A 72,089-nucleotide genomic window follows, 5' to 3' on the forward strand; every position below is an offset into this window, starting at 1 on the left:
AGGAGGGATGGGAGAAGAAGTGGGGAGAGGGAGAAATATTCAATTGTTCTCAATAAATCACAGTTACAGATGGATATGTTTGAACAAGAAATTAGCGGTATTAACAGAATGTCCTACACCCTCCTCCAGCAATCTGATTGGCTGGGTAAAGTTACCTGTTGTGTAACTCTATAACTCGTCACATTTAAGATAGACAGGGCCAAAGGTGGCAGTGAGGGGTAATACTACAACATGACATTTTACTATAACAGTCTACCATCAGAGCAGATTTATTTTAGTGTAGCATGACTGCAGCTAAATGTACTTCAAAATCCCTGCTATTCCCCAAAACACAATTAACACTCTCAAATTAGTTCTAACTTGGCTCTGAGAACTCATTGGCTTGTGTTGAGAGGAAAGTACCAACGGGTCCCTCCTTCAAACGTTTAAAATTCCACACAAATATATTTTTATCCCTTTAGGTTTGGATCCAAGACTTTCAGAATAATGCAGTACACTGACGGAGAACCACACTGGTATATGTGTGCATATGGGTGTGTAGTGGGTAATGAAGGGTTTGAGTTGGGGGGAATTTGGGGTGCATGAGCATAGTGCTTCCTATGCATATGTCCTAATCATTATCATGAAGACTTATTCCCACTTACTTTTATTTTTTGCTTTGGTAAACTGGCAGACCCTAACCTTAACAATAATCTATGAGCAAAACAAGCATTTATAGAGTTTGTTGAGGAGAATGCAGCCTGGGAAGCAAGTTCAGGACAAGAAAACCTTTGTGAATGGATAATAAGATAAAACCAACATAAACTCCAGATCACATTATTTACTGCACCTTAAAAATGTATGTACTTATGACATCTGACAGCAGCTTCTAATACCAAATATATGGAATTATATTTGTGTCTCAATTCCAACACGTAAATACATATATTTATTACGTCTTCAGTAAGTTCAGGAAATTCAGTGGTATTAGTAAATAGTAATACTAAGTATAGTACTAAATACTAACTGTTTATCCATAGAAATAGTTTACTGTACATACATATACACGTTCCTACACATACATCCATTACATAGGTCAATTTCTGAAAATATTAAGGATCATTTATGTTTTGTCCAGGGCATCCTGCGTACTAGGCCTAGTATATACACTGATATACTGTATATACAGTTAGACTTGCAAAGAACACACTGAGGTACAGGGTCACTTAAAAAAAAGGTAAAAGGCTAAATGGCTTCCCTTACTAAGACCAAAACAGTGTGGACAAGAATTGCATTTCAGATACTACCGGCCCCTTCCTTAGTTCTTTTGCCCAATTTGTATAGACTAGAGTATCAGCAGGTGTTCAAAAATCCAACATTTTTATGTAGAGTTATGTAGGAAATAGCTCCCTTATGTACTAGGTTAAATAACATATATGGACAAGTGTCACTGAGGTGTAGGGAAGTCGAAGAAAAATAGTTGTTTCACACAGTTGAAAATATTGGAGAAAAATTAATAGAAATTATAAAAAGACTTGCAACTCAATTTGGACTTTGGACTAATAAACCTTCCCCCAGAACCAAAGATGAGCAAGTCAGTTCATTTCTATTCTAACATTAATGCCACTCATTCCCCAGAGTCACTTTGTTTGAACCAATCCATCAGCCTTCAATCAAGTTGCAGGAAAGAACCATGAAGAACCAACGTACCAGTGGGAAAAAATCATACCGAAGATGATTTTGTTTTGTCCGTTCGATGAGGAGCACATTGACTTGTTCAGGAGTCAAAAATTAAGCACAGTGTAGTTCAGGCAGGCCACAAAGTCAAGCTCAGCTCTCAATTCCAGCTACATCAGCTGATCACAGCTAATGGTATTGTATGATGGCTCAGCTGATTCCCTCCAATCTTCCTATTGGCAAATGTCATTCAGGGCACCTTATTTAAGCTGCTTTAGCCTGCCTATCTTTGCTGCTTCCTCTGCAAGCCACTTTGCAACCCCCCAGCTCCTCCTTTTATGCCATATATGATTAATCAATGTCATTTTCTGATTGCCATTGATACTTGCTCTGTTCTGTACCCTGGGGGGTCTCTGCTGCCGCTCTCCTTGTCTTAAACTTTTCCATGTATGCACATGGAAGGGCAGGGAGGTGTGCCATACCGCCAAATGTAACATTCTGCTTTTTGACTTGCAAAACAATGACTTGGTCCTCTGATACCAAAACCATCCAAAAACAGCAGGAACATAAACTAAAAGTTCCTTTGAGTTGAGCTCAATGTCTGCAAGGTTCCCTGAGTCAGAATGAATGTGAATAAGCAGGAAAACATTCAGCATTGTGACAACAGCCCAGTAAAGTATTTTCATTGTGAAATTCTATTCATAAAACATGCTGTTAACACAGGAATAATCAGTTCATCAGTTAGAAAAGACACAACCATGACTGCAAGGAGAATAGGGAAGATGGAGATTAAGAGGTGTGGGAGAAAAGAGAAGAGAAGACTGGATGATGTCAAAAAGGAAGTGGAGGAGGACATGGAAGAGGAGAGTGAAAAGAAAGAAGCAGAGGAGTGTGTCAGGAGACAGTACTGAGAAGGAGAGGAGAAGAAGGAGGGGAGGTGGTGGAGGAAATTAGAGGATGATGAAGAGTAGAAAAAGGTAAGAAGGACAAGAAGGAAGATGGAGAGAAGAAAACAATGATTTAAGAGGACAAAAGAAGAACAGAAAATGAAGATTTAAAGCAAGGTGGAGAATAAATGGCGTGTGTGTTCTTGGTTGGAGGGCAGTGTGTTGTCCAAACAGTCTGAAATAGAAGTAGTCATTACTCCCTGTACTGCTGTGACTGTTAACTGACTGACTGTCCGACTGTCTGTCCAAGTGTGTGTCTGATTGTCTGACTATATGACTGACTTTCTGTGCTGTGTTCATAATGTACTGTGGTCAGTTAGTAGGGAGAAAAACTGCAGGGTGGGGCTGCCCTACATGTAACCACACACACACACACACACACACACACACACACACACACACACACACACACACACACACACACACACACAGATGTGATTCCCTCTTCATCTGGATCTGAACTGTTGGCAGCCTCAGTCACAATGCAGCCAGGATGCTGCAACAAGGCAGCTCTGAGTCTAAACACACAACAGCCGTGTCGGTACAAACCCGGAAGAGCAGACTGATAGAGGTGTTCCTCAACAATGAGAAGATTGGATAGTGGTGGTACTGGTACCTTCTTCCCAATCGCAGAAGGGAGGACCGGCTGTTTTCCGGGTGGTTGGGATCCTTAATGATTCTCCTAGCTTTTGTTTTTCAGCGTCTGGCAGGGTAGAATGCCACCCATTGTACATTCAGCCAAACAAACCACTATTACAGGGCCTTGTGATCCTGTTCGGTGCTATTACCATACCAGGTAGTGATGTTCCCCAACTGGGCGCTCTTGATGGTGCAGGAGTAGACATTTCATCAAGCGTTTGAGGTGAAACTGCCTTGCCTTTCTCACCACAGTCAGTATACAGCACCCTGATCAGGCCTTGGTGATACGGACACTAAGGTACTTGAAGCTGTCCACCCTCTCCACCAAAGACCCGTTCATATTAAGGGGGGTGTAGTTCATCAGCTGCTTCTTCCCTAACTCTTCCAAAAGAGGTTGCTGTCATGACACTAATTCATTGTTATCAGTGATTGGGCCCATCACATCTGTGTCGTCAGCAAACTTTAAGATGGTGTTGGAGTCAAAAGTGCGTGTCATAGAACCTTTTAGCTTCTCACTAGTTAGCCAAATGTAATGGTTTCTATGCACTGTGTGTACAGTGTGTGTCCTGTTGGTTGGTCAGTCCACTATTTTGGTCCAGACTGAAATATCTGGACAACAATTAGATTGATGTGAAATTTTGTGCAGACATTCATGGTTTCTAGAGGATTGGGACTACTGACTTTGGTGAGCCCTTGACTTTTCCTCTGGTGCCACCGTAAGGCTGACATCAGTGTTTTGATGGTGTCCTCACATTAAAACTATAATTTGTCCTGTACTTTGATTTATGACTAGATAGCTCTATTTTATGTTCTGTGCTAACCAGCAAATGTTAGCATGCTCACTAAGATGGTGAACATGTGGCTTAGGGTGGGTCATTTTGATCCCCTGTGCTCAGATACTGAACCCCACTGTGCCATCAGTGTGTGAATGTGTGGGAATTGGTGAATGTTACATGTTTTGCTTTGAGATGTCGGAAGACTAGAAAAACGCGATATAAGTGCAGTCCATTTACTATTTATAACATGGTGAACCTGCTAAATTCTTAGCATGTTAGCATGCTGAAGTTGAAGTGCCTAGGCCTCACAGAGGATGGATGTAGATTCTCCCACAGGGCATTGCCTTATAAACTCATGTTTGCGATGTGAAGTCTCCAATGGGGTATTTTATTTTGAATATTGACGAGATTCTATATGCTGTTTCTGTGTCTGACTTCCTGACAATATGATCTGCTCTGTGCTACTTGATGCGAGTGGGTCGTGGCTTCTGTCAAAAATAAAGTAGCCGCATATTCTCCATGGAGCAGAGAGGAGAGACATTTCGGGTGGAATCGAGCATCGCCTTGAATGGGCGCCAGCAGCACAGCCAGAACACGTTGTAGCCATGCCCAGTGGAATATTCTTATATTGTTCTGCTGTGATAATGATAGTTGTCCTGTGTTTCGTGATTGCTTTTCACTTAAGAAATTAAGTGTAGTTCAATGCCATCCATGTTGGACCCTTCCCTTCTGACAACATTTAAATGTAGCTTTGGACTGTAGACCAGATCATTGACTGTAGTGAAAGATGAATGTGTTTAAATTCCATCCGCAACACAGACCAAATATACTTAAATCATCATTATTTTTAGTCACTGGAGAGGGATGTGACACAGAGAGAGAGTTTGGTCAGAAGTTGGATAGACTTTGTCCTCTCATCTTAAATAAAGACAATAGATGACACAACACTACTTCAAGGTGTTTTTCTGTGTGTGCATGTGTCAGGACAGAGAAGACACACTAATGTGTATAAAGTAAGTGCATCTTTTACTGTCCAGTTTCGACATCCATCAACACTTCTACAACCTTAACAGATTATATAAATATCAGTCTGCCCAGGCCAGCAGACTTCTGTTCATTGATGGTGACAGATTAGAAAGTGAAGTAGTTCATGTGAGGACAGAATTACAGTGCAGTGCCAGTTAATGCAAAGATATGATTTCCAAACCTTCCACAAAAACAACATTTGAGGAGAATGGAACAACTGTAGTGAGATGAACTGAAGCTGAATAAGCACACTTTAATGTTCTAAAGCAAATTTAAAGGAAAATTAAGCAAGACTTAACTGAACTAAAGTGGGCATCAGTGTGTTCAACTAGACTGTACAGTAGCAGCCGCTTTGATGTTGCTCTGCTGGCGACTTCACACTTCCTCCAAGGTTGTAAAACCTGAATACACAGCTGTCTGTCATCACACACAGCAAGACAGCGTGTGTGTGTGTGTGTGTGATAGAGAGAGAGAGAGAGAGAGAGAGAGAGAGAGAGAGAGAGAGGGAGGATGAAAAGGTTAGTCTACCTGCTGCTTTCTCATTACTGCCTTTGAGAGCCTCAGCAATGGTTAAACATGCATATGTATGTGTGTGTATGTGTGTGTGTGTGTGTGTCTGTGTGTGTGTGTGTGTGTGTGTCTCTGTGTGTGTGTGCGCCTGTAGGTGTTTGTGTATGTGTAATGGGCTCTTTATGAACGGAAGCTATTGGCTGTTTGAAGTTTACGCTACTGGCAAAGACGGGAGAAGAGAGGAGTGTAGGGCTTTACGCGGAGTATGTGTGTGTGTATAAAGGGGCCTCCCGCTAATAATCATTTACTGCAAGTGTGTGTACGGTAGGAATGGGAGGTTTCCACCTAATAATCATGGGTTTCACCTGTGTGTGTGTGTGTGTGTGTGTGTGTGTGTGTGTGTGTGACTTCAGTGCTCGACAGGAACTGACCATCTGTTAATTGGCTGTCCTGCTGTGTCCTCCAACACGGTTGCAAGGGACACAATTCTCTCCATTAATGTGCTTCTTTTGGAACTTCTTAAGAAAAGAAACCATGAAAATGGAGATTCAACATTGTGACATCAACTTCCACTATGAACACATAAAGGAATATGATAATAGCCTCAATCCTTTAATTGCTTACACCGCTGAGAAGCTGATGATAGACAAAGTGAGGACCAGGGTATGTAGAGACAGACAGGCTCTGATTTAATATGGTCATGGTCCAACCTGGACTAACTGACATATTAAGCTAAGCTTAGCTTAGGACAAAACTGGACATCGGAAAATAGCAAGCCTGTTTCTGTCCAAAGGTGAAAAAAGCTCACTAATTTACATGTTATATATTGTTTGTTTAATCTGTGCAAGTAAAAACGAATTTTTAGGACAAGCTAAGCTAACGACTTCTGGCTGGCTGTTCCTTTAGTGTACAGACCAAGCCCCCAGGAAGAGCTCTGGGCTTTGAAGCCAATTTGACAAAGTGACCAAACTGTGTATTTACAGCAATGGCGTCCATCATGTGATGCTCAGTGACCAAATATACTTTTTCTCTAAGCTTACATTTTGAAAGAGGTTTCTGTAAAACGGTGGATACACTTTTTGGAGAATCACAAACGACTTATTTCACTATGAGAATTAGATCCACTTGATTAAATAATGTTATCCCCACTCCCCACAGTTACAGAGGGCTAAACCAGAAGTTAGCAGCTCAGCCAACGGAAGTCTTGTAGTGCTGTGCAGTATGCATTCATCTGTGTAATTTCTCTACAGCAGGAAGTGGCTTTTTTGGCTTCATGCGCTACTGAGCAGCTTTAATCGGATGTATCCGATTCCCTTTATAGATCATGGTAAAGACTTCTCAGCAATGATGCAAATCAGCAATATTTCCCAAACTATTCAAAATCAGATTGATTAACAATTGTCAGTGTCAGGGCAAAACAACGTTTTTATTCTTTTTTAGCTGTTTTCTGGACTGCAACAGAAGGTTTGATCTGAACCCAATGTTAGCACTAACCCAGTTGTTCCCACACTGTCGGACAGAAAGCATGCAAAGCTGAAAGTGAAAGCGCTAACTTTTTACAGTGTGCTTTTTCTGAAATTTTGTCCAGATTTTGATAGGAACTTTAAACAGTTCTACTGTCAGGACTTCCTGCAGGTCCTTACTATGTCATGCCTGAAATAAAGACCGCCCTCACTAACAACAGAAGAAATTATTGTATTTTTACCAAAAATTAACACACATGGCAAAGGCATATAGCTGATCAGTGATTATAGATATCTAAAACTGGGAAGTAATGAAGTATGAATACTTGTTACTGTACTTAAGTAGATCTTTCAGATATCAGTACTTTACTTGAGTAATTAGTTTTACTTTTAATTTATTTAAACTTTTTACTTTTACCCCCTACAATTTTACACAGATTTTTTTTCTTGCTTTTTAGAATCATGCCTTCCCAACCTGTTTTAAGCTTTGCTAAAACCGAAACATTCGGTAGAGAAACAATAGAGTACTTTTTCAATTTTATGAATCTGTACTTCTGCTTCTGAGTGCTTCTACTGGAGTAAAGAGTGATGTGTCACCTCGGTAGATATGTTAGTAAATTCAACATAGAGACACTGGAGGGTAAAAAAGTACATTTGTACAAATGGAGGCATATCTGTTCCGTGAGACAGACAACATAACCACCATCGAAAGACTGCAAATTGCCCTTAAGGATGTAATAAGTGAATTCAGTGGGTGTGTGTGTGTGTGTGTGTGTGTGTGTGTGTGTGTGTGTGTGTGTGTGTAAAGTGCAGGCCTGTGGGCTAGACTGACTACACTCTGCTGCCACCTGTTATTAAAACCAGTTACAACTGAGCGAGAGAGAGGAAGAGAGTCGGAATCAATTTAATCTCAAAGAACATTATAAAGGAATTTTCTGGGTTGAGAGAGATAAAGACAGACAGAGAGAGAGAGAGAGAGAGGGACAGTGTTGAGATGAGGGTCCTCTTAGTCCACAGTCTCCTTCTCTCTTTCTCACTCTGCCAAAAAAACAGATAATTGAAGGCCTGGCTCTGGTTTGGGAAGCAAAAGGAGGGACGGACAAAGAAAGAGACACTGAGAGCAGAAAGGAGAGAGAGAGAGAGAGAGAGAAGGGGAAGCCACGTCCACATGTATGACTCACTCTATTTCCCTCCCCCTGCTCAATAACTCTTCCTCTATGTAACTCTCTCTCTCTCTCTCTCTCTCTCTCTCTCTCTCTCCCTCTCTTTCTGTCAACGAGGTCAAACTGAACTCAGAGCTGCACTGATTTTCCCAGAAAATACTAACACTGGTATATGCACTTATTTATTTATTCATAGTACAACTGCAGTAAAATCTTCCTGTTGTCAGGGGCATGAGGCGCCCCTGAGCAAGGCACTGATTCCTTCTGTGCAGTCAGTAAACCTACACGCACAGACGGTGTGTGTGTGTGTTTTTGATGTGCTTGCCAAGGTAAACTCAGACAGGCCTGAGGAGGCCGTCTGCCATCTAAATATATGTGTTTGTGTGGCACATGCTCCATGCTCCTTTGGTAACCACAAGAAACAACTGAAGCCTACTGAAAACATACAGCGCAAAATTAAAAGTGGACAAAAAAACACAAGTGCGTATAAAATAAAACACAACACTAAAAGTGCGTTCAGACTGAATGCGAAGCTAATCTTCGCCTCGGGTTAGAAGAACAACAACCTCTGTGATGTTTTATTGCCTTTAATTGACAGTGATAGCTGTAGAGTGACAGGAAAAGGGGGAGAGAGAGGGGGAATGACACAGTAAAGCGCCACAGGTCGGAGTTGAACCCATGGCTCTGGCAGCAACAACCCAGCCTTGGTACAGGGCGTGCCAGTTCCAACAGGTGAGCTTCCACCCTTTAACCCTTTACAATAGTTGCAGATTTCCGGTTACGGATATGAGTCAGAAACTGGTTTTAACGTTATAGATGCAAATACATCGGTACAGGGACTGCTGGATGGATGTAAATGTACCATGAACTGGTCGATGGTCGGATTCTAAAGTTATGAACCGGTTGACTGAAGCTTTGTTGCCAACAGCATCCCCACTCTCATGAGAAAATTAACGAGAGTAAGGGTCTAAAGAGGAACATTGGACCCTGGAATTTTATAGAATATATGTATTTGAAGGTAAGCAATAGCATTTTCATAGAATCAGCTTATTTTAATTTAGAATGGGAAACAAATGTCTACATTAAACAAATGTTAAGAACTGGATCAGACAGCAAATTGTTCCGTATTAAAATGCATCGTCTCTGACTCATATCGTAGCCCATGTATCTAGATACATATTAAGCCCTATTCGCACGGGACGAGAATTACCTGGGGACCTCATGTGATTTAGTAATTACCCCACCACGTCTGTGTTTCGTGCGACGCATTTGCCCGGGATAAGCGAAGTCTGTGTTTTAACTCGAATTTACTGACATTATCCCCCGGATATGATGTCAAGGCTCTGCGTAACCTATGCGTAACAGTCTGTTACTGATCTGCGATACCTTCGCTGGTACCGTCGGGCCCGCGGAGCACCGTGCACTCCTCTATGCTGCCGAACGGCTCGAACATCTTTCTCACATCAGTGTCTGTCTGCTGTTTTCCCAGCATGCCCACAAACATCAAAATGCTGTCAAAACTTTCATTTAGAATTGCCAACGCAGCCTCCATAATTCTCGACCGGGAAAAAGTCAGAAAAAAGCAGCGGAAAACACAAAAAACGACCCCAAATCACAGAGATGCCAATTCGCACGAGACTAATATTATCACATGACCTCTGTGTTTGGCGAAATATGGTAGGTGGAATTTTTACTTTACAAATTACGGAAATGGCAGATTCGCACGGGGCGACAGACGACCTCCGCAATTATTACAAATTACTAGAGGTCCCCAGGTAATACTAGTCCCATGCGAATAGGGCTTTAGAAGGGAGAGATGCACACCCCCATTTCACAATACTTTTCTGCTGGTAAAGTAACATGGTATATGTGCACAAAAGTTTGTGAGCGCAGCCTTCATTTATGTCCTTCATTTATCCGTACTAGTGTTGTCTGCCTTAGAGATGCTGTTCTCTATTTTATAAGAAGGGGTTTGGTTTTCTGGAAATGAATGCTTGCTGCAATCACTTTTGTTTTATTGTTTTGTCTTCTCTTCTGGCTAATTCTAATAAGGCTATGTTGAGGAAAGCAGTAATTTGTTGTATCCATAGATTGCCCACCTATTGAAAAAAAAAAATATATATATATACACATTATATATATTTTTCTTTTTACATAATTGCAATTAAAGTGCAACTGTACCTCGTATGATGTTCCACAAGTGCACCAATCCAATCCTTTCTGTTGTTGTCCTCCAGACCCCATTTGCTTTTTGTTTCATTCCTGTGTTTTCTTAGAGTCACAAAATGTTGGGATGAGCCCACATATTTCAGTGAAGACATTTCAGTTCATGCAGTTGCTCATTTGAGGCCATCCTGAGCACTTGCATTGTTTCTTTCTGTCTGTTAACCACTGTGATCCAGACTAAGCTATCTCAACAACTGGTGGATGGATTGTCCTGAAAATTGGTACATATCTTAGCTAGCTAGCTATAGGCTATAGGACACCCATACTCTTGATCGACATAATGACGTTTCAGCAACAAGGAAGTGTTCCGATTGTGTTGTTTTGTCTTTAGATTTCCTGTCTACCCTGGAAGTGGCAATGTATTGCGTTGTGGAGGTGGACATCTCCTGATTGCGGCTGCATTTTAGCAAATATTTACAATATAGGGACTGCTAGAGTTTCCTTAGCATCCGGAGAACTAACCACCAGCCCATCAAAGAATGTAGTGACCGGCAACTAAACGAAATTCAACGTCACATTGCTGTATTTCATTTTCTCTTGACACACAAGGCCGGCTGTGGCTCAGAGGCAGAGCTGGTTGTCCACTAATCGGAAGGTTGTTGGTTCAATGGGCTTTGCCATCACTGTGTGTGTGTGTGTGTGTGTGTGTGTGTGTGTGTGTGTGTGTGTGTGTGTGTGTGTGTGTGTGTGTGTGTGTGTGTGTGCATGTTGTGTAAAAGCACTTTGAGTGGTTGGAAGACTAGAAAGGTGCTATACAAGTACAGGTCCATTTACAAAAAGCACAAAAATGATTGCACTGTAACCAGCAGCTGTTCTCTATCAAGGGGTGAGCTTCTTCTTCTTTTTGATGGTATGGAGCAGCAGTTGCAAGTGAATGTTTTGGGGTAGTCCACATGTTCTGGGGGAACAGGGAGCAGTCTGTGGTGTGGGAGCGGGTCTGAAGCCGGTGTGATGTTGTCTCGTGTTGACCCCTGACTGCATCTGGGGCTCTTCTGTTAACTAACGATACATGTTTTCCATAACTGTCTGTCCGACAACTGAACTGGTTATGAGTTGTCAAGTTCCTGTAGGGGAAAAAACTCAACTTTTCATCCTGTTCCATCAGCAGGTCAAATTATTCATTTATCCAATATTTTTGTTCAGTTCCCAACTAAGGACTTTCCCATCAGCCTCAGCTGTACTTTGTGATAATTAGCAAATGTTACCATTCTAACATTATACCAGCATTATCACTGTGAGCATGTTAGCATGCTAGCATTTAGCTCAAAGCACCACTTGCTTACACGCAGCCTCACAGAGCAGCTAACATGGCTGCAGAGCTTTTAGTCCTGTTTTATTGTCATCAGACACATGTTGCATGCTGCGTGGACCAAACCCAGCCTCTGTAGGCAGTAATTAAAGGATTTTGCTCTATGGTCTGAAATCTCTCTCTGAGTTTGGTGCTTCTCAAACAGACAGACAGACAGATCGGGCAGTGTCTTCCTCACAGGCTTTATTTCAGCAGAGGGAGACCCTCTGGTCACAATGTAACATCCCTGGAACATCTGAGTGACATCACCCATCAGCAGCCAATCACACACTTGCAATAAATGCTTAGAATGTTTTTCCACTCGCAGCCATGGTGCCTCAGCTGTGAGGCATGACGCTGAGGGTCGTACACCATCCAAAAAAAGTTTCCTTGTGTATTATGAAAAGGGGAGATGCAAAATGAAAGAGTGAAAGACAGAGAGTGGAATGAAGAAGGAACGTTTTAAGAATAAAGGATGGGTTGGATTAAAAGGAAGAGAGGAGGGGGCCAGCTGAGAGTGAACAAATGGAAAAGCAGACTGCGGAGTGACTCAGTACAGCCAGAGAGAGAGAGAGAGGAATGTTTAACACACTTTATGTCTCTCTGTTGCACTTACTTTCTCTGTTTCCCAACATGCAAAGAATATCAAACCCATCCCCCCCTCTCCTGACACACACACAAATGGAGCAGACAAGCTGAGGATGGAAACTATGAGCACTGTGCTGCTGCCAGACAGCAGAGAGAGAAATGATCCACAGAAGGAAAATATCCAGTAATGCTCAGACTCTATCCCATTCCATTCAACTTGTTTCTATTCAAGAAAGAGAATGATGTAGCGAGATTTTGAGACCGAGAGATGGTAATTCTATATATTCTAGCAAGATTTTTATTAGATTTTAATAACATTTAGGTCAGATTATCTAATCTTTACAATGAAGTAAAACATTAAAAGAATAGTTTGACATTTTGAAAAATCTAACTTAGCACTGGAAATGGGGAAACTTGCTAGCCTGGCTCTGCCAAGAACCAGCACGTAGCCGTCCATAAAACGCCTTTATGTTGTTTTAACTCTTTGTTTTTTTGTACGAATTAAACTTACAATATATAAATTGTTAATTTTTGAGTTAGTAGGCAGATTTTGTTATTGGGACAAAGCCAGGTTAGCCGTTTCACACCATTGCATGTGGAGCTCACAACACTTTCAGAACGAAAAGAAAAGGCACGCAGAATCATACTAATATGAGGAACTTAAATTAACTTCTTTGTTCTGGAGTTACCTTCCAGTGAATGAGCCACACGTCATTCTCTGTATGATGGAAGCTCACGTACCTGTATGTAAACAAACCTGGCAACCCGCCCAGCACACATCCAGACGAACACGCCTATGCACACACAACACCCCAGCCCCAGGACAGACACACGAGTTGGCACAGCGTTATGATGATAATGATAAGGTGGTGTTAGCTGGCATGAAATACTAGCGTGCGACGTCTCTCCATTCAAAGAGAAATTGATTCTGGTGATGTCAGAGAGCCTGTCAGCTGGTCACTGTTAGTTATGTGTCATTGTCCACTGATGATGCAGTTTATCGTGAAATGCACCAATACATAGTTCTACAGTTATAGCATGATAGCATTTACTTTGGTGTCTGTTTGTGCTTGCCACTGTTTAGTGAAGGAAAAATGATTTAATCCACAATAACTTAATTGATGTATTATTATTAATAACCCCACTGAGCATCTGGTGGGTCAGCCATGATAAACTTATGCTATACAGCCAAATGCTGTTAAAACCCACAGAACTATGAGAGTCTAAATTCACTCCTGAGCTTGAAAAAAGTAGTTTGACTCAAGGTCATCTTGCTAGTTTGTGAGTGGTTTTCTATCAGGGGAATCATGCAGAGCTATTATGTTACATCTGTTTATTTCACAAAAATGTCTGTATTCACATTTATACTTCAAGTGGACATATACAGGAAGTCGTAATTTTCTGTGTTTTCTGCTGCCACGTAATTTTCTGTGTTTTCTGCTGCCATTGATACACATCATACGGATGTTCCAGTTTAGCTGTCCACATAATATACAAAATACCATAAACATTGAACTTAATCAATGAAATAAGAAGGCATCGTTCGTCTTTGAAACATAAAGACATACATTGAATTAAAAAGTAGAATCAAATGTCTAAATATTGAACTTGAAACTATCTACAGCTGTGTTTGGATCTACATTTTGGCTGATTTGGCTACCAGCAGCTCCAGTATACACTGTACAGACGTCAATCAGCTGGATTACTTTTGATACAGAAGAAAAAGTCTGAATTGAGGATTATGGGACAAGATCGGAATTTACAACAAGTTACAACAATTGATTGATTATGATTGAGTTAGCAGAGTTTGTACGAATGTTACTGCAAATATTCTGTTCACACACACATACTTGCACACGCAGTCTCTGAGGGAGCCATTAAACTTCCACATGGCTGCATAGGTACAGTGGCTAGTATACCAGAACCCATGAATGCTGTTCTGTGTGGTCAGAGCAACACAGCTACAGACATGATAGCGCTCCACCCCCTTTGGATGTAATCTGCAGCTCTGCATCACTGTTAGCAAATTGTGTGTGTGTGTGTGTGTGTGTGTGTGTGTTGTGTTAATGACGTGTCATAACCTCCTGCTCCATTTCCTGTGTAGTAAATCCACAGCCTCCAGTCTCCCATCACACCTGTGTGTGTGTGTGTGTGTGTGTGTGTGTGTGTGTGTGCGTGTGTGTCCCTTTACCTCATGGTGCGCTTAGGCGCCATTTCCATGCATTTGAAAAGGCAATCCTGCTGTGTGCTGACTAGAGAGGTGATGTTTAACTGATTAAGCTAGGGTAACAGACCAAAAACAACACTGCAACAACAACACAAGGGACTGTGGTGATTTGGGTGTTTTGGTTTGGGTACCAGAAAGACCATAAATTGTTGCAAGTTATCAATAACAGTTACAATCATTTTATTCTCTGTCTCAACAAAAGTGACATATACAGTAGAAACATCCCATTATTGTAATAGTAATCTACCAGAAATGCACTCTAATATCAAGAAAAATTGTTGAGTCGAACTCTGTTGTCTTGGACTCGTTGGTATTTGCATTCAGACTTGTCTCGAACTTGGCCATTGCCCTCGCCGGATATTCTAGTTGGTCTTGACCAAGCAATATATGTTTTTTTTTGGTGGTGGGGGGGGGGTTGTGTAATTTCCTTCTTAAAAAAAAAACCTGGGAGGAAGCCACTTGTTTAGAAAATGGGTATTGGTTACCAAACCTAACCTAACCATGGTCACCAGGCAACCAATCTATGTCACTTGCAATTGGCACTGGCAATGGCTCTGTCTTGAGTCTGTCTCTTTTATTTGAACTCAAACCTCTTTGGTCTCAAATAGTTCTCTTGGACGCGACAAAGGTGTCTTGCCTACAGCACTGTTGTCAGAAGATGTCAACAGAACATTGTTTGCAGAGGCAATTTCCTCTCTTTCAAAACAATACCTACAGGGACAGTTCACCCCCAAATCAAATATATATATGTATTCTTTTCTCTCCTGCCTGTAGTGCTGTTTATCCATCTAGATTGTTTTGGTGTGAGTTGCAGAGTTTCTCCAGTATACTCGGCTTGTGGTGCTCAAAGTGGCAAAATACTTCTTGACCCAGTTCCTCGAGATAATGCACAGACGTTGTTGTGAGCAGTTTCATGTAGGAACTATCTTTCTACATATCACCGCGCAGATGGAAGGATGCAACTACTCATGGATGAGAGGCTCGTGCTTGTGACAGCGCAGGATGTAAACATTAATGGCATCCTCCACAGCTAAGCTGTAACGTTTATGAGCATCCGACATCAGCTCCCTGATAAGTCAATGCATTAGACATTATATATTACAGTTTTATATATTATAGCCCTTTTAGTGGATGAACATTTCAGTGAAAGGTCTGAAAGTTTGTGGCTACCCGAACAACATCCAGTAGGAGAGTCAGGCACAAAGGCACAGTCGTTCCATATGTGGCTGGAGTGTATTGTATCACCACTTTCAGTGCAATTTAAAAAAGCATGATATGTCAGAGTGAGAGTGGGCGGTGCTAAACCATTCCCCACATTCAGATCAAGTAACTCCTCCACAGTCAGAGCGCCCCACAGCTCCGTTAGCTAATGCTTTTTCCCTGGCTGCTAGCCAAACCCACAGCCCAGGAAGAGACACAACACACTGAGCAACATTTACCTACAGTACCTCTGCGGTTACACACCTACCGTATCTGCCCAAACAAACAGCGATCAGGAGTTAACACACACACACACACACGTCTGCTCAATCAGCAGATAGCAGTCAAATCATGAGGATTGATTTTAACATGATGTGCCAAAAAGTCTGCTTATTAAAATGTTTACTACTCTTGAATCAGCGTATTGGATGAATAATGTTTATAGTAAATAAATGTATTGTAAAAAAACAACAACCCTGATCTGAGTCGTTTCCTCCGCTCTCCCTCAGTGGATTATGTGCTTCATTAGCTAACCTTGTTCAGCCGCTGCAGAGCAACACAACAGACTTTGCTTTGTTACATTTCTTTCTCCAAGATTTTGTTTGTACAACATCTGGAAACGTTCAGCCCTGTGTTGCCACAGCTACGACCAGGAGATGGACAAAGTTGGAGTGTAAATCTGCCACTGTCCTCAGGATGAGAAAAGCATGATGGGAAATGAAGGAGCACTCCAGGCTGGGGGGTCCTGGGTGGAAAGAGTAAAGGGATGTCATGACTGAAGGGGGAGTGTGTGTGTGTGTGTATATGTGTGTCTACAAGCTTCCACATGAGAGCAGAGTTCACTCTGAGAGACATCGCTGCTCATCCCCTGGTAGAGGTCAAAGGTCAGGGCTGGTAAAGTGTTGGTGGGCGTGGAACAGTTGCTCAGTCTGACACAGTAAAAGCTTTACCAGCTGCCTCTGCTCCAGGCTCAGGACCTTCATTAATTCTTTAGCATTCATTTTATCACCCCTGAAGTACCAGACGGGTGGGGCTGTGCTGCATAAGGTGGTTCACATGGTGTCAGGTGACCACAACACCCCAACAACCCCACCTCAGCTTGAAACCTTTCAAACTATTCTAAAAGAACTAGGCTGGGGTCTGGATGTGAGATGGCACTGTCTGCCGGGGGGGGGGGCTGAACGTAAATCCTGCCTCCTGTTGGTCCGGCATGTGTTTTCTCCATCACTGCGAACACTGCGCCTCATTGGTTGAGAGGTCAGTGACCCCACCAGCCTGTGAAAAACACCAAAAGGCAAATCGTGGCTCCTCCCATCCACCGTAATGATGAACATCGTCACCTCCTTCACACCACGCTGGCAGCAAGGGTTAACTGTTTGAAGACTACATTACCCAGAACCCTTCCTCTCCTGCAGGTACTTGTGTTAGATTTGATTCTCTGTTAATGTTGAGCCCAATCAGATTCGGGCCCAAAACTGCTGCCATAGGTCATGTTTGGGTCGGGCTTGGACAATATTAGATTAAAAATAAATAAAAGAATAAAAACATATTTATGTAATATTTAATTAATAAAGCATCCAAATTAGTGAATGAATTTGTTATTGATTGGTTTTGATAATAATTTACTTTATTAGGGGATCAGCGCATATTGTAGCCTCCGCCAGGACGTGTTGAAAAGATGACGAAGTGTTATCCAGCAACCCAACATTTATTGCTGGAACAGTACAGGTTACTATCGGCCGTAACCACACCAAAAACAACCAAAACATAAAGTTAGCCGTAACTCTCTAACTGTGTCCTTCGCGCTCACCTCCGGTTTGCTCACACACACACACACGTGCACTCACACAACCCTCGTCCCCCCACACTCGCACCCCGCCCCCCTACCTACTCATTCAATCCTAAACATGTCATTAACTCACAGAACATTTGATATTATAACAGAACATTACTACAGGGTCACTACAATATATATGTCTATGAGTAAATTAAAAACTTTTTATTTTATTGATAAACGGTTTATTTACGACTGTGGCTTTGTTACGTTTTGCCACGTGACGTCGTTACCATGGCAACAGAAAAGCTGACATGGCTGACATGCACATCGCTTCCGTAACTGAGAGAGGATTTACGGACGTTTCCTTTTTCTTTATCTTATCTCATAATTACGAGAAAAGATCTCGTAATTACGAGAAATGGTGTCAATTTATTTTTTATCCAGTGAATGCAATGCGCTTCCGTAATTATACACTATTTAAATGATTTATTAATTTTAAGCTGAAATTTTGGGTTCTGGTCGGGCCCAAAACTGCTTCTGTAGCCAACGAACTACAGAAGCAGTTTTGGGCCTGACTGCTTCTGTAGTTCGTTGGTTCAAGCAAGTTTCAAGTGTAATGTTGAGTACGGTACGCAATGTGGATTTATTAGGCCAAAACATGTAAAACCACTGGTATGGTCTTTTAAATACAAAAAAGTGTCCTGAGATAACTATTGTCATGAATTGCTGCTATACAAATAAAACTGAATTGAATTGAATTGAATTAACCTGGAAGTTAGCATCGCTATGGTTACGGTGGTATTTTTCCTTTGGATTATGGATTATTGCAGAAGATAAAGGATTATGATGACAGGACACGTTTTGTTCAGCAAAATAATTGTTTACATTTAGTCATATTTGTGAACATTGTGGAAAAATATCTTTTTAAGTCGTTTGCATATGTGATTCAACACACTAAATCACAATTAGTAACTTCAGAAACTGACCGAAGTAGTAGGGCTGGTTGGTCGATATTCTCTTATTCAAACAAATTCTCATTGGTCAGACAATCGCTGGTGTTACTTTAATAAGGAAAAGTTCTTAGTGCATTATTTATGGGGCGGGAGGAACATATGCAGCAGAAAAGACTGGGCATGATCTGTGGAAGTGATCCCCACTACGGGTCGCTAAAGCTTCATGGGGGGGTCTTCTTGTTGAGTGTATGAAAATAAACACAGTAGACCTATATCTCAGCATTTAATTCGTTTCAGTGATGACAAATTAAGCACAGCGTTAGTTCAGGCAGGCCAAAGTCAAGCTGAGCTCTCAATTCCAGCTAAATCAGCTGATCACAGCTAATGGTATTGTAAGGTGGCTCAGCTGATTCCTCCTAAACTTCCTATTGGAAAACTACATGCAGTCAGCTGACGGCTCAGCTGATTCCCTCCAAGCTTCCTATTGTCCTATCATTCATGGCGCCTTATTTAAGCTGCTTTAGCCTGCCTATCTTTGCTGCTTCCTCTGCAAGCCACTTTGCAACCCACCTCCACCCCAGCTCCTCCTTTTATGTTGTATCTAATTAAAGGCATACTATGCAGTTTTCCGGTTTTGTCAAACAGCTACCCCTAGAGTCGCTGCGGAGTACTTGTATTTAACGTTAACTGTCGTAAATACCACTCACCAGAGCCGTCTCTATATACGGCTCTGCGTCTCTGCACTCACGGCCTGATCCCCTGCCCCCCCTGTATACCGGTACATGTTCAGTAGGATGGAAGCGTCGGACATCGAACAGGCAAAGATAGACTCCGAAGATGTCTACTGACCAGGTAACGTCTGAGTGAATGCCTGCTAGTGTCTTCCATTGAGGCTGCTTCTTATGTCGCTGATGTATGTGACGTTGCGCCGTAAAGCAATTTGTGATTCTCGCGAGATTTGGCAGGACGCCATCTTTCAGACTTGCATTGCTGGTTCTGCCAGCGGCGTCCCTCTCCTGCTTTGCTATCGGGATGATTCGCTATACTACGAGTTCGTTTACCATCGAAATGACTTCAAAGCTGTTATATTAAGGTAGAAATCTTGCCTAGTGTGCCTTTAATCAATGTCATTTTCTCATTGCCATTGATGCTTGCTCTGTTCTGTACCCGGGGGGGGGTCACTGCTGCTGCTTTCCTTGTCTTAAACTATTCCATGTATGCACATGGAAGGGCAGGGAGGTGTGCTCTCCCTGCCTTAAGGTTTTCCACATAGGCACGTGGAAGGGCAAGGAGGTCAGAGAACAGAGCCATACCGCCAAATGTAACATTCTGCTTTAGAAATAAAAGTTCCTTTGACAAAAGTGGTCCTGACTGAACTAAATTAAATTGGAATTTTGATTATTATTTAAGGAAAAAGACACTGAAGACCAGAACACAAGCTGTATTCACAGAGCCTTCACTGCTCGGCTGTGCTAAACAGCCTCGTCCTGCTGTAGAAAAGTGAAAAAAAAATATCTAAGAACTAATAAAACAATGGCAACGTGTCGGGGAGAAGAAAATTCTGAATTTGTCAAAAAAATAAAATAAATTAAAAAAAAAGCCTATTAAGTATGTAGGAAGGTAAAAAATACACAATGCAGACAGAGAATTGTATAAAAATGTGGAGGTGGGTGTGGTTTACACGGTGTGGAGACGGCTTGTGAGAGCAGTTCCAGATGAGTTGATGATCTCAGCTGGTTCTCATTGAGTAATCTCACTCTCCTCTCTTAATACAGTAGTTGGGTTGGCTGCCACACACACATCAGAGAGGACGTCCGGAGTGAATGGACTTTTGAGGAGGGCTATAGAAGCCTCAGGTCAGCCAGAAAGCTGATATTTTGTGTTGATGGTCTGTGCAGCTGAGGAAAGAATAAAGTTGTGTCGATTAATTGATCTGTGGTGCTTGCTCGTGTGCTGGGGGAACCCACGGCTGTAGAGAGACTTGCTACAGAGAAGTTCCTAAAAATATCAGGGAAAACTCATCTCTGCTGTAATGTTCACAGGAAATAATCTGCTCAAAATGAATCCGAATCACTCGTTTTACACAAACCTCCTGTAGTTGTTGTGTTTGCTGTTTGGGTTTATTGTTAATTAATTATGGGTCATCGGTTTACTCAGTGATAGAAAAGGGGTCCCTTAAAGAAAAAGGTTTTTAACCAGCAGTGTCCCAACTCCAGGCTGGTTTACAGAGTTATTGTGAGGTGATGAGGACCTAAAGGACGCCTGCCAGGCCGCCCTGCCCATACAACTCTCAGAATAAACTCCTCTCTCTCCGTCTATTTCGAGCCCTCTTTTCTTTCTCTGCGTTCGTGTCTGCTAGCTTAACATTTTCTCTCTTATCCCCTTCTTTGCCTTTAACTCTGTCTTTTTCTCTTCCACTTATCTGTCTCCCAGAGATTAAAGTCATGTTGTACTTTTGAGGTCCGCTTTAATGTTTATAATGATAACATGTCTGCCTCTAGTCCCTGTGATGTCTGACATGCAAAGGATTTTTCCCTCCGTGCTTTCTCGTTTCAGTCGTTTTCTTCTTCTCTCGCAGCCTCACGTACAAACAATTCTCATCTCTTCTCGCTGTTTCATTACCTCTCTTGACCCCTATCTTGTGTATATGTGGAGAGAGAGAGAGAGAGAGAGAGTGAGGGAGAAGGAGGCTGGCTGCCCGTCCTCGACGTGGCAGGGTGACGTTGCAAAACCAGAAGACAAACCCTGCGGCTGGCTGAGAGACAACCACACAGAGAGAAAGAGTGAGAGACAGAGTAGGAGGAGACTGTTTCATTTTTCTCACTGTTTATTTAGGCACAGTGGCCATTTAACGCTTTTTAAATAAAATATGGCACAGAGAAAGGAAGGAAGAACAACTTCTTATGCAGTGTGCTCTGTGATGCTCTATTGTAGTGGTGTGTGTGTGTGTGTGTGTGTGTGTGTGTGAGAGAGAGAGAGACACTTAAACACAGCAACATTTTTATGAATATAAGTAATTAATTAGGTATTTCAATGTTATTTCCATTAATTAAAATAAAGAGTTTTTAGTTTTTTAACAACAACTTTTAAATTAGCATGGTATTTAGAACAACAACAACAATGAAAATCATGTCATTGGCACCTTGGACTTCTGGGGTTCTTTTTGGAAAATTACTGGAACAAGGAAATCCTAATTTGGGCAAAGAGGTGGCACCTGTGCACTCAAAGAAATAAAACTTTACATTTACTTAATTTAGTTATGTCAACCCACAAAAGTAGGTGGGATAAATGGGAAAAAGACTATAAAACTAAATATTGCTATATGTTTTTAAGCAAATTTAACCAAACCGCCTTAATTAAATGCTACATCATATTGTTATTTGGTTCTATTATAAAAAATCTAACAAAAAAGCAAGCCTGTGTAGATAAGAACTTGACAACTCCCAATGTGCATTCAGCCAAGAATCATCAAATGACTAAGCTTCAAATTCTGTAAACATGCGGTGGTAATGGTAATTACACTGTTGAGAGAACTGATTTCACAGTCTGCACCATAAATCAATATACCTTTTTTAAATTACAAAAACAATTTTGGATCCAGCAACTATGGTACAACTTTTTGTTCTCAACTGCAACAATAAAGCAATTTAAATTTGTTTATTTCATTTTTTTGTGCCTCTTACTTACCTCTCAAAACAACTCATTTAGGATTCATCCTCTTGACACCACAGATATCTGTGCAAAATCTCATGGCAATCCATCTACTAGTTGACGAGATATTTCAGTCTGGTAGACCAGCTGACTGACCAACACTGCCGTCCTTAGAGCCATGCTGCTAATCTGGCTAAAACTCAGAATTATTCATTAAGTGCTAACCTACCTCTTCCCACTGTTTTGAGATTTCTTCGAAACAGGGTCAGTGCTTTTAAAACTCAGCCATGGTAGGAATTCCCTTGTCTTGCTTACACAACCACCAAAGCTCCTGTATGTAACCAGTGACACCAGGCTCTTACATGATGACATGCAGCTCATGTAAACCAGGAGTAAAAATGAAAAACTGGTCCGGTCCCACCGTGAAAAAGACATTCACAGTCTGGTAGCTAAAGTTTAAGTTTCCCACCCCTTGATAAGCCACACAACTGTGCTTGGTCAACAGTGCAACATTTTATCATTTCCTCTTTCCTCAGATAAGTCAGTTTGAGATTTGACTTATTGAAGTTTAGCAGGAGAGCAGTTTAGTGCTTTTGGCTTTGAGAGCCTGACATGGAAAACTACGAATACTGACACATAAAAACTTCTCTCAGCCATCTTTGTTTGAGTCATTTATGAAATTGCAACTTGCTAATGGCTTGAAATACAAAAATACATTTGCACAGTACGTCTCAAATTATAAAATGTTATTCCAGCAACATTAAAGTGAATATGATTGGCTAGATTGCACTGACACTACCCTCACAGACACACACACATAGGACAGTTCTCTGAGCCGTTAGCTTAGCTACAACACAGGTACCACACAGAAACGTTTAAAAACAGCCGTGAATGTGCTTCTAGTGACTGTAACAGCTCCAGTGGACCTGCTACACTGCTGTGGTCAGTCTGTCAATCACTCTGGTCAGTGTCGAGGCTATGCCTTCTAATCTCACTTTTGTGGCATTGGACATTGTACTTTCACTTCCTCCCACCGTACAAATATTTAGCCTAAATATCCCGGATACAATGCTGCCATTTGTTGGCACCACGGTATTAACCACGAGAAGGGCTCAGCTGTCAATCATGGTGTTTTTATAGCTTCAAATAACTAATTAAAACCAAATTTATCAGAAAAATGAACACTTGAACATACGTTAGCGTGATAAAAACGACCTAAAATGTATTTGACGTGTACTGAGTTTTTAGTTTAGCCCATGTCCCATCTGCTAACATGGAGGCAGCAGGCTTTATGGCTTACACTGCAGTCAGTATAGCTTAGCAAGCTAAAATGTACTAATTAGCACAGAGTATAGCTGAGGCTGATGGGAATGTCATTAGTTTAGGTTAGTTTTAGGTATTTGGTCATAAACCAGTTGGACAACCTATTGGACAAACTACATATTGACCTGGTGAAAAGCTCACCACAGTTATATGGATTCATCATCTGGGCACCATGAAGTTCTCTACAACATGTAATAGCAAAGCTAGCATGGCTGACAAATGTTGGTATTGTTTTTGTTGTTCCATTCCTCAAGGTCGAATGGTACAACTTGACCCAACCCAAATTTAGTCATGGATTCATGGGACTATAGGTAGACTTAGAAAAGAGCAGTAAAGATAAAAAGGGTTTTGTTATTTGTGGTAATTCAGCTTTCTGAGCTGAGAAAAGGAGAGCAACAGGAGAGATGACAGGAAAAACAGAGAGAGGGAGTCTGGGTCAAATGTGGGAAAACGAATACTCTCTCTCTCTCTCTCTCTCTCTCTCTCTCTCTCTCTCTCCCTCCGTGGCAGTTTAATCTAACCAATATGTGTGTGTCTGACACATGAGGGGAGGAGACAGAGAAAGAGAGCGACTGAAAGGGAGTGAGAGAGAGAGAGAGAGGGTGCATTGCATTCTTTTCCATTGAGGTCAATGTTTTACAGAGTCTCTGGCCACTGCAGAATCTATACGTGTGTGTGTGTGTGTGTGTGTGTGTGTGTGTGTGTGTGAGAGAGAGAGAGAGAGAGAGAGACAGATGAGACAGATGAGACTTGGTCACTTGGTCTGTCATTGATAAGCAGGTCGCGACATCATTCACTGCACTGCTCTGTCAAAGCGGTTCGTCTTATTCTCGAAATGACGTGTCGGCATCGTCCCACAATTATGACATCACAGCCAGATGTTTTGGACCCAGTGGAGACGCTGGTGCATTTCAGCCCAACAGTTCATTTATTGCATTTATTTATTTGATTTAAGTTAAGTTTAAAGTTTAACTTAATATTTTTTATTTATGTGTGTTGTTTTGTTTGCTTTATGCTGATTTCTTTGCTTCCTTCACTCTGTCTTTCTCCTCCCTCCATTTTTCTCCTCCCTCAGTGTACCTTTTATCCCCCCCCCCCCGTCTTTTCTCTCCTCCTCAAATCTCCCATTTTACTCACATCCAAGTCCTCACTATATGTTTTCTTTTCTCTTCTTCTTCTCTTGGCACACGTCACACTGTCTCTCTTTATCTTTTCCTTAGTTTTGTCCAACTCTCTCCCTCCTGTCCTTCCTTCCTTTTGTCTATCTCTGTCATTTTGTCTCTTTCCTTTTGTCTGTGCGACATCAATCTTTCCATTTTCTTTCTCCGCCCCTCTCAGCCGCCCCTCACTGTCCAGTTCCCAATTTATTTTCTCCCTCTGCTGTATGTCGGCCCCCACTTTCCATTCCCATTCTCCCTCCAACTTTGTGCCGTCCTGACTGTCGCCACCTACCTCTCCCCTCATCTTTCTCCTCTCTTTCTCTGCTGTGCTTGAGGCCAGCAGGAACAAAATATCTGAAACAGGAAGAAAATAGAAGAAATAAAAGAGAAAAAAGGGCTTGATAAACCGTGATCAAATACTGAATGAAAACTAAAACTAGACTACTTAAATGAATAAAATGTGACTGGTCTTAAGATGTATCACACATGCACACACGCACGCATGCACACACACACACACACACACACACACACACACTATTTATATGAGCAGCCCTGTAATTTCACATGTGGTCAGTGTGGACAGTATACAAAGAGTTAACCTCTCTAAACGGGTCCTCTCTGCTCTGGTTTCTCTCACACTCTCACCACTCCCTAACATGAGTTACAGTCCACCACAACACTGTGTGTGTGTGTGTCTGTGTGTGTGTGTGTGTGTGTGTGTGTGTCCAAACCTTCCTCCCAGCTGGATTTGGAAACTTGTTGGAATCAGCTGTGGTGCATTTATTCCATTGTCAGAGGTGGAAGGAGAACCAAACTGCACATATAGATACCTTCACACAATGCTATTCACGAGCATTAGCACACTGGTTCTAACTCAACTTTATTCTGTAGTTGTGTTGGTAGTCTGCTGACGTGTGGCTACCATTTTCTTTTCTTTCTTTCTTTCTTTCTTTCTTTCTTTCTTTCCAGAAAGTAATTCTGGCATGAGTTTTTTTCCTCTCCCTTGTCTCCTGTTACTGCAGTCTGCATATCCACTTTGTGCGTCCTCTCTCTCTCTCTCCCCCATCTCTCTCTCTCTGTCTCTCTTTCCTACACTCCTTAATCTCTCAAATAATGTGCAAGTTTCTATTGCTTGTAATAATGACAACTCTCTTAAAGTATTTCAGAGGCTAGATTTTTATGCTAGGTTTATGAATTCTATCCAAGCAGAACAGGCTTACCCCACTGGTCGATTCTGTTGCTCAATAAAATAAATTTTGATTATATTTAAGATTATTTGGCTTGTTGCCAGAAGGCTGCTTTTGCAGTGTGGACCTATAATAGATAATATAATGGACTGTAGGTATATGCATAGCTCCTTGTTTCTACCAGATACAGATGTGACATTGCGTCTGCAACACTATTTTGGTCCATCCTGCATATGGGCTTTTCCATTAGCACTTTTGGTCATGCTTTGTATTTTGTATTTGAAAATCAAATCAAATCAAATCAAATCAGTATACAGTAGCCCAGAACGGACAAACCAAGCATTGGCTTTGGATAAGGCCATTGGCGTTTTTCACAGCCACCGTAGTTTCTCCTATACACACTTCCCAGGTTGTCAAATACAGACACTAGCGGTGTTCAGTTGGTTTTAATCTGCAACTTCACCGCCAGATGCCACTATATCCTAAACACTGGTCCTTTAAAAGGTTAAATTCACTTCCGAATGATTTTTATGTCTATAAGCTCTCAGCTTTAAACAGCTAAGCTGACCATCAAGACAATCTGCTAGAAAACTGTATTCCTCGAACATAAAATAATTATACTCTTTTAAACACATTCCTCAACCAGGCCTCAGCTGTCCTGTTAAAACACTTTAAATTACATGTTTCTCCACATCCCCTAAAGACCCCCCTCTCTGTCTAAATCTCTCCCTCTGTCTCTCTCATCGCACCACCTGTGTGCTCTGAAGCAGGTGTTTCCCATGATGCCATTTGGTCTGTAATATGTGACATTATGGAAGCAGAAGGGAGAAATATGTGAGGTTTATGATCACCCTGACACCCCTGTTATTTTCTTATGATTAGAGGTTCACCTACTGGAAACGGTGTGTGTGTGTGTGTGTGTGTGTGTGTGTGTGTGTGTGTGTGTGTGTGTGTGTGTGTGTGTGTGTGTAAAGATGAGGAAAAAGAGGATGAGGAATGGGGAATCTATTTTTGTATATCCAGTCTGGGATTTGCATTTCTGCAACTTTACAGATGTCACAAGGTCAACCCGAACACAATCACACTAATCAGTCATGCCCTGTGATTGTGTGTTGGAATTGGAAAGGACGGCTGAAGCAAGCAAGAAAAAAAGAGAGAGAGACAGCAACAAAAAGAGAGGGAGAGAGAGAAACAGTGGACAACAATAACTTCTTAACAGAGATGTTAGACGATTTGTGGTGAATTTTTCTTCTCTTTTTCAGGGAGGATTTTAAAAACAGGGAAACAGAAGGCAGTTGACATTCATGGGATTTCCAGATTAAGTGAACTGCTCACTGTCCTCTCCTCACTCTGAGAAGTCACACAGGAGTTGAGAATTAAAGCTGCAGTATAATCTTCATAAAAACAAATTTTTTATCATATTCACTGAAACTTTCACTGTATGCTGACAGAAGTACATGAGACAGATAATCTGTGAAAAGAATCTGGTTCCTCTGGGACGCCTTAGTGCTCCTATTGGCATTTGCAAGAATCCACCGGGCCTGAATGGACACAACCAATCAGAGCCAAGAAAGATAGTTGATTGATGAGTCTCATTCCCAGGGTGTCAAATACAGATGCTTTGGGTCCTGGGAATGAGACTCAACAATCAACTATCTTTAAGTCTCTGACCTGAAGCATATTTCTATCTTTAATTAATTTAATCGCCGACTGAAAATATCCCCCCCCCAAATTTCTTTTGGTTTGACTAATATTTGCTACAAATTTTACAGTGACAAGCTATTATGAAATAATATATTTTTTAGCCTTTTTAAACCGTTTTTCAGGGCTGAGTGCAAAGAGGCTGGGAAATCAGACGGTATTCAGAGATGTACTAACACATTGTTGGTCTTCAGGGCATATGTCGACAGTAATAAAAACACAGAATAACAGCAGACTAATTCTGCAGACGTGTGCTGCAGTTTGGGAGCCAAACCTCTAAAACTTTAAAGGGGAATTCCACAGATTTTACACATCAAAGTCCGTTTACAGGTCTTGAGGAGTGCTACTGCGTGTGTGAAAAGTTGTTTAAAGCCTTTTGTGGCTCTGGACCGAGCTGTGTGAAATCTGATGAATTGTTTTAAGAGTCACTTGAATTTTTCTTGCTGGACTACAAGTTTGAAGATGAAAAAAGTGAGTTTACCAGACCTCTGTAAACTGTTCCTCATCTCTGATTGAGGTTAGAGGCTTGAGGCTACATTAGCCGCTACTAGTGTAACACACCTGAATATCAGAATGAACTACTTGCAGCGGGGTGGAATTATTGGTAATGTGGGCTCCAGGGAAACAATGCGTGGAATAAAAGAAGACGAACTTCTGCATGACTTCTTCCCTGCATTAGTATCACTGCCTGTCATTCTGTAAGCCCCACCACCACCCCAGCACAGACCTGTAGGTTCCAGCTAGGGGGTTTAAGGTGTTTGCTCATGAGGTAAGAGCCTAGGCACCAAAATCGAACCATGTTGTACGGCTACAGTAAACATTTCAAACCTGAGTTGTCTGACTGAACTGCAGTTGAACTATTTTCCTCATTTTAGCCATAATATGATTGTGAGGATACAGTATTTTGTAAAGTTTTCTTGCACATAATCCTCGTGTCTCCTCCTTATTTTAATGTTTCTAATGTTATAAGGAGTTCGGTCTAGACCTGCTCTATTTGAAAAGTGTCCTGAGATAACTTCTGTTATGAATTGGCGCTATACAAATAAAATTGAATTGAACTGAGTTGAATTTTCCTTTACTTCCTGTTCCACACAAGAACACACATTTAGACCTCTCCCTTTCTTTTTCTTTTTCTTTTTTTGTTTTGCTATGCTGCAACGAATACTTATGTGTGTCTGTGAAATGTGTAATGTGTATGTGTGTGTGTGTGTTTCTCAGCTTTCTGCCTGATTGAAAAACCTGCTGCTGTTTTTCCACCAGGACACTGGATCTGATGTGAGTTGGTGGACTTTTAACTGTGTGCATGTGTGTTTGAGAATTTTTGCCTTCGGGAAGAAAAAGAAAAATCATAATATAATTAAAGGCTTGGTCATACCACTGTGTAAAACAGCAAAATCAATTCATTGCAGCAGCCATTGAAATAGTAGGGTAAACACAGGTGTCAGCAATGATACTAATCAAGGTTCCTTTTCATCTAGTGTAGCAGAACCTTTCCAATGAGCCAACTCTGTTTGACCTGAATGGAACAGAACGGTATTTCGTATTTCATTGGTAACACCTGTGTTTACCCTACTATTTCATGTCAAAATGGCTGAAAAAGGTCTGTTAGTGGATTTGCTTGTGGGGAATCGAGTAAATCCACAAACTTTTTCAAGATCAATTTTGGTTAACTGGGACCTGCCAGTTGACCAAAAATCCAAAATGAAGGGAGATATCGTAACTTATTAGCTGAACCATCAACTTTTATGCAACTGGAGCCGGAGTACAGACTGCCCACAAAGGAGAGTTCTACACTTATGAGACTTGGGTTGATGGTACAAAGTCTGTGCCACTTTTTGGTGTAAGCAGGCCTTTAATGTAAATTTATAAAATCAAAAGAAAAAAAAGGAGGGAGGAAAAGAAGAAAGAAAAGATTGATGCTACAGTCGTCTGAAAAGATGGTGCACACAGAAGAGGTAGTCTTTCTTGTCCAGAAATTAAAAAAGAAATACTGAAGATCATAGCTGAAGGTGATTGTGCATATGTGTGTGTATCTGTGTGTGCTTCTTGTGATGACTTGAACACATGGAAGGAATTCATCGTAACTATGATTTTTTGTGCTGCAGGTGTACTGTCACCAGTGGAAGCCATGCCTTTTCCCCTCCAGCCCTTCTGGTTTAAGGGAAAGGCCATGTGTGTCAATGCATAATACACACACACACACACACACACACAAACACACACACACACTTATACGCACACTATAGTAATATAACTATCTAGAGAGCTATCCAGTCTACTTCTACCTCCAGTATTTTAAATTTGAAACTCATGTGATCTCTCCTTCTGACACCACCAACCTACCACTTTCCCCCCCAGGCTGTAAACATGTTTATTTCTGACATCCCTAAAAAAATTCTTTGTCCCCTTGGAAACTTCCTGCAGTGGAAGTCCCCTATAAGTTTGACCGTTGACACCACGTGAGGGGAACCTGCTCGTATCAGGTATGTCATTCTTTCAGGCTCTTGACCATGGGTGAGGGTTGGAACCAATGCCCAAAATGGGACTTAGCATTCTTATTGCATACCGCCACCTCTAGAGAGCATGGCTATACCCACCACTGAGGTCACTGACATCCTGACCCCCAGTATTTTTTTTTCTGAGGGGTATACAATAAAAGTGAAATAACTGCCCAAAGATAACTTTCTTTTAATGGTTTGATTTGTACCCCAAAATCCAAGTTCAGTTTTTGGACCTGGGTATTTCTAAAACCCTGCATACAGCAATGCTGGTGAGATATTCCTAAAGACCCATTTAACTGCGTCTGTGTGTAAACACAGCTAGTTTAATGCTAAGAAAACAATTCTGATAATGTTCTTGTTAAAATGGATTAAAAGTGGCAAAAGAATTATGGTTAGGGTTGTGTTGTGTTCAGGGTTAGGGTTGTGTTGAATTAGGGTACGGGTGCCGTTTTTGGTCTAGTTCAGGCACTGGTTGAGACTCATAAATCTAGAGCTTTATGTTGATGCTTAGCTTCTTTTTCACCACGACAGTCCAGGACTTGACTTTTATTTTTTGTACATTTTGTAACATATATATACTTTTGCACTTACTACAGTATTATGACTATTATTAGTAAGAATGTAACTAACAAACATACTATAATGCTGATTTATGTTAGTACTACTGCTGGTGTTGTTCATCTGCCTACTTTCTTACTTTTTGACCTTTCAGAATAAAAGCTCCAACAGATTTGTTGTGCTAGTTACAGGAAGGGAGGGGGAGGGCTGGGAATAGTAGTGTGTAATCACGCCTGTACATTTTCCTCCATCCACCGTGCAGTCCAGGCCACTCAGACTGCTATAAATACACATTAAATTAGAGACTCTCTTTGTGTGTGTGTGTGTGTGTGTGTGTGTGTGTGTGTGTGTGTGTGTGTGTGTGTGTGTGGGAACTAATGGTCCTTGGGCTACGAAAACGTGAACAGTTGTGTATTTGCCTATGTGTGTGTAGATTACAGTGTTGGCATCTGCAGACTGACCACTGGTCTCTTTTTTTCTTTCTTTCTTTCTCAGTCCACATTGTCAGTCACAATTTCGAAGTCTTTTCTCTGGAATCTAAAAAAACTCAAACTGGCGGAGATCGATGAATTTCAAAGCTGACAAAAAAAAAAAACAGTGAAGTTTTTACCATTCTCAAATGACATGGCTGCTCTGTCATTCCTCCATTGAGGAATAAAACTCAAAGTGTCCATCAACACATAGCGTCCTTCTTTTCCACACCACCTATGCTCTTAACATATTTTGTGTTTGGCAGCAGGTGTGATGAGGCGTTTAAAAGCCTCCAACCTTTTCATTTGGTAGCACGGTGAGGAGAGAAGAGATGCTCTGTGTGTTTAAACAGCCGTTCACCACGCTACTATTAACATTATTGTCACTGGTGCTCTTCTATTAAAGGAAAACTTCACTAAAACACTGTAACTGGGTTTAAAACAGCTGTCAGTTATGTTCTTTTCATTCCTGGCTGTATTTTGTAGTTTGGTGTATATTTCTTTAGCCTGTGGGTAAATGGGCTTCCATATATTACAGGTCATCATATCCAGATATTTCCAGCAGCTCAAGTGGAGTCCGAGAGCAGAAAATGTTTTAGGGATCCTAAACATCAACCGTAAATATTAGAATCTAAAAGCACCGACATTCATCGTATTGCAGCCTCACTAGACCAGAATGAATCTCTTTCTGCTGACACATGAGGAGGCAAAGGAAAAGCCAGAACTCTGCCTTGTAGTTTGTTCCAAAAGTAAAAAATCTGATTCAAACTCACATTTATCATAATGCAAAATGTCCAGCCCTACAACGTAACCTCGCTCAACAGTTTGTGCTCCAGTTCATTTAATTTGTCTTGACAGGAATAAAGTATAGCACAGTATAGTATAGTATAGTAAACGTGTTTTATTCACTATTTCTGTTTTTAGTGGCATTTGGGAAATAGCATTTTCCACAAGCCCAAAACCAATCCAAGATACTGTAAGTCTGGGGGTTGTAGGATAGGACAGCAACAGCAACATATAATTCTGTAAAAAATTATGTTTTTCTTTACTTTTTTCAAATCTTTCTATGAATTACTGGATAATTATATCTCTTCAGGCCCCTAATAAGTATTTAAATAAAACATTCTGAGATGGAAGTGTCTTTTTCCTTTTGATGGAAGTACTCACCACCACTAAATGTGTTCGTTTTAAGGGCTCACAGGCCAGAAACCTCTGTGCAAGGGGGCCCTGGGGCAAGCCTTGCCTCTATAAACCCCCTAAATACACAGTACACATTTCAAAACCCGTATCATGTCAGCTGATATTGTACTTTAATAGTGCAAACCAAACTTCAATTAAAACAGCCTGGACTTTTATTTGCTTTAATCACAATATATTTGGAATAGGCCTCTATATGGGACATGCCTTTAATTCCTAAATAAATTAAAATTTATCATAATACCATAAACCAAATGACATGTTGTGCTCCTGGAGTTGACTGGGGTATTTGGGGTCTTGGGCCCCAGGGCAGGTGCCCACTTACCAGGGCTAAGTGGACATCTACAAAACAATCCATGGTGGATAGCATGGATAAAGGAGATACTGTTAAGATATGTCTAATACATGCACACCTGCAAAGAAACATGGAATGTTTGGTTCCCTTTTTAAAACATGCTTAAAACTGTTTTGAAGTTGTTATCTTTAAGGTTTCAGTCCAGGTTGATTTGTCGGCACTAATGCTCAATTGTGGTAACAGCAAGTGCAGTTTAATACTACAACACTCACTGAGCCTTTGTCAGAAATACAAGAGAAGAGCGGCTGGTGTGCCTGACTGTAGCTGCTGCTCCTCCCCAATATTTAAAACTGATTCACTGTCAATAAAGGCCAAAAATTACTGATGTCATATTCATGTTGACACCACCCTGTGTTTCACTAGTTTAATTTGTTTAATGTAAAGCAGCATTACATTACACTAACTCTAACACAGCACTAAAAACAAGAAACAACTGTGAGGTTGATATAGGGTGGCCATTTGTCCGGCTTTAGGCCGGACAGTCCGGCTTTTAAACACCCTGTCCGGCTGCAGGTGCAGCCTTAATCCGGACACTCATTTGTCCTCCTTTTGAGAAAATAACTAAAAAGGTCGCCTTTTGACACATTACCTTGTTAGTTTAATACTTATTGGCTAACAATGTGTGTCAAAATAGGTAATTTTATTGGTTTCATTTTCGTGTGGTGACCTATCAACACATGGTTCATGTTAATATTCAAATGAGCCATGTGTTTATTCACCACTGGATCACAGCAGTTGCTACCACCAGGTTGTCAATCAAGCTCTCGTAACGTGAGCTAATGTCAGTTGTTGGACTGAAATTCTGAAAATGCTCATACTCATATGTAGATAGGCAAAGCCAAGGCAAAGCCTATACATCTGAAACAGAAGGTGCTGCATTTTTCTTTACCCTTTATCTATCCAGATAAAAACATTAAGAACAGTTTCTGTATGATGTTTATTAGACCTATGTAATCTGAATTGGAAGAGCACGTTGTCATGAGCTGTATCTTGTATATTTATTATTAGCTATGTGGTATGTGTATGCACCTTTATGTAATCTGGTGGAAAAACATTCAAATTTAAAACCGGATCATACCAAACAAATATCTGCTTGCGTGTCCCTGTGTATGCAAAGTGTCCTCCTTTTTGATGTGAAGGAAATGGCCACCCTAGGTTGATATGAAAATAAAAACTAACACTGGATCACATGCATGTATATTTTCCTGTGAATTCCTTGTGCTTAGGTAGGTAATTTCAGTCTAGCGCAGAAATGGCAGACTCCACCACTAGAAATAAAAAATATTATATAAAGAGGTAAAAAATGCCAACAATACATAGTAATACAAATGTTATTCAATTGAGTTTAAATTCACCAAGTTTTGTGCTGTTTTGGACAGTAAACAACAGGAACATATTTAATCTTTTCAGAAAAACAGATTTGGGGACTCTCTATACAGTTTATTGATGCAAGGTGTTCTTTATATAGTTGATATATGATAAATGCTCCTTTATATCACTGCTACTGCTGCTGTTCTGTTAATGTTAGCACTAAACATCCATTAAAATACATTGGAACTGATTTTACTACTCTCACTCAGTGCGCCTGGTGTGGCTGGCGGCAACAGGTTTTTACACGTCAAAAGATCAAGGAGGAGAAGCAGTGAGCATGGTGGGATACCTGGTGTGTTTACTGCTTCCTTAGAAACCAGAACCTCTTATTGGGCTGTTACTGAGAGTTTGTGTAAAGTCAGCGAGAGAAAAAAAAAAAAAGAAGAGCTGCATTAAATAAACTCACATAAATGTGCTTCTTCTTCAATTAACTGTCCTGTCTCCCTTTAATCCCCTTCTTCCCTTCTTTGTTTACATTTGTTTCCCATCTTACACTTTCATGCTCTCCACATCTGATGCTTCTTCTTATTCTTTCATTCCTTTTTACTGACATGATTTTCTATTTTGGGCTGTCAGCAAACTGGGGTCTTATTTTCAGAATTTTATCAATCTTTTAGTTTTTATTTGTTAAGATGGAATAGTACTTGAGTCGATTGCTAAGGTTGCAGAATGTGGTGAAAGTAATACAAAACTTTGACCTACTGTATGTACCCTATTTGTGTGCATACAGTTGTCCTTGGCATTACTAACATGTCAGGTGTGCTTAAAGCTGCAGTAGGTAACTTTTAAAAAAATAACTTGTTATCATTTTTGCTGAAATGTTCATTATATCCTGAGGTCGATGCTTGCAAATCCCATTAGGAGCTCCAGAAGGAGGCAGAGGAACATGATTTTTTTCACAGATTATCTGTTTCATGTACTACTGTCAGGATATAGTGAAAATATATTTTAAGTACATACTGCAGCTTTTATTTGAGTTTTACCAATAAGTGGTTTACATAATCTGATTAAGCTTGTTTCTTGTCAGTTTTAGTGATGTCGCTTTATTCCCAGATCATCTGAACAATAGCCGAAGTTCTGAAAATATGACTCACTTTGTTATAAACTACATTCCTCCAAACTTTAATGCCGCACCATTTTTATTACATTAACAATAGGTAAAATGACTATGTGTAATGTGAACAGGATTGCCCGTAGTGTTTAACCCACCAAGAATTATCACCCAGCTCTACAGTTTCCCTCACTGGCATGGAGCTGTCGGGGTCTTTCAGCTCATTGTTTTGGTTTTACTTTACTGCATAGCAAAAAAAAAATCTCAGATAAACTGCTGACAAAGTTAGTGACTAACTGGCAAACGCAGTGAACCATTTAGCAGCTAAAGAGCCAGATATTGGCGTTGGCGAAGACCAAAGGAGGGTGGATATTGAAATTCATATCAGCAGGAGGCCATAAACACAGCTCCAAATGATTGCTAATGTTCTTCTATGTTATATGTATGTGTAAATATGGATTTTATCGGTTGTGTGACTCAAATCCGATAATATCACGGTTACAACACAAATGGAAAGTAGAAAGAAAGACAGAAAAAGATTGATTGATCAGATTGGCTGAGGAGGCTTTGCAGGCACTGGACCAACTTCCAGGCTCAACTGGTAGATCTCTAACCTCTGCAGCTTTACCTGTCCTGATGCCAAAAGCCAACAGCAGCTCTTGCCACAAGGCCAGAAGACAGCCATCTTTGAAAGCAGTCAGCAGTACCTTGACAAGTAAACACACACAAACATCGAGCTGAAAGATCAGCAGCCACGCTGGCATCCCCCAAACTCCTAAATTTCTTTATAGAGTGGTTTTAAAATGGCCCCCCTTTGGCGGTTTCCAGTATGACATCGGGGGGCCACAGGTCACCCCTTCCTCTCCTTTCTTCTCCTCTTTTCATGTCCCTCTTTCTCTCCCTCTCAGCAATTTTGAAACAGTCCTTCTTTCCATATTAGCAGCTCTAGAAAGCCTATTAACTAACCCCCCCCACTCCTGCACACCTCTAAATCCACTGCTGTTTTCTGTTAGCACTTAGCCACGTTAGCAGGGATAAAGAGGCTGTATCTCCACACAGGGACGGAGGAACAGGGAGGAGGAACCGCTTAGGTTGGACCTGCACGTTTTTGAAGTTTTATGGTGGTGTTTTAAATTGGATTTCTGGGGCTTTACGTTACCAAATGGGTAGTTTATAGCTGCCTGTTCATGGTGGGGCACTTAATTTTTTTCCTTGTCAGGAAGCTATCTTTTCCACATCAGTCAGAGAGGCCCGAGATTAAAACCTGACCCTGATGAAGACCCTGAGCTCCAGCATGTTATAAAACAATTTCCAATTTTCCTGTTATTATGACATACAAACTCATGTTATAACAATTAACATTTCTTGTTATAACAATACACAATTTAATTTATTTAAAACTTTTTTGTTATAACGTGTTAACGTAATATTGGCAAACATGTTATCAGAACAATACGACATACTATGACAATAAATTATCATGTCATAGCGTGGGAATTTTATAACAATAAGTTATCGTGTTATATCATAAAGTGTCCCATTATAACAACATAAATATATTTAGTATATCTTTTATAGTTATAGTTATTATATAGTTATAATGTGATACATTATGTCGTAATAACGTGAAAATATCTTGTTATAATGATACTAAAATAAAATGTCATGTTAGATTTCCAGATTCCCATATTAGAATACAGCTGCAAAAATCCAACTCTATTACCACAATTAATTTCACATTGTGTTTTGGAAATGTCGCTGTGCTGAAGCAAAGGTAGGTACAATATTAGTGCTGTCGACCAGCCCCGGCAGTGAAAGTGAGAGCTGGTTGTCTGGCTTAAGATCATTTCTGATGCATTCAGACTGTCAACAGCAGAGTGACACTAAGGAATTCCCTCTAAGTCGCAATTAGGGATCAAGAAACTCTACTTTCATTTTTGATGGTGGTAAAAGTTCTGCTCTTTAGCTTAACAGAAAGAAAAGCAGACCTGCACATCAAAGCATCTTCATACTAGACTAGGCAAAAAGATGTTAATTTGAGTCTTTGAGAGACAGTGACGAGATGAACTCTCGCGGCAACACATCACTTTCCTTTTTCCCAGCATCGACACATGTCAGTGTTCCAGAAAAACAGCAATTTATTCATATACAGTATGCACCCTGGATTGGCACATCTTGGCTACAGCCAAAGTCTAATATACCTAACTCCAAATTTGGGTTCCTGGTTTATTATCAACAAAGCTACCAGTGGTAAAAGAAGTATTCAGATCCTTTACTTATAAGGAAAAGTAGCAATACCACAGTGTGAAAATACTCTAGGTAAGAGTACTGCATTCAGAGCCTTACGTACATATGTAAGTATTATCAGCAAAATTTACCCAAAGCTGCTGTAGGTAAGTTTTATAGAAATAACTATTTACTGAAACTTTCACTATATCCTGACAGTAGAACATGAGACAGATAATCTGATAAAAAATCAGGTTCGTCTGGCTCCTCCTAGTACTCCTAATGGTATTTACAAGAATCCACTGGGCCTGAACGAAAACAGCCAATCAGAGCTGAGAAAGCTAGAAAAAAGCTTTGTGTTGGTGGCTTGAACATAGTTGACTGTTGAGTCTCATACTCAGTGTCAGTATTTAACAACCTGGGAATGACACTCAGCAATCAACTATCTTTCTTGGCTCTGATTGGTTGTTCTCATTCAAGCCCGGTGGATTTTTGCTAACGCCATTAGGAGCACTAAAAGGAGCTAGAGGAACCTGATTTTTTCCCCAGATTATCTGTCTCATGTACTACTGTCAGGATATAGTGAAAGTTTGACAAAAAGTTAGTTTTATAAAATCTACCTACTGCAGCTTTAAAGTAAATAAGTAAAGTAAAAGTACTCATTCAACAGTAAAATGTTCCCTGTCAGTTTTTTATTATTATATATGATGTTTTAAACTACTTTATATACTGTTGGGTAGTTGGGTTTAATACGGCAATGCATCATATTCTATAAGATTGTCATATGTTTATAGCATCACTGTAACTGAAAACCATGTATTTCCAAAAAGTTTTCATAAGTTTAGAAGAAAAGCCCTGAGGGGTTTTTGAATAGTTGATCTGAGAAGAAGTAGGAACATTCAACCCATAAAGGAACACTTCGTCCTTGTTTATCAGAAAAATTAAAAATGTGGAGATATATGGCTTTCACTGGAAAGGAAGGGTATGTACCTCAAAGTTGTATTTGAGTAAATGTAGGCCTACTCAGATACATTCCTTGCAGATGGGCAGTCCAGTATCTTGCTAAAATTACCTTAACTGTCTTATTTTCACAAAACAGCACTTGAACACACTGCATTTCAGCAGCTGGCATGTCCTGCAATTCCAGAAATCCCCTACCTCAGATTGTTTCATGTTTCAGTTAGATTTACTGCCATGTTACTGTATGCTGAGAAATACGTGCTTTTATTCTTATACTAAGAGGTGCTATCTGACATTCTCTATTTTACTTTTACACATCACCATGCTTTTAAGCCCGTGAAGGTCCACTAAAACTATGATTTCCTCAGTGAGGAATATTAATGAGATTTGATTTGCAGTGGAAACAACTGGAAGTTTTTCACTTTGAGAGAAAATGCTCAGAAAAGACGCTTCCGAGCAGCAGCAGATGATAGCCTGGGCCCTGCAGCCTCCTGTGGGTGGAGCTAAGAGTAGTACAGCCAAACCGGCTGATGCTGATAGGTCAGTACCAAGGTAGATCGCGTACTATTGGCTGCTGTGGCTGTGAGACATTGGAGCTGCAGAAATCTGAGTTGGCTGATGAGATCTCCAGAGGACCAACACACACACACACACACACACACACACACACACACACACACACACACACACACACACAGCCAATGCATTACTCATCACTGCCTACACTATAACAGTTTGGGCCTGGTTTCGTCTCTGTTGCTTTCTCTGTGTCTATCTGCGTCTGTCCCTATATTATGGACTGTTTAATCTTCCCCATCAGAGATTTTCCTTCAGACAGAAATTGTGAGTGATCTCAATATCAAAGGTATAAGAAATCACAGTCATATTTTAAGTTTTAATATTAGCAAAGTTCTCTTTTATGACACCATGTGTGGGGTTTGTTTTCTATTTTTGGAAAGTATTTCTTCTTCTTCTTCTTCTTCTCTCTTGACTTTCCCCATTTAATTGGCTTATTTTCCCATATTGAGTGATATTCATATTCAACAGTTGCAGTGTTAGTTACCCAGAGTGGAGTGAGTGAAGATCAAGGTGTGTAAGATTTTAAGCTTTAGCCAAGTATTTTAGTTGCTTATACTTTGACAATACTTAAACCATGCTCTGGCTGATGTGCAGAAAAAAGATATTGAACATCAGCTACACAAAATAATGTAATCCAGGTGTTTCCAAAATGATAAATATCAAAGTTAAGTCTGATGTGTTGGTTGCATTTTGTAATGTGATGTAACAGTTTGACATTTGCTTTGTTGTTTAGAATTAGATGTGAATATTGCTAGCACTTGTTTGTTGTAAATGACAGTATTATCCTTATGGCTGTTTCTTTTTCCCATACTGGTCTTTACCAGTCTGATAGATTGAACTGGCAAATTAAACTGGCAAAATTACACTTAATTGGAGGATTACCATATTAATTTCTGATTGACACAAAAGCTGTTTCCTGGAGCAGTTTGGATGTTTGGATTTTAAGGGACCAGTCCGTAAGATTTAGTGGCATCTAGTGGTGTAGTTGCTGATTGTAACCTCCTCGCCTCACCCTCCCAGTCCAAGTGTGTAGGAGAAACTACAGTGGATGCATGTATTTTTTCAAATAATTATACACTAATGAAAACATACCAATGAATATTATATTCCATGTCTGCCAATAGATCCTCCTAAATGTTACACACTGGACCTTAAAGACCCTGGAAACACATCTTACTCATCTTACTATGAGTGATGGTTTTCTACATAATATTTAAGTTAATTCAATCAACTTTAAGAGACTGTCTGTATTTGTGATACAGTATGTCTGTGCTTTTCTGACTGGAAGTAGTAGGTAGGGTCAGGATTGGATTGTTGGATTGACCCAGTGGCAGGCATTAAGAATAACTATATAGCCAATCTTCTGGCTGATGTTCTTGTTTGTTTATGTAGGTTGTACAGAGGCATAAGTATTAAACTGAGACTGTTCCATAACCAGTTAAAAACTCCTTGTAATATGTTAAAGGTTATAGGGAAATGTTAAAAATGTTAGTTGCTGTCAGCATACAACAACCTATACAGTTGCTTATTGCTCTGGCATAGGAAGATGCATTCTCACTCTTCATCCTGCCTGCAAAGCTCTGATTGGCTCCGAAGTATTGTTAAACTACTGTCAGGAAGCACACTAACAGACCGATTTTGAATTGCTGACAAAATTATGTGGGAAGCGATTCGGAGGTCTGGAACCAGTCTAGTGCGTTTCCCTCTGTACAAACTGAAACTGCAGTTGCACTTTAATTAAATTTTTTCTCATTTTGGCTGCCTTGACCAAAAATCACAACAACTATGTAGATGATCAACACTTACAGTAGTAAGCCAGTGAAGGCCTCCGGTTGTCAGGTCTTAAATATGTTTGGGGGACCTTCCTCAACACACGATGAATGAAAAACCTTTATTTTAACAGAACCTTTTGATCATAAGTTTTGTTTTTACATGTGTATCCATGATTGTAATAGGTGTAAACAATAATAATAACAGCAGACTTCTCCTATCAGTACTGTCTGTTCTAACAGTACCTGGGACCTCCTCTGCTCTATTCTGAATTGCCCTGGCGCCCACTGGTGGTCACTTCAAGCACCTGCCCTCCCACAACCAGAACTCCCATTCACACACACAGACCCTGGATCCCTGCAGTTTCTCCAAGCTGCTGCTTTACTGGTACTGGTACTGGTACTGGTACTGGTACTAGTACTGGTCTTACTGGTGGACTGGTTTACAGGTGGTGGAACAGGAACACAGACAGCACACTGGATTACTTGGTTGACATGAGCGATCACTTTATGTGGGAAAAAAGGCTGCAGATTTGGGGTGTCGGGGGAGGGAGGGAGGGAGGGGCGGTTGAGGGTAGAGCCGTAGAGCAAGCAGGGGGCGTGGCTTTTAGGAGGAAGGACAGGGTTCAAGAGAAGGAAGGAGGTGTCCTGTTTCCAGATGGAAGGCAAAAGAAGGCAGAACAAAACACTTAAAGATGCCACTCTGTTCTGGCTGTCAACACACACATACAGCTGAACTAATGCATTCAGTCAACAAGATCATACCCTTATCATATGCAGAAGTCATTGTAAATCATAGCAGCACCAGGTTCATCTCCACCTTTATTTTGGTTGAAATCTAACCATCACCAACAGTGTCAGGGCCTAACAGTTTCAGAGAGGTTTACAATAATCAGCACCTATCAATACTATTGAAGCTCAGTGGTTATTTTCATCAAAAAATAAGTCTGGTGGTATTCTGATTGTCAACAAATCCATGAAAAGCCCCCAAAACAGTGATTAATCGAGCCTACTTTGTATCAATGCCTGATTTATCCTGGTTCTCTGGAGTTGCATTGTCGTCCAAAAATGATAAAAACATGAGTCACACTGACGTACATGTACCATGAATACACACACACACACACTCTGTAGTTTATTTTGACTTGATCCCATATGTACTGTATTGTCCGGCTGCCACAAATACTCCCTGGTTCTCAAAGTGGCTGCCTTGAGAAGGGAATACAGGTGCTGCAAGATATGTTCATTTCCATTTTGACTGTCAGGAACATTACAACACATTAAAGAAAAACATTTAAATTAACATTTTTTTGTGTTTTCAATGGCAACATGTCAATGGGAGAAATAAGCAAAAAAACCACATTCACAATTGCTTTTTGTCATCTGTCATCTCTGTGAGTTTTCCAGATGCCACCAAATAAAGAATCTCTAAGAAAGGGTGCAGTGGTTCATAAAAACTTTTATAAAAACAATTTACTCCTATCTGAGTTACAATTGCTAAAACAGACAGCTGTTTTAGTAGTCTTCTTTATAAGTAAAATTATATGTATGTGACATATATTTAAAGCTGTGTCTTCAGTAGAAATCAGGGGTTTGCGAGTGCCACAGACAGGGTCAGGGCCGGATTAACCCACTAAGAGCAGTGGTTCCCAACCTTTTACTGTAAGGGACCCCTTTTCTATCATTTAGTAAACTGACAATCCCTGATTAAGTGACATTTTATGGATATTTCATATTTTATTCAAAATTGTACAACGAACCCAAACAGTGAACTCACTAACTGCAAGAAGTTTGTATAAAAAGACAGATTATTTCCTGTTAAGGGAACTTTTTATACAATTCTCTTTTTTAACAATCATATCATACAGACTTAATGGGCTTCTTATTTGACGAATTCAGTGTTTTCTTGTCCCTGGCGCTTGGACATTGTTCTATTAGACAGTTTATTTTTCTTCACAGAAGTGGACCAAATGCTCAGATATAGGCCTTCTGTGTAGGTTTTTTTGTTTTTTAAGCATACCTTAAAAGTGCCTTGTGGCCCCTGTGAAGCTTTGGCAACCCCTAGGTTAGGAACCACTTACTTAGAGGGCCCTAGGGCAAAAATGCTTTGGGGCCCTTATTCAGCTTCCCTACCACCTCTCCCCATGTTAGTTTGTGATGATTTGATTACACACAAATGATTTAGGAATATGCACCATGTCGTAGTAATAAAAACAGCACTCAAGACAGAGCCTCAAGATTGAAAGAAACACAGTTACTATCACCTTAAGACTCTTACTTTATCAGTTCAGTTTATATTGCATGTTAGTGGAGTATCTTACCACAGAAATGTACAATTAACAAACTAATTTAGACTTGCATACATACAGTGCGTACAGTTATTTAAGGATGTGTTTTTTTCGTGAATTGCGACTTTCGTGCTCTATTATACATTTGTTGCATATGCGTTGAGCGTGCTTGTTTTACTCATATAACACAAAATAAATTTTTTGTGCATGTGACTGTGAAAAGCCTTCAAGCAGCGTTTGCTTTGCAGTTGAACAGAAATACCCCCTCACACCACCCCCAACCCCCCCCCCAACTCCAAGACAAGCCATGTGTTTATTGGACCAACACAGGACTCAGCATGATAGTTTATGTTAAAATATGTGTGTGTGGAAGAGACAGAGATCACAAGCTGGAGGCTAAGTAGTATCTTTGTGTGTGTGTGTGTGTGTGTGTGTGTGTGTGTGTGTGTGTGTGTGTGTGTGTGTGTGTGTGTGTGATCTCTGCTGGTCTGGACAGTCTCTCTTGAATTCAGAGGGGGCAGAGCCATCAACCGGACTGGGGATATTGATGTGGATCAGCGAGCAACATCAGCAGGCCAGATGTGTGATTGTGTGTGTGTGTGTGTGTGTGTGTGTGTGTGTGTGTGTGTGTGTGTGTGTGAGTGTGTGTGTGTGTGTGTGTGTGATTTTGGTGAAGTGGGTTGGGCCAAAGGCAGGGGAGGTCTTCTCTGATTTGGGCGTCTGTGGATGACGACATGAGTCACTGACATGCACTCTGGGCAGAATAAAATATCTCTCTTGGATTTTTTTCTCTTTTCTTCTTCTTTGCTCTCTCAGTCAGACAAGTATGCATGCACACACACACACACACACACACACACACACACTCCTCCTCCCCCGTCTGTCTTCATAGGATGGAAAAAGCAGATTCACCATCAGGTCACCAGGAAAGGAACACAAGCTGGTTTTAGTTTGAAATCCTCCCAGCTGAGCGTTTCCTTAAAGTCCACACTGCAATTAAACCTTCTCACAAAGTCAGTTCAGAGCTACTGGTGGATTTGTGTTTAATAACTCCTTACTGAAGAAATAGGCAGCAATAAAATGCAATCTCTGTTGATTAATGAATTAATTTAATAAACTGATTCACATTCTGATTGATGATGGAAATGATCACTAAGTCACAGCTCTGCATGTATGTCAATTCTTTTTTCTAACCTCTGGCACACTGTTCTTGTGTTGTGTATTTTGTTGTGTTATGCACAGATTTTTTTAAGAAAACATGTTTTTTTTTTTGGTCAGCTGCTCCAGTATTCACTCTCTTTTAGATCTTTTAGCCGTTTTTGATTTCCACCAGCTCCTGGGGGAAATATCTAGCTACTAAATGCTTGGACGGCTGTGGCACAGAGGCAGAGTGGGTCGTCCTGTAATCGGAAGGTTGTTGGTTCGATCCCTGGCTCCTGGTGCCACACGTCGCAGTATCCTTGAGCAAGATACTGAAACCCAAATTGCTACCGATGCCATGCATCGATGTGTGAATTAGTTCAATGGGCTTTGCTGCCATCACTGAGTGAATGTGTGTGAAAGGGCTTTGAGTGGTAGGAGTCAAGTACAGGTCCATTTACCATTCACTGTGTTGAGCAACTCGTCTGCTGGAAGCAAGGTTGGTGGCCACGGCAGCATCTCTTAATGACAGGAACCTTTTCTTTTCAAGTGAGCCCTTGCACATTTGATCCAAATATTTATTAGTTTAATTAGTTTATTACTTTAAGGTCCAGTGTATAACATTTAGGAGGATCTATGCAATGGGATACAATATGTTTTTATTAGTGTATAATAGTGCTGTAGTCGAGTCCAGATTGTTTTTTCCATTGTCTCAGACTTGTCTTGAACTCGTTGGTATTTGCTCTTGGACTTGCCAAATATTCTAGTTGGTCGTGACCGAGTCCAGCAATATATGTTTTTTTCCTAAGTAACTTCCTCCTTCAAAACAAAACCATTGAAGCGTGCTTGTTAAGACAACAGGTATTAGTTTCATTCAAAATCCATCTAGAACAGGCATTCAGAGGTAACAATGGTTACCAGGCGACACCAATCGATGTCACTTGCAATTATATGCCAAAACTCATCTTATTGGCAACGACAAATTTCTTTGTTTTCTGTCTCAGCCTTGCTTCTGTCTCTCATTTTGGCTCAGTCTTGACTTGGACTCAAACCTCTTTAGACTTTGATTTACAAAACAAAACCAAAAAAAAATTGTTTCAACTGTACCGTAAATGTCATATTACATATATACTCTCTACCTTCTTGTTTTCAGTTTTTGTTTTTCAAACATAAGACAACATGTTTTAAGGCTGCAACTTTACCTCAAATAAGCAACATAATTTATACTTCATCAGCCTCAAAAGACTACGCAAGGTGTCCATGAGCAAGACCCTGATCCTCAAAAGCAACAGCAGAACAAGCTTTACTCTGAAGGATCATATATTTCCCTCTCCCTCGAGATACACTGTAACAGGGGGAGCAGAGGGTTTATTGTTCTACATGTTGGATTGTAGAGGATAATTAGCAACACTTGATTTCAAAAGAGTGCATATTAGTCAGAAAAGCAACATGTGAGCCTGTCATCCCTAATTCCTCCTCCTCCTTAGTTCAGATGAGGAAAATGTTTAAGTCATGGCCAAACCAAAGAGAGGAGACAGAGCGTGTACACCTCCTTCCCTCCCTCCTGCCCTCCCTCCCTCCCTCCTCCTTTCTCACAGGGTGTGTCTTTTCACCCCAAGCTAGAGAACTCCTTTGGAATGTAGGATGAAGAGAGGCGGCCAAATGGCTTCACAAGCTTTTAATGTGTTTCTGTTCTGTGTGTACTTTATCGGACTGTGTGTTTTCATGCAGCGAAAAAGTTGTCCCACAAGATATCAGTATGCATTTATGTGTGTTTTTATTTTTTTTTAATCAAGCTGTTTAAATGTGTTCCCTATTCACAAATTCAAGATGAAACCCAAAGCACACGTGAAATATCCACAATATCCAGTTCATGACTGTTGCGTTCAAGTGCTTTTCTGTTGGAAAGGGAACAGTGTTTACACTATGCAGTACAGACAAACATATGGAAAACAATCAGGCAGCTTTCTGATTTCTAACTGGCTGAAACTATTGTTTAAAAAAACAAAACAAAGAAAACTGTACTGTCAGCCAGTAACCAATCATCTGCGTGGACAGACTGAGTCATCATTCCTACAAGTTGCCCAGATCAGTAGTGGATCTATTCAGATCCTAAGATAGATAAGAAGATTGAAGATAAGTAGAAGTTACTGTAAAAAATACTCTGCATTCAAAACTGTTAGTAATAACAGTTACTTACTAAAGTAAGTAGTATGCAGGAATATTCAAATACACTAGGCGAAAATAACACATCTATACCGAAAGCAAAACACTGCATGTGATTAACATAAAGTGGGCGTGTCTGCAAAGGGGAGACTCTTGGGCACCCACAGAACACATTTTCATTCAGATGTCTTGAGGACTTCAGGCATTGTCTGGATAAGAAACCGCTTTTAAGTCTGTTTATAGTTTGTGCTTTAGAGTGAGTCAACCCTTAATGTTCATTTTGTTAAGCCAGTTTCACCAACCATCTCTGACTGCTTGTGTTTTTCCACTGTGGAGGAAATAAACTGATTCTAAAACATCTCCTGATGTCTTTATTGAAATAATTTGTGAAGCATCCAAGAAAGACCACTGTCACAGATGATGAGGAGCTTGTAATGTATACACCAACCAGCTATAACATTATGACCCCCTGAGCACCCTGGTGCTCAGAATGTTCTGCAGCCCCATACCAACAGACTGCTCTGCACTGTGTGTTCTGACACCTTTCTATCAGAACCAGCATTAACTGTTTCAGCAGTTTGAGCTACAGTAGCTCGTCTGTTGGATCGGACCACACGGGCCAGCCTTCTCTCCCCACGTGCGTCAATGAGCCTTGGCCCCCCATGACCCTGTCTCTGATTCACCGCTTTTCCTTCCTTGGACCACTTTTGATAGGTACTGACCACTGCAGACCGGGAAGACCCCACAAGAGCTGCAGTTCTAGAGAGGCTCTGACCCAGTCGTCTAGCCATCACAATGTGGCCCTTGACAAAATGTTCACTTGCTGCCTAATATATGATAGGATATATACTGACAGGAGCCATGATAACCAGATAATCAGTGTTATTCACTTCACCTGTCAGTGCTCACAATGTTATGGCTGATCGGTGTATTATAGGACGGTCTTCTATTGGGCCCATTAAGGTAGGTCCACTGCTACCCTATTAAAGAACACAAAGTAACATTGTTTTCTTTATTTAAATGCAGCACAACACTCTAATCACACTGCTGTCATCTCTCTTTCTCTCTCTCTCCTTTCTTATGTCTCTCTGCCTTTCTCAGTCAGCCTGTCTGTGCCTGCCTCCAGCATACCTCAAGTTCCAGCCCACTGCTCCTAATAGTTTTCCCCTCTCTCCCCTCTCTCCCTTCCTCTGTTTCTCTGCTCTTCTGAGCTTCTTTCCTTCCTGTTGGTGTTTCTTTTTCTGCTCTTTTCTACAAACCTTCTCTCCTGGCTTCATTCAGCTCAGTTACATTAATACTTAAACACTACAGCTCTCTATAGCATTAAACTTGGCTGGAAGATAGAATGACTCTATGGCCACCCAAGCTTTAAACACACACACACACACACACACACACACACACACACACACACACACACACACACACACACACACACACACACACACACACACCTGTAGGCTCATTACTGGTTTGACCTCTGCCTATACAAACACATAGAGACAAGCTTGGACAGGCATACTGCTGTGGATATAGGGTTACACAAAAGCACATTTGTGCAGGACATTCTGACACACGGGAGTTTGTCCTCAGAGTGAGGAGATTATATGTGGAAATTAAGTAGTCTCACTGCTTCTTTGCATTGACAAGAAGTAGTTAAGGTAAATCTGGTCATGATTGATCCTTGTGTAGCACACTGACATAGAGGAGTCCATGGAGAAGGCTGTGGACAAGCCTTAACCTATATTAATCCGTGATTACTCTACCACTACTACATCTAATCCACCCTGAATATTGCTCTGTTGTTTGGCCTGCAGCTGACAGGAAGGATACACAAATGTGCAAAATTGAGCTTTACAGCACAGGTCAGCTGATCAGAAAAGGAAAAAAGTAAAGCCTGTGCTCACGCAGGTGTTCTGCAACTACAAGTGTGACATTTACAGTCAGAGGAAGAGTCTGATATTTTGGGAAATGCCTGTATTCTCTTTCTGGCAGAGAGTTAGATGAAAATAATTAACACAAATGGATACTTAATCAGTTCTTTAATCAGGCTTGTTTCTGTCACAAATCAAGCAATTTATCACCTGGAAACACCATTCATCACTTGTGGTGGTCTTGACAATTACAGTATAATGCCAGCATTAGCCAAGAATATCTCATGACTGCAGCTTCTTCAAAACTTTGCTGGTAGGATCTAACTGCTCCAAACACAGACCATCACAGAACAGCTGCTGTCTCCTTGTGTGCCCCCACAGATTTGTTTTATTTTAGCCTTTACTGATAGTGAATCTGGACAGCTAAAATGGAGAGAGGGGAGATATGTAACAAAGGTCAGCAGTTGGAATCAAACCTGTTACATTGCAACACGGTATGTATCTAATTAACAAATGGTAAATCTTTGAACCTTTTGAACCATATTGTTATCATTTTACACAAATATTGTTTAAAAAAGAATGTACCTTCAGTTCTTCGATATATTGTTGTAGCAAGATTAAAAATATTGTGTAAGTGTAACTGCAAATGTTTCACTGTAAAATGTAGACGATTTGCTAACAACTTTGTGTTTTCACAGTGCTAAAAGTGATGCCCCCCTAAGTTATGATGAGATCAGCGCCCTGATGAATTTACTTATATATTCTTTCTTAAGTCTGTTAGCAAACAGTCGGTCCCTGCAGGAAACTGTGGTGTGGCAAAAACAAGTTAATGCAAATTCAACTAATCCTTGTGAATTCTGTGCGACCTCACAAAATCGCATGCAAAACATTGAACCATACATTGTTGCAGCTCAGTCTGTTTCTCAGAGCTGAACAGCCACTCACTGACGGATGGAGCACGCAGGTATTTCCATGCAATTTGTGCCAGTGCTTGAAAGTGGAGCTGATTCATTCTCCAAAATCTGAGTTGGAAAAATGTATTTAGCCGTGGAAAACAGACATGAACATCGGCCACTGACATGATATAAACAAATATTGGCAAAAACCGAAGTTTGGTCGATATATAAGTGCATCCATGGGAGCTGGAGGTGGGCTGCTGAGGGGGCTGTAGCGACCCCTAAAATGAATACAATTATTTCCTAAAGATGTTTAGACCTTTTTTACTGGAATTTACAAGCGTATTCTGGTATATTTGCAAGAAATAGGTTTTGCCTTGTTTTTTATCTGCTAAAAAGTTTAACTGTAAAATGTTTTTAACAAATATTAGGTAGGCCATAAATTATTCTGCCCATTCAAACTTGATGCAAAAACCATAAATGTCATACAATAGCATTTAGTATGACAACATTATATAAACTCTTCTTCCCCAACTTCCAGCTTCCCTGGGTGCATCCCTGGCAAATGTAGCACTACCATATATATATATATATATAATATAAATAAATACATATAAATATATGGGACTAACGGATATCCTTTGAGATAATCATCCTGTTTTGGGGATATGAACTCCACCAGACCAGATCATCTGGAACTGGTTCCTTGCTCCCATTTGGAACTTTGTGTTATCATACCAGAGGAACACTTTTTACAGGAAGTTTGAGCTTTTTTCTTCTCTTTGCTTTTTAATAGTGTCTTTATTTCTTATTCTTGTTTTGTGTGTGTGTGTGTGTGTGTGTGTGTGTGTGTCAGTGCTTGCTTCTTACAAAATAGTTTCTTTTACAAAGCATTTTGAACTTGTCTCACTTTGTGAACTGTGCTCTATAAATAAAATGTAATTATAAGCCATATGTTGCTTTACGCCTGTGTTTTCTATTGTCTGTGTGTTTCAACCTTAAAAGTCATCATTTCTCTGAGTAGGCGTACCTTTAAGGCTGGGTCTAGCAGCTGGATCCCTCTCAATGTAAAACTCCCTCTGGTGGGTCACTGCTTATATCCCACTGCTCATACACGTGTACTGTTTTCTCCAGTCATGAAGCAGAAAGCAGCAGAGCTGGCAGCTCAGCCACCACAGAAAGGGAGAGCCTTGCATTATGGGAGCTGTTAGCGGCACAGGCCAGACTCTGACCAATCTGGCTGAAGCTCGACAATGTTTTAACTGGTTGTGTTGTTGACCTCAGCCATCTAAACCTATCCAACACCAGACCAGCCTCATGTAATTCTATGTTGCAGTAATCACACACACAGGGAAGTCTACTTTCAGTATTGTGGTTTTCCAACACACGTTTGAGTTTTAACTCTTAACTCTGTCTTTCTAGCTTTTTTCCTCCACCGAAACCAAAGGAGGCAAATGCACAGACACACACAGAGACACCCTTCATATTTCTGAATTTCCTTTTCCAGGATCACATAGATTTTACTCTCCTTCTCTGCTTTTTTCTTGTGCATTTTGAAAGAGCATGAAATATATATTCCCAATCCAGTCCACCCATCTCAGTGGAGACCTTATTGATGCAGTACAGCATTAGGTTTTCTTTAGACAACAGTTCTATGAAACTCATGTTGACTGAAACTGTGAACAATTCCAGTTAGAATCTTCTGAAACAGAGCTTGTCTCTTCATTGTAAGCAGAAAAAAACCCCAAAACATGATACCATTTTATTCACTACACAAGATAGCTACTGATCTCTCGACAGTGAGTTATATGAAAGTGCTGGAGGGTCATCACTGGCATTGAGAAGGCACTGACATACCTGTCTTTATAAGTCCTTGCTATGTAAGCGGCTGAGATATTTAACATCCTTAGTTTAGTTCAGGTCTAATAACCATGACACATGATCACACAATAATTTGACTTTACGACTTCATCACATCAACTCTGGACTGAGGAATGCTGGTTTTTCAATACTTTGTACCTTACTACTGGAATGAGAAATCTTTACTAGCATATATTTCTAATATTATTTGTGCTTGTTTTATTTTTAATTTGCGTGTGTGTGTGTGTGTGTGTGTGTGTGTGTGTGGTGTCTTTTTGAGTGAATTAATTTTCTTGTTTTCATATTGTGTATCAGTGATTTTTTTTCTCAGGTCTCTCTTGCAAATCAATAACATCTTGATCTCAATGTGATTTCCTGAATAAATAAAAGACGTGGTAGACATGCACACTCATACTGAGAGATTTCTATATATTTAAACACACATTAAGGCAAAGGAGGGGTCACAGGGGTGGTTAAGCCCCCAACAACCTGATTGGTCAGATTGTAGATTGGTTTATAATATCAGAGCTTCTTTATGAGGTGACTGTTAACATTTCTTGTTTGAAAGTCATTCAAATGACTACTATAACAACCACAAAGAGACACAAAACAAAAACAAAGAGATGTAAATGACTATGAGAGACACATTATTGCTACAGACAAAATAACTATAATGAATTGAAAAAAAAATACATACAAACAAACAAACACAAATGACTACAAAAAGACACAAAACAACTAAAAACAGATAACTGTCTCAGAATCTGTCCATGGCAGTAGGCAATTTGGAGTTACAAATAGCAGCTATTCATTGATGATTTTTCATAGTAGAATAATTGAAGTAATTTGTTTGCATTCATTAGTCAAACAGAATCATCAATATGTCTATTAATGATGTACACTTCATTGTTGCCAATAACCAGAGCTATAAATAGGAGTGTTAACAGATTGTTAGTCATTTCCCCAATATGCCCTCCTTCTTTAAAACGGTCAGCTCCCACCATGCAACAAGTATTCACACACGTTCCCTCTCCTCATGGTAAATAATATAGTGGTTAAAAGTTAATTTCAGGGTTTTCTGCAGTGATATGAGTGGATTTTATTGATCCCTGCAGATCAAACAGGGAAGCTGGGTCTCAAAGCTGTATGTGACAAACTCTCCATGGAGCAGACAGCAGTCTGAAGCAGGAATAGTGTGTCTCATCCCACTGATGGATGGTTTGCTGAAGCATCCTAGTGCCACCTGGTGGTCATGTTAAGGGTTACCATACATGTCCAGAATTTTTTTTTTACTTTTAACCCCAAGAACTCAAACAATTCTGGAATGATGAATGATTTATTGTTCAGTAGACAAACAGGCAAGCAAATGTTGATAATCTGTCTGTATAAATGGATCCATGCACATCACATTTCACAAGATCACAATTAAAATTTGAAAGTTGAATGTCTAATAGCATGCTTCATTCTAATATTTTTTTCCATGGAACATTTACAGATTCATAAAACATCCTAACATCAGAGTTTCTGAACACACCGTTCAGAGATTCTGATCTACTCTTTCAGCTTTGATGACTGTGTGAGTTTATCTTACATTCTTTTAACAGAGAGGATAGCTTAAAGTTAACAAAATGCAACCAACAGACTACAGAGTTCCAGCTTAATGTGCTTTTATTGCTGACGTCACACACAGAGATTAAACTGGTCTGCTTCCAGATAGGAGCAGGAAACTACATGGATTAAAAAGGAAATGGATACAGTGCTTCCAAATGACTGTAACCACTGCTTATGTCTCACTGATGGTTCACTAGTTTCTTTATCATCTTAATTATAATGGATAGACAGACAACACACAGCTAGACTAAGAATGTACTTTTTTTTGTAACAGGAAACACTTCTGACCAAAACAATGAGCTAAAAGGCTCTGTAGAGCTGAGAGAAACTGTAGCGTAGGCTGATTTTCATCATAATCATATCAAGAGGAAGAATCCAGTCTGCAATCTTCTGCATACTGTCTGTATCTTTGACAAACCTATCACCATCTTTGATAGAACCATATTTTTGTACTTAATTCCAGTGACATTTAACATGAAAGTTAAAACGTTAACTTGATATTGAATATTATGTGACAACTTGTGCTGTCAAACTAAATAGCTAGTAAAAGTACTTAATCAGGAATGTTTCTGTAAATTACAAAACTAAGTTAGTGTCACTTAAGATGACTAATAAAATTAAATCAAGAATCTTTTTTAACTTAAAAAGTTGAGTTTGTGTTACTTAAAATGCATATATAACTAAGAAAGGACTGACTTTGTTGAGAAATATTTCAGTAATGACAGAATTGAAACATGAGCCAGGGAGGAAGAAGAGGACTTCTTTTGAACACAATATTTATGAGGAAGGCTTCTTGTAACAGAGGAAGAACCTTTTCTGCATGCAGTCCCTTATATCCAAGCTGCCGTTCTTCCTCAGGATGCCACAGAACCTCTGAGTCGGGCAGCTGTTAATATTCTTGGGTGGCCCTGGTTCTCCACCCACCCACACCCACTGACCAGCCAGGTAGCGGAGGCCCGTCCACACCTACCAACATTAGCACAGAGCTGTAAACACAGAGGAGTTGCTCAGTAACACAAACAAACTGTAGAAAACTGCCCTACCTCATGTGGAGCCTCTTGTGCTGTCTCTTGTGCAAAGGTGAGGTCATCTACAGTGAGCAGGGTGGCGAGGTCATAGCGGTGGTTCTGGTAATCAGTGGCTGGCTTACTTTGGTCCACTGCCTCCAGGGTCCTGCAGTGCATTAATGCATCCTCCCACGTCTTATTCTCCTTCACCAGAACCAGATTCTCCTCATAACACATGAATGTATGGCCAATGTCACATCTATCGCTGTACCATTCTCTTCGACTCCCATATTTAAAAGCACAGTTTTTACCATCCTTTGGGTGATCTGTAAGAAGCAGGAGAAGTGAGGGGACTGAATTAACAATACAAATATCTACTTCACTTAGTTGACTATGTCTGTAGGTAATCAGCTCATCCTAAGGAAACAAAAACACAGCAACTCCTATATTAAGGAGATAATACACTAAAGAAAACATACCTAGGAACATTGTATTCCATTCCTGACAATAGATGCTCCTAAATGTTACACTGCAAAAAAATAAAGCATATAGAACTATACAAGTAACTCTAATCCAGTCTATTCTTGCTTGCCAAAATTGTCACTGCCACATTTTGTGCAGGAAAGCAGTGAAATAAGTTGACAGCGTGCTGATGTGTTTTCTGTGGGCCATAATCAAATAAAATACAATCATGATCGCTGAGGCAAATGACCTGTTACTTGTATAAATGTAATTTTTAGCAGACGAGGCTGGCTGAGGACAGCGGTGAAATAAAGTCTGACTTTTCTAAATTAAAATAATAATTTATGATATAATATCTATTGTGTATAGAAAAGAAAAACGGCACACATATTAACATTGTATGATCAAATTAATCAGAACAAAATCATCTTAAAGTTACTGTACCATAAGCCTGAGAGCATTGATCTTCCCTACTCTGTTACATTATAGCTCTGCTTACCATTTTGCCCAGGGGAAGTAGGTGGCTATCTCATCTCCTCTGGACCATTTCCAGTCAGAGTTTGTATTCTCTCGGTATAAACCGATCCAGCCATGGACATTCTCTGTTTCCTTTCTGATGGTGACCAGGTCTGTGTGATGCTCCCTGCAGTACGACTGTGCCTGTGTCCAGGTCACTATCATTTGGTGATGTTCAAAAGTAGGTCTAAGGCGTGAAACCTGCCCACACACAGGAGGAAGGAGGAGCAGCAGGGGGACTAGAATGCAGATTTCCCTCCTCATGTTTTCCACCAGATACCTGATTGAGCAGATTGAGCACTGAACAAGATTGAAAAGGTGCTGATTTCATCAGGGCTTATAAACGCTAACTGAAGTGAACAGTAATTCTTACTGTAGGGCACACAAAAGCCTGTTTTTGCTGGAACAACTTTGTACCAAAGAAATAGTCCCTAAAGAAAGCATTCATATCAATCAACATTGGAGGGAGGTAGGACAGATTCTTGCACAGGTCCAGTTTTACAACCCTTCACCCACCCGCACCTACAGAGTTCAGAACCGGAACAACCATATTTCATATAATGGTATATATATTCGTCATATTTTGAAGTGTAAGATGTAGAAACAAATGAATTAAAATCCTAATCAACCATTGTCTGTTTGGCTGAATCAATCACCAACTGTTGCTACTATGCTGCTGTTGCATCCACACAGCCAGCTGGGCTCCAGTGTCAATCAAGCCCTGTGCTCCTCCTCAGAGACATACAGCTGCAAACACCTGGCGGGTGATTTGGCGATGACCGTTTTTGCCAGTGGATACCTGACCCGGTGCAGGACTCTGGGGTAGGATGTATGTACAGGCTACAGTATTTGTTTAGTGAATTGCACATTTAGAAAAATTTCCAAGTATAAAAGTCCTGTGAAATAAAACATATAATATTAATCATCTGTTTCCTCATGTGTCATTTCCCTTCAGATTTAAGCATTTTATTGTTTAAATCAGTGGTGGTCAAGCCTAGGCTAAGTGCTTCCCTTGCCATACCAGTGTCATTGCCTAGCTCTACTTACCTTGGCAGCTTTGTTCCTACAGCAGCACTCACCTTGGACGACGGCAGCAGGGTGGCCAGCTTTCAATCGCTGGGTTTTCAGGTACTGAAGTCTGAAATACTCATGGGCAACCAATCACAGCTCAGATAGACTCTGACTAGACCAACAGCTAATATGCAGAGTAATCGTGCCAGCTATGACATTCACAAGGTAACAAGACACCCACCCACCCTGTCGGTCTTTGTCTCTTCCTGTCTCTCTTCATCTTCGTGTCATCTTCCTTTTTTTGCAAATTCCTGCCGCAGCAATGCAAAGCACAGCTTAACATCTTGGTGTTTGTTTCTTTGCAGCAGGTATACCCTTACACTGTGCCACAGCACATTGGCCAACAGTGGGGAAGCAGATCTGCCAAAAAAATGGGTTAAAAGAAAGGAGCTTTACCAGAGAAATGTAATAAATTCCTTATTTCCAATTACACTGTAAAGAAATAGTAAATGTAACCCACGTAGACTTAACAGAATACTCAAATATATTTAGGACCAGTGTCTAGGTTCATAGGAGGGGTTGAAAGAGAATGACACAATAAGCAACTGGAGCCACAGGATACTAAATGTGATGATGAAATGATGAAATGGGAATGTATTGAAATTTATATAATGAAAAAGTAACAAACAAAAAGTCCCTTTCTAAACAACCAATCTAGTTTCACAGTGTTTTAGAGTACAGCTTAACATAAAACGCCTCAGAATGGTGACAGTCAACGAAGTTCAGAACAACAAAAGAAAATGTCTCTAGAATGAAATAGAGTTCAGGATTAATAGAGTTCAGGATTCCTTTGATCCAGTTTGTTTCTTAGTTGTCTCTGTTCAGCTAGTTTTGGTCAGATATTCAATTTCAGTTTCAAAGTGTTTTAGGTCTGTCAAAAGTCATATGGTAAGGTGTGAAGATGTCACAGTCCTACCACGCTGAGGTATACTCAAGGGATAGGGAGTGAAGGCCGGGCTGTCTCCTGCTCTGGGCAAAAGGTGGCCCTTTTCCAACTCCTTGGAATAAGGAGGGGATCTGGTTCAGTACTGGCTCGCCATCTCCTTCGTCAAGGAGAATCCAAAATCCAAATCCAAGGGTTATCTCCAGGGACTCGAAACCTAGCCTGTATGAAAATAGGGGCTATTACTATATTGAGTCATGAAATCCCAGTCCGCTATGGCCATGAATGAAACCACCAATAGTAATTAAATGAATGAAGTATTTCTCACTGTACAGCATTTATCATATGGAGTATTTTATCATTTTTACACCATCCATGAACAAATTTTAACTTTTTTAACCATGAATTATGATTATTTAACACTTTAACCATCAAGTTAACATGTGACCCTTTAAACTATCAAATTCACACATTACCTCTTTAAATCATGAAATACACACATTGCCTTTTTGAATCATGAAATGAGTACAGCACATCAGTTATTTTATACAGCTCACATTCTCTTACAAGGTTCTAGCTGAAGTGCACATATCCAGTAGTCTTCTTAATATGAGCACTAGCAGTGCATAACTGGGTAGCCACACTTCAAAAAAGTAATCTTATACACCATCAAAGTAAAAGACTGGTACAGCTGATAACTTTAATATTTTCTAGCAGAAATATACTGCTTCAAGTTAACATATTAGCAATGAGAAAAGAATAAAAACTTGCTGCGGTGCTATGTGTGACTGACAGCTTTATCTAGCTGCATTAGCAAAACTCAGCTTAAGTCACAAAGACTCTGCCAGAAGCACTCCTGTGTAACATTATGGAGGATCTATTGTCAGAAATGATAGAGAATAATGTTATATGTTAGTTGGTGAGTTGTAGGTTGGACTGCAAGAATAACTCTTTCTGCTTATGTTATGCAAAGTATACTTGAATATGCATGTGTAATGCAAACTACAGGTAGGAGCCTGCCTCAATACATTCCTGCGGAAAGATGATGCAAGACGGCCCTTCTCCTCTGCATCGGCGAACAAAAGAAGAAAATCCAAAGGTTCTTCGTTTTTGTGGACCAGAAAGCGATCCCATGCAATGCTCAGACTTTGGTGGCTGCTTTTGATGTGCTGTTTAAAGCTCACTATGTCTTCAGCCTGTCTTATGATGAAGCTCTGTCCAGTTTCTACACTTTCGTTCAAACAGCGGTGTACAACGACCGACCGATGTTGGAAACGCAAAGGAAAGCCCACAAGTCAAGGAACTTAGAGCAGTACTACTGCAGCAGCATTAAAATGCCACAAGTTCACAAATGTCAGAGCACAGTTAAAATGTATGTCTGAAGGTGCCCGGTTAGCTCAGTGGGTAGAGCTGGCGACCCTTGTACCGAGGCTGAGTCAATTGCTGCAGCGGCCCATGGTTCAAATCCGACCTGCGGCCCTTTGCTGCGTGTCATCCCCTCTGTCTGTCTTCAGCTGTCACTATCGATTAAAGGCAATAAAAGTCCTAAGATTAATAATTAATGTCTGAGTAATATGCTGTTTGTAAAATGCACCACTAAAATTGTTCAGTTCTTTGTCAACATTTAAAATTCCATCATGGTTTGCATTCTGCAAAAAAAAGCACGCTTTAGATGTGGAAAGCAAGGATGTCCATCTTTTTGTACGTACAACGGCTTCAAAAAGCATCTTAACTGTACACAGACATCACCATGCTGAGCAGCTGACTACTAACCAGGAGGGTGCTGCACAAGTACATTTTTTAAGATGTAATTTTCAAGCGATCAGCCAATGACTTCTGCGTCCATGTTTCAGGTTCCCCCAGTTATCACATAGAATTTAATTGATAGAATGTGTGGATCAGTTGTTGCACACTCGTTCTTTCTGAAAGCACTGTGAAAACAATAGTCTATGGAGAAGGTTGTCAATGATGTTCAAAGTCAAGCATGAGAAGCAGTTCTCCAAATGTTTTCTCCTGAAACTAAACCTTCAGACATTAGACAATAGAGCACAGTTTAAATCAACTGGATACTCTTTTTTTTAATATTAAACAGAGATAAATAGACAAAAATGTTATGATGAAAAATGGGAAATAGTTGGGCATAAAGACTTTGTCTTTGTGTTTATGTGATTTGCATTGATCAGCTCACTTATTTTAGATCCTTTGATAAGCAATAGCCTAATGAGAGTGAGAGAGCATACATTGTTCTGTAACCAAGTAGATAGTTTATCTCTATCAGTTTAATTTTATTCTCATTCTTACTTTCTGTTCGCTATAAAATGTGTCAGTCAAAGTATGGTTGCTTAGCCTCGGTTCTTATTGGCTGTATCAGTCAATACAGACATCTGATTGGAGAGGGGAATTAACTCCCACCCCTCCAGGTTGAAGCTCGGCAGCGCAGTCAAAGCAAAATTATGTCTGTAACCCACGTGTAGTTAACAGAATACTCAAATAAATGTAGTGTCTAGGTTCACAGGTCCGTCTACAGGTAGCTGTACAGCTAGACAGAATTAATTATTTGTCTAGCTGTAAACATACAGCCTTTTAGCGCATCCCACACATATTCTGTCTTTAAAATCTACCACCCTGACTACAGAATCACACCTGCATTCAAATACCTGCATGGCTCAGTGATAGGCAAAAAGATTTTATTTGGTAATCAAATGTTATCATGCAACTCACCTTGTTTTTGTTCTCTGAAACATGTGTCTTTCTATATGTGTGTGTGTGTGTGTATCTAACAGTGGACTGAAATGTCATCACAGACACACAAATAGGACATTTTTTGTCCCCTGTTGGATATGCTTTAAATCAAGCTAAAATGATGTGTAATGCCCTCTGGTGAACTTTTCATAACTTTTCATGACTTAAAGGTGTGTGTGTGTGTGTGTGTGTGTGTGTGTGTGTGTTAAGGTCCATATTTGGCAGCGCCTCTGCTGGCTGGAGCAGGAAATTTAACAACCCATTTACACACGCTGTTCAACACCCCCTCATGGTAAATATAACATTAACGAAATCTGTGGAATTAACAATAAAAATCTCAGTTAGTATCTTTACATGAAAATGTATCGTTTGAAATTAATATGTGATGCGATCTGGGACAACCCGTCGGATGTCGCGCTGGCACGTTTCGAGGAAATAGTAAAAATAGGTCGATTGTCATTTCTTTGGAAAAATTGGGTTTTCATTAAATTATTATTATATAACATCTTGTCTATAATTCCTGAAAATGTGAAATGTGAAAAGTGAAATTCACTAGTTTTATACATTAAAAATGTATTTATATTGGTCAAGCTGTCTGAAAGATGATCCTACATTTGAAACCGCGAACGGCGGAGGTGCATAAAAATCTCCCATAACGTGCTTTGCCTAGGCTATAAACACTACAAAGACGGTTCACCAATCAAAGCCTTAAACCACATGAATGAAGTCATATCATATCTGTGCAAACTTCCCTGCTCTGCCGTGTACGGGAAGAGCCGATCGCAACCGGAAGGACCCGAGTTGTCCCGAAGGAACGTCAGAACCGTCCCGACGGTAGCTAAGTTACCCGTCGCGTGCTGCACACCTCCTTCTCTGTTACGAGAGCATTGAGCAGAGCCAAATAACTTGTGTCCGTTGTGCATGAGTGCAGAGTAAGTTTATATTCACTGTTTATTGTTATGTTAGCTGCTATGTTGTAAAAAGTACTGACGCACACACGGTTTTTTGTACATTAGATATATTACCAGAGTCTGGTTAATATGTTTGAATTCCCTAATATATATGTTCTAGACATATAATACTATTTCATTGTGTGTTTAATATTGCGTACGGGCTCTGCACCCGACGACATTTACGTTTAGTACAGTTGTTGTGTATGACAGTGTAATGATGTGGTCTGAGGCGCCCACGTGCGGCTATTACGGAGTGTCATTCCGACCTCATGTTATTTTACTGCATAGTACTGTGTATCTGTTTAGTTCACAGTCTTATTGCTTTATTTCGTTAAAATAATAATATATTTGCTGTTTATTTATTTTGTGTAATTCAGGAAACCACAACAAGACACATCCTGTACGTTGTTCATGTGAGGAATTAATAAAGAAGGAAAACATAATTCTCTGGAGTAGCTGCAGTTTTTCTTACCGGAAACTAAGGCCAGACTGTGTACGCCAGCATCCAAATATATTCTACAAGTGGTCCTTCGAGCCGGATGTACACAGCTGCGCCATGGCTACAAGCAGAGGCTATTACGATGGGCAGCAGCCACCGAGTCCCCGTCCCAGCAGGGTGCGACGCATTCCCGGACATCTGGAAGACTACGAGCTCAGCTACCCGTTCCAACCCCTTCATCCCACCATGACAAGGACAGTGTCACCGATGACAACAACATATGTAGCAGCACCCAACATGGGAGGACTCCTTCCATATCCAGTGCCCACATATCAGTCCTACGAGAGCCCAGATGATAGACTTAAGTGCTTAGAGGCACGCTGGCAGACTATGAGACACCAAATGAGAGAGCTGCAAGCTGAAATGGACAATGTGAGGCTAACTCCTCACCCTCAGTTTGCCTATACTCAACCCACATATCGCTCACACCAATATGCTGCAGATATGCCTCAGTACAGTAGCCTTCCCCATCTAGGGAGGATTAACATGTGTCCCAGTCCAACTAGGATGGCACAGTACCCATCTGCATCACATATTCCAGCCCCAATGGTGCCCCTCTCTCAAGATCAGGACACAGCTGCTGCCTCATCAATGCAAAACGCACTCTCTGCTGAACTGACAGAAGCTGTGGAACAAGATTCTGCTGCACAGCCGGTTGACGATGTGGAACAAGCTTCAGACGCTGAATCGATACTATCTGCTCCTACTTCACAAATGACACGAGTGGACTTCACAGCCTCTGTTCCATCAGCACCTATTGACCGGGTAATCCCTGTATCATGGGCCCTGCCTGCACAACCTGTGCCTCCAGTCAACATGATAGCACCAAATCCCTCTAACTCACTGGTGCCACCTGCAGTCTCCACAGTTCCTGCCCTGCCGGTCCAGACTGCACCTGCCCCATCACGACCAGCATACAGCGCACCCAGGTATTGGCAGCCTCCTCCCTCAACCATACCCTGCAACTCCTGTCCAACACTACTATCCTCAACAGCCACCTGCAACTGTGCGGCCACCAGATAACCCGAATGCACCAGGTGTTTTAGAGATGGTTATTGCTTCATCATTTGGTATTCCCAAGCCCAAACTGACTGTTTTTAGCTCAGGGAGGGAAAGTGACTTTCTGATGCTTAAGAAGGGCCTGGACGGTGTTCTTGGGCCCCATAGACACTTAAGTGAAGACTCCAAGTATCAAGTCCTTCTAGACCACCTCAGATTCCCTGCAGCACTTCAAATAGCCAAGAGGTTCATCAATAGTGCAACGCCATACACTGCTGCCTTGCAAGCCCTCATGCAAAGATATGGTCAGCCCAGACAGCTTGTGCAGGGAGAACTCAATGCCATCCTAAACGCTCCACCAGTGAAGGCCGGAGACTATCAAGGTATTGAAGATTTTGCAGCATCAGTTGGAACACTAGTGGGCATGCTAAGCACAATGCAAGGTCCTTCATCTGCAGAGCTGCGGTGTGGTTCTCATGTTGACACACTGCTCACCAAGCTGCCTGCTAACTTCAGAGATGCCTTCGCTGAATACTGCTTCACTAGGGGAATTATCCAGAGTGGTAGCGAGAGGACATATACTCTTCCAGATCTGGCAGAGTGGCTTGAGAGGAAAGTCCAGACACTACAGGTATCCCGTCGAATAGGTACACGTCCACCAGAATCCACACATGCTGACAGCAGGGAGTACAGATCAGTGAAGCAGCCAAGAGTGAAGTCTGCAACTATTCTACTCGGTAACCACCAGGGGGCTCAGCAACATAATCCAGCTCCTGCATCAATCCCTCCACCACAGTCTAATAAGCGTGATAGGTTCAAGCCCTATTGCCCTTACTGTAACAACCAAGAACACTACCTCAACGCATGCAGTGACTTTGCTAAGCTCACAAACAATACAAAGGCTGACTGGATAAAGGAGAAGAAAAGATGCTGGAGGTGTGGGAGAGGACACACATCTGACAACTGCACCTTAAAGAAGCCCTGTTCAACTTGTGGGGAACAACACTTATCTGTGCTCCATGATGTGGCTCAAATAGAGACTGTCCTGACTGTGAGTACATCCCCCAGCATGATTTACACAGACCAAATTAGCCATTCAGGTCGAGTGATGCTAAAGGTTGTTCCAGTACGCCTGCACAATGGGAAGAAAACACTCAGTACTTACGCTATTCTGGATGACGGATCTGAACGAACAATCATATTACCAGCTGCTGTGCATCACCTTGGTCTCAAAGGAAAGGAAGAAATCTTGTCCCTGAGGACAATTAGACAGGACAAGGTGCAGGTAAAGGGAGCTACAGTCTCACTCAAAGTGTCACCCCTGAAGAAGAAAGGGATGAAACACGACATCCAACATGCCTTCACAGCAGCAGAGCTGAATCTGGCTGAACAGTCATGTGCAGCTGAAAACCTGAAACGAAGCTACCAGCACTTGAGAGACATTCCACTGTTCTCCTACAATAAAGTCAAGCCTATGCTACTCATTGGTTCTGACAACCCTCACCTGATAACACCAGTATCCCCAGTCCGGTCTGGCCCAATCGGTGGACCTGTAGCTGTGTGCACGGTTCTGGGATGGGCTGTGCAGGGACCTGCCACCTTCCTGCAGCATTCATCAGGTGAGAACAGCTGTCTTCATTCTTCATTCCTCTCCCCTTCTGAAGAACTACATCAAAATGTTGAAAGACTTTGGAAGCTAGACACGTTGCCATTCAGAAACAGTAAGGAGGTGATCCGCTCTAGCGAGGATAAAGCAGCTATGGAACAACTGGAGCAAAAGACCATCAGAGTCACAGTAGACGGTGTGTCCCGCTATGCTACTCCATTGTTGCGTAAACCAAATGCACCCACGCTCCATGCTCCACCCACGGCCGTGATGGCTCTCCTCAGAGCAACAGAGCGCCGCCTTGCTACTAACCCTGAACAATCTTCAGTGTATAATGAGGACATACACAAATTGGAGAAGGCTGGATATGCTGTCAAGATCAACGCTGATAAGGTGAGCAGGTCAAGAGAGTCCTGGTTCCTCCCTCACCATCTTGTTTATCATAATGGTAAAGCCAGAGTTGTCTTCAACTGTTCATTCAACTATCAACAAGCCTGCCTCAATAACAACCTGCTTCCTGGTCCTACCTTGAGTGCACCAGTACTTGGTGTACTACTGAGGTTCAGAGAACAAGCTGTAGCCATCAGTGGAGATATCCGCGGCATGTTCCATCAGGTGCGTCTCCTCCCTGAAGACCAGCCACTCCTTCGCTTCCTGTGGCGTGATGGTGAGAAAGAGCACAGCCCAGATGTCTACGAGTGGCGTGTTTTGCCATTTGGGACGACCTGTAGCCCATGCTGTGCAACCTATGCTTTGCAGCGTCATGTGCAAGACCACAGTGAGGGCAATGAAGACGTGGTCCAATCTGTGCTGCAATCATTTTATGTAGACAATTGTCTCCAGTCTCTGCCGTCTCCGGATCAAGCCAGACAGCTCATTGACAAGATGAGAGCTCTCCTTGCCAGTGGAGGTTTTGATATGAGACAGTGGTCTAGCAACATGCCTGAGGTTATTGCACATCTACCTCCCGAAGCCAAATCAGCAGGATGTGAGTTATGGCTGACTGCAAATAAGACCGACCCACAGGAGTCAACACTCGGTCTCCTGTGGCGCTGCAGACCTGACACTCTTGGATACAAACACCCGAACCATCCCAGCGACCGACCCGACCATGAGATATGTATACCGGGTTCTAGCCAGTCAATACGACCCTCTGGGCTACATCATACCGTATACCACACGTGCCAAGGTTATAGTTCAAGCCCTATGGAGACAAGAAAGAGGATGGGATGAGCCCATTGTGGACCGTCTCCTCCCTGTATGGCAAGCGTGGGAGAACGAGCTCCCCCAGCTTCAATACGTCACACTGCCACGTTGCTACACCGCTAACGTTCCTACTGATACTCCTGTTGAACTACACATCTTCTGCGACGCCTCAGAGAAAGCCTATGGTGCTGTAGCATACATGAGGGTTGAAGACAGTGAAGGAAAGGTACAGGTGGCATTTGTGATGGCAAGGTCTCGTGTAGCACCGAAGAAACAATTATCAATACCTCGTCTGGAGCTGTGTGCGGCCCTGTCAGGCGCACAGTTAGCCAAGGTCCTACACACAGAGTTGACACTACCAGTAAATAAAACAACACTGTGGACTGATTCCACGACTGTTTTACACTGGATCCAGTCTGAATCTCAGCAGTACAAGGTGTTTGTGGGGACACGGATAGCAGAGATCCAAGAGCTAGTTGGAGCAGACAAATGGAGACATGTTCCCTCGGAAGAGAATCCTGCTGACGATATCACCCGTGGGAAATCCCTGGCGGAACTAGTAAAGCCAAATCGCTGGACATGTGGTCCGACCTTTCTCCACCAGCCTCAAGCCGAGTGGCCAACTGATACTGCTGTAAGTTACACACCTACACCAGCTGAAGAAATACGTGATACCATCTTCTGTGGTAATATCACAGTAAGCAGCCTTCCAGTCCCAGATGTAACTCAGGTGAACTCATGGTCAGAACTGGTAGGTGCCACATTCCAGTCCCTACACGGGGTGGCTGCTCCTCCCATGACTGCAGCCGACAGAGTCAATACAGAAGTTGTCATCTTGAAGAGAGCACAACAGGAGTGTTTCCCGGCGGAGTTTACTGCCCTGCAAGCTGGTAAACCTCTCAGCTCTAATAGCAGCTTGCTGTCTCTATCCCCTGTCTACGACGAAAATGTGGAGTTGATAAGGGTCGGAGGTCGACTTCGAAAGGCAGAGAATCTAGGGGAGGACACCATCCATCCTATCATCCTGGCACCAAACCACCATGTCACGCGGTTGCTCATACAGGATTATGATAACCGGTTGCTTCATGCAGGTCCTGACCGTGTATTTGCAGAAATAAGGAGGACATACTGGATTATTCGTGGACGTCAAGCTGTCAAGAAACATCAGCATAGCTGCACAGAGTGCCGCAAATGGCGCAGCAAACCTGTCATTCCCCAGATGGCCGACCTGCCAGTTGCACGGTTGCGCATCAACCAACCGCCATACTGGTCTACCGGGCGTGGATTGTTTCGGCCCGTACACCATCAAAATAGGCCGCAGACATGAGAAGAGGTGGGGTATTGTCTTTAAATGCCTCACCACTCTGTGTGTGCATCTGGACCTTTTGTGCTGCATGGACACTGACTCCTTTTTGCTCGCCTTGCGGCGCTTTGTGGCAAGAAGAGGGAAGCCGTTTGAGATTCTCTGTGACCGAGGCACTAATTTCCGCGGAGGAGACAGAGAGCTGCAAGAAGCCTTCGCCGCACTTGAGCCATCATTAAAGGATCAGCTTGCTGAGCAGAGCATCAACTTCCGATTCAATCCACCATTAGCACCTCATTTTGGCGGTGTTTGGGAGAGAGAGATCAAATCTGTTAAAGCATCCCTGCAAGTAGTCTTGAAAGACCAAGTGCTCCCAGAGGAAGTCCTCATGACGGTCCTGATAGAAGTTGAGGGGATTCTTAACTCAAAGCCCCTTGGTTATGCTACGTCAGACATCGCAGATCCTGACCCCATAACGCCAAATCTCCTACTCATGGGGCGGCGGGATGCATCACTACCACAAGTCGTGTATCACAACAGTGACCTGCTTGGACGTCGTCGCTGGAAACACAGCCAGGTGCTGGCAGATCACGTCTGGCTCCAGTTCACAAGGAACTATCTCCCCAACCTTCAACATCGTCGGAAGTGGCATAGTTCTACTGTGGACCTCACTCCAGATCAGGTGGTCATGATCATTGACCCACAGCTGCCAAGAGCACTGTGGCCAGTTGGACGAGTCACCAAAGTGATCCCCAGTGATGACGGCCGGATACGCACAGCTGAGGTGAACATTAAAGGGTCTACATACACACGGCCAGTGGCTAAACTCATCCCCCTGCCAGAAATGCCAGAGGACTGAGACTGATCTTACAACACAGCAGGGACCTTTGTGAAACTGCAAATTCACTAGGTGAATTTGGGGGCGGCTGTGCAAACTTCCCTGCTCTGCCGTGTACGGGAAGAGCCGATCGCAACCGGAAGGACCCGAGTTGTCCCGAAGGAACGTCAGAACCGTCCCGACGGTAGCTAAGTTACCCGTCGCGTGCTGCACACCTCCTTCTCTGTTACGAGAGCGTTGAGCAGAGCCAAATAACTTGTGTCCGTTGTGCGTGAGTGCAGAGTAAGTTTATATTCACTGTTTATTGTTATGTTAGCTGCTATGTTGTAAAAGTACTGACGCACACACGGTTTTTTGTACATTAGATATATTACCAGAGTCTGGTTAATATGTTTGAATTCTCTAATATATATGTTCTAGACATATAATACTATTTCATTGTGTGTTTAATATTGCGTACGGGCTCTGCACCCGACGACATTTACGTTTAGTACAGTTGTTGTGTATGACAGTGTAATGATGTGGTCTGAGGCGCCCACGTGCGGCTATTACGGAGTGTCATTCCGACCTCATGTTATTTTACTGCATAGTACTGTGTATCTGTTTAGTTCACAGTCTTATTGCTTTATTTCGTTAAAATAATAATATATTTGCTGTTTATTTATTTTGTGTAATTCAGGAAACCACAACAAGACACATCCTGTACGTTGTTCATGTGAGGAATTAATAAAGAAGGAAAACATAATTCTCTGGAGTAGCTGCAGTTTTTCTTACCGGAAACTAAGGCCAGACTGTGTACGCCAGCATCCAAATATATTCTACAATATCAATGCACATTTTCCCGCCAGATATATATTGTAACAATGTGATATGTTTTGATAAACCTAATATTAACGTTACGTGAGGATGTGAGAGTCTACAGAGATGGCGGAGCGCAAGAGAAGAGAGTCTGAGGTAGCTGCTCACTTAACTGATGCTGCACGTCTCAATTTGCTAAATCCTGGCGATGCCAATGCCCTGAAAGACGTGATCATGGATTATTTCACATCCAGAGATCCAAGAGATGATGAAGGATCGGATTATAATGAATTTACCGAAGAAGAGGAGTCTGATGAAGGTAAGCTAGCTATGCTATTCTTAATGTAAGATACAAGGTGCACTTGCTGTTTTAAATGACCAATGTGTAAGACTTGTTAAGAAAACCTACAAGGATAACGTTACGATTAAAACATCCAGAGACCGCACCAGTAATGAAACAACAATAAAACACCAATAAAACAACAACAATTTACTAAATTTTAAAATGCCATCCCCCTCAGGTAACTTATCTCCTTGTGTAATGATAACCGTGATGTAGGTTAGCCTAGTGCTGTTCCTGACAGGCTAGAAAGTTCCCTGGAATATTTCGTTCGTTCAGAGTAACTTTAACCATTACCATTTTCCCGTTATACTTCTTTTGAACGGCGACACGAAGGCTTAAAACTTCAAATTAAAGCCACAAACTATGGCTGTTTATGCATGTAAGTTCAGCTGACATGTGACTTTAAAACGGAGACTTAACGTTAATGTTAACGTTCGAGATGCAGACTGCAGCATTAACATCAGGTTAATAGACTTAGTGATGTCATGATCAGTGACCCTCATTAGGGTATCTGCCTTGCTGAAGCTCACACAGACTGAGCAGCAATGTTGAGCACAAACACACCCCCTCCTCTCTGTCACAGCACTGCAAACAGACACACACCAAGTTGCGACCAGAGCCTATCCAGCACCACTATCTTAATGAGGAGGTAAATTCCACTTTGTGGAAGCTGATGGGGCTAAAACTGAGTTAATAAAACAAATGTAAGTGCAAATTTTAGAATATGGTTAACTAACATAGGCACAACATAATAAATTATATGAATATTGAAATCCTTGTATTATATTATTTCATTTAACCTTTATTTAACCCGGTAAAATCCCGCTGAGATTAAGAACATATTTGTTATTATATGAACATAGCAAATAAATATAAAAATTGTCAATTAGTGAACAGAACCATTTATTTTGTAGGGGAAAGAAACAGGAAAAGCTGTGTGTGGGCGCATGTGGAGTCTTTGCTCTATTATTTTACACTCTTACATCAGTAGGCGCCAACCTAACTCACTCTTGGTGTTTTGCGTTAATTGGGTGGTGGTGGCCTGGGATGGTATCAAATTCCCGGCCTGAATTATTGTCCCAGTCCGCCTCTGTTCATGATTGCTCCATGCTAGTGACATTCAAGGCTGTAATAGCCTTACATTACAGATGGTGAAGACGGTTTCTTCACTCTGTGACATATTTTGCAATTTAAACGTAAGACATATAAATCTTATTTTGGGAGAGAGATGTTGGATTGAGCCAGATCCGATTGCTTCTTGTCAGCGTGCTGTGCAAGCCTGCACGTAACATGCACATTTTATTTAATAGTAGACTACACCTTAATTCAATTCAATTCAATTCAATTCAATTTTATTTGTATAGCGCCAATTCATAACAGAAGTTATCTCAGGACACTTTTCAAATAGAGCAGGTCTAGACCGAACTCTTTAACATTAATTACAGAGACCCAACAGTACCACCATGAGCAAGCACTTGGCGACAAGGGCAAGGAAAAACTGCCTGTTAAAAGGCAGAAACCTAGGACAGATCCTCCGGCTCTAGGTGGGTGGTCGTCTGTCTCGACCAGTTGGGGTGAGAGAGAGAGAGAGAGAGAGAGAGAGAGAGAGAGAGAGACAGACAGACAGACAGGTGCACAGCAACAACAGTATTGGCAATGGCAGTCAAGCAGGACCATGGCAGGAGGCTCCACCAGGATCCATGAGAACCTGCGAGACGAAAAGCACAAGAACTCCGGGGAAGAAGTGGAGTTAGTAACATGCATTAAAGGGACATGAACGAGTGCAGAAAGAGAGAGGAAGAGAGGAGCTCAGTGCACCATGGGAAATCCCCCGATAGTCTAGGCCTATAGCAGCATAACTAAGGGATGGTTCAGGACTCACCTGATCCAGCCCTAACTATAAGCTTTATCAAAGAGGAATGTCTTAAGCCTACTCTTGAAAGTGGTGAGGGTGTCTGCCTCCCGAACATAATGTTAACGTTTTGGTCACACCTAACAACATAATCTAATCATGATGATGATGATCATGATGATGATGATGATGATGATGATGATTTTGAGTAATAATAGTAGTACTACTATAGTAGTAGCCTATGTCTTATTGGCATAGACATATTGCAATGGTGAAATACTTGTGTGATGGATTGTCAATGTTGATTAGTAATAATGTAGTTCATCCTTTTTTATATAATACATATGTCTTACAGTTATTCATTCTTCCTCATTTCAGATGATGACCATCCCATATCCATTATTGAAGATGTAGCAGAGATACTACCACCAGTTCCACTTCAAGAAGATAATGGTGATGATGTGCAAGAGTTTGTATGTGCATGCAAATACAACAATGATCATCCATGTTCAACACGTTTCATGCATGAGGAGCTGCAGATGATTCGCCACTGTTTCCTGGAAATGACAAGGGAAGAGCTAGATATCGCCGTTTTAGCTAAACTCTCGTGTGGAATGCATCTTTCTCAGCTAACATCCCGCACCCATAAAAAAGAACAGACAGTTCGGAAGTCCCAAAGAACTGATTTCTTTCACCATGGGGAGAAAATATGCAGGGATACGTTTAAATATCTCCATGCCATTGGCCAGGTCAAGCTAGATGCTCTTATTAAGCATTATAAGGAGCATGGTGTTACTCCTCGAATGCATGGCAACAAAAAGTGTCAGCCTCCTGCCTTCAGACTGAGAGGGGCTATAAAAAACAACTTGTTTTTGTAACAAAATATGAAATCTCAGCTTTAGTGAAACATGATTTGTTATTATGTTTCTGTGACAAAAAAAGCTCACCTTTACTGGATATTCTACATTTCAAGCTTGACATGGTATTAAGTGCTATCCAAAAAAGAGTAATAAGTATTTTAGACTTTAAAAAAAGGAAGACAAATAGAAAAACAACCAGGATAAAATTTGTAAGAAAGTGGTCAGTGACATGGCTGGTGTTAGGACTGGACCCAGGAGCAGACACCCAGACAGTTTGGAAGGTTTAAAGGGGTTTTATTCCACACGCACACTCACACACAGGGGGGATGAGGGGCGGCCACAGCAGGAACGGGCGGGTGAAATGGCGAAAGAGACCGGAGACACAGAGGCACAGGTGAGCAGACACAGGAAGCCAAACTGCGGGGCCTGCGGGACCCTGGGGCACGGGAGAGAAATGGTTAGCTGGGGAACAGGCAAAGGGAAAATCTCAAGAGAGCTTGAATTGCTTAACTAAATACTGAAGGGAGCCATGAGAGTTACCACCACATAGGCTGAACAATCTGGCGATGACTGGGAGGAAGACCGGGGGTTCTTGAAGGCTGAGGCATGATGAATGACTGAGAGCAGGTGAGACAGCAGACAGCAGGTGAGGAGAATGGAGGCCGCACCCTCATCAGACACACAGGGAAGGAGGAGGAGCAAAGGGAGGAGGAGGGGAGCAGAGCCATGACAGTACCCCCCCCTCAACGGACGCCACCTTTGTCCACTTCAAAAGGTCCGATGAATCGTGGAGCCAGCTTTCGAGACTCTACCTGCAAAGGCAGGTCTCGAGAGGACAGCCACACCTTCTGACCAGGAGTGTAATCTGGGGCAAGGAGTCGGTGGCGGTCCGCCAGGCTTTGGTTTTTAGCCGCAGTCCGTAGCAGGGCTGCACAAGCCTCAGTCCAGATTCGCCGGCGCAGGTGGTCCTGTACTGATGGGACCGCCACCTCCTCTTCCTGAGAGGGGAACAAAGGAGGTTGAAAAACATAGGCCGTCATGAATGGGGACATACCTGTGGCAGCGCAGGTGAGGGAGTTGTGTGCATATTCGATCCACCAGGAGACCGGATGCCGGGCGGCAACACAGCACAGGGCTGCCTCCAATTGCTGGTTTGCCCGTTCTGTCTGGCCATTGGATTGTGGGTGGTATCCAGAGGTGAGGTTGACTGAAGCGCCCAAGGCCTGGCAGAAGGCTCGCCAAACCTGGGAGGCGAACTGTGGACCACGGTCCGAGACAGTGTCCTGAGGGATTCCATGTAGGCGGAACACATTGGTGACTAGGAGTTTGGCAGTTTCTAGAGACGAGGGGAGCTTGGGCAGAGGCACGAAATGGACAGACTTAGAGAAACGATCAACAATGGTGAGGATAGTGTCGTTACCTTCCGAGGTAGGCAGACCAGTAACGAAGTCCACAGCGATGTGAGACCAGGGGCGACTTGGAACGGGCAAGGGGTGTAATAGTCCAGCTGGTGACTGGTGGGAGGATTTACCACGGGCACAGACAGAACAGGCGGCTACAAAAGCTCTTGTGTCTCTCGCCATGGATGGCCACCAAAACTTCTGCCATAGGAAATCCAGTGTTCGCTGGTAACCGGGATGGCAAGAGATCTTGGAGGCGTGAGCCCACTGGAGGACCTGGGACCTGGTAGAGTCTGGAACAAAAAGCTGGTTAGGGGGGCCGTTACCTGGGTCAGGTTGTGAATGTTGCGCCTGCTTCACCAGAGCCTCTATTTGCCAATTGACTGCTGCCACCACACGAGAAGCCAGGAGGATG

The 72,089-nt window shown here is 41.6% G+C and overlaps 1 protein-coding gene across 1 annotated transcript; it reads right to left on the minus strand.

The window, feature by feature from the left end:
- Nucleotides 1–52,042: 52,042 nt before the first annotated feature.
- Nucleotides 52,043–53,960, minus strand: LOC127356328 (E-selectin-like). The gene is made up of 3 exons (XM_051387980.1): nucleotides 53,823–53,960; nucleotides 53,380–53,669; nucleotides 52,043–53,302 (listed from the first exon to the last, which is right to left on the minus strand). Exons 1-3 carry the CDS (start codon nucleotides 53,830–53,832, stop codon nucleotides 53,114–53,116), a joined length of 489 nt encoding a protein of 162 aa, XP_051243940.1. The 5' UTR covers nucleotides 53,833–53,960; the 3' UTR covers nucleotides 52,043–53,113.
- Nucleotides 53,961–72,089: the final 18,129 nt, after the last annotated feature.

This window comes from Dicentrarchus labrax, unplaced genomic scaffold (assembly GCF_905237075.1).
Source record: "Dicentrarchus labrax unplaced genomic scaffold, dlabrax2021, whole genome shotgun sequence".
Classification (NCBI taxonomy): Eukaryota; Metazoa; Chordata; class Actinopteri; family Moronidae; genus Dicentrarchus; species Dicentrarchus labrax.

Coding starts and splice junctions, on each gene's coding strand:
- LOC127356328 (XM_051387980.1), bottom strand. Junction 53,303..53,379: donor CACAAGAGGCTCCACATGAG/GTAGGGCAGTTT, acceptor TAATGTTGGTAG/GTGTGGACGGGCCTCCGCTA.